We start from the raw sequence: 69,765 nt of genomic DNA, 5'->3' as shown, positions 1-69,765 counted from the left end.
TGTATTAGATTTTATCAAGTAGCACACGTCATTAGGAGCTCAAATATAGAAGCAAACATAAAAATGTAGTTGCTGATAAATGAAAACCTCTCATGTCTCCAGGAGCCCTCCCTGTCCTCTGGAAGAGGTGCTCTTCTCAGGGAGCTCCCACATTTATGGGCGAGGAGGAAGCCAGACTGGTTCTCATAGTGAAGCCGGGGATGCTACCCACTCCTCCAATCCAACCAGGAGTCCACCTCCACCCGCTCCTGCCCTGCGCCCTAAGGGGCCACCGCACCGGCTGCCCCCGAGCTCCTCCTCTGGTGCCCAGGTGGGCTGATCAATGCAGGTACCATCTAAAGTCAGAGAACAGCTGGAAAGCAAGGGGTCATGCCCGGGTCACCATGGGCACCGGGTCCCCCACCCACTGCCAAAGCCTTCTTTGGGGCTCCAAAAACGCCCCCTCCTTGCTCTCTCTTGAGGGCTCTCAGCTCTTGATAACCACATGTGGGGAACATCCTCGACCACAGCTGGCAGCCAGGACAGAAGAGTCCTGAAATGACCGGGTCTGTGTGTGCAGGGCCCAATCAGCGTGGGGATGGCACTGGGGGAGACAGAGGGGCAGCAGGAAGCAGCCTGTGCCCTTTGGGAGCAGCTGCCACCTGCCCAGCACTGACGCTCATTGCGGGGGAGCCCAAGTGCTTCTTGCCAAACCAAGATGGGGTGAGAGGGGAAGACTAGCAGAGGTCACTAAGGACAGAGGGCAGAGGGCACGAGTCCTCAGCTGGCAGGCCAGGCTGTCCACACCTAGAGTCTCCATGGGGCAGAGACAGTGAGGCCCCTCTTCCATTGTGGGCCTGGGGTCCCCCGAGTGTCAGCGGTGAGAGACCCACCTCAAGGGCCGATAGCAGCAAACTCCAGAGATACCAGCCGACCTGCAGACTGGCGTCTCAGGTCATCTCATGACCAGGAAACGCCAGGGGTGTTGCCAGGGCAACATGGACCCTCCAGCATCACTCTGATGCCCCAGAGTGGAGTTTCCCCATGTCTGGCCCAGTCCCACTTGCCTCTCAGTCACTGACCATTTGTCTCAAGTGCACGTTGTTGGTGCTGAGCCCCAGGAAACCCCTGCACTGCAACTTGGGTAAGACAGGCTATCTGTGAATTCTCAAGCCTCCCACAGGGCTCACAGAAGATGTTCTTTACACACAGACCCTCTAGTGTCCTGTTCTTTGTCTCGGGCACAGTGAGCAGACTTTCGTCCCTGTGAAACCAGATAGACACAAAGACAAGCATTTCCATCCAGTGAACCGAGCTCTCCCTCTCTGACCCTGTCTATCCAGCCCAGAACCACTCTGCTGGGATGCTCTGATCTCTGGGTGGGGAAGATACCCTGGAGGAGGGCATGGCAATTCACTCCACTATTCTTGCCTGGAGAATCCCGTGGACAGAGGAGCCTGGTAGCTACAGTCCATGGGGTCACAAAGAGTCAGACTTGACCAAGTGACTCACACTTTCACCTTTTGGATCACAGCCTCCCTTGACTGCAACAGCCTGAATAAAAACAGTCTCCTCTCTTGTTTGTCCTGTCCTCACAGCTCCCGTCCTAGGCCCAGAAATCAGGGTTCTCTCTGCCACCCTTGGGTGATTCCTATGAGGTCTAGTTTAAGCGGCTTGGCCTGGGAGGCAGGGGCCTGGGGACTTCTCCAGGGCTGCACACTCCGACCTCAGACAGATACCGCACCGAGCAGGTGGGGGCATGCGGGCGGCCTGCTGGGGGAATCCGCTTTCCCAGTGCAGTTCTGTCTCCTGGGGCTTGTGTTCACAGGCTGCTCTGATTTGCCCCGGGGAGGGGGGGGAAACAGACCTCATGAATAGAAACAGATTGAAGTAAATCAATGGTAGGAGTTTTGAGGTCGAAGCAGCCTTCTTACACACTCCTGGGACCCGGGTTTCTCTCCTTGCTAGTCCTCCCCACGCAGCCTTTTACTCTTTTGTCATCATCACCCCCGCTGACAATGAGTGATTCCCCTCCCTGGGAATATATCAAGGACTGCGGCGCTGCCAGGTTCCTTGGCACGGAATTCCTCTCTGAGTCACAGCCCGAGGCCATTAGCGAGGGGGGAACAGCTGCGAGGGCCACACAGCTGCGAGTCATTTGAAAATTTTATGATGAATAGAAACGTTCCATTACACAGACTTATGCATTATATATTAACCTAATACCTCTGCAATTGCACCATCAGCAGTCTTTTGTTGTCCACACATTTTCCTAAGGACCCTCCCACTCCCCAAACAAAACGTTGACCATCTAGCGACACTACAGAAAATTTCCTTCTCGCTGTGTTGTCAGATCCTTAAGAACAAATCTAACATTCCGTGAAAGGAGGAAAGAGAAGAGGAAGCCCCCGGAATGCTAACAGTGTGGAAAAGAGGAAGATGCGTTTTAGATTGAATAGCCAAAAGATTCAGCAAAAATACAGGGACCATCAAAAGATGCTGAAAAAGAAGCCCTAAATGTGGTTCAAACCCCCACGAGCTCTCTAAGCTGTCCCCTACATTCTGGTGAGCTTGGTTTGCAACGGGACACCTGGTGCTGCCCTCACAATGCTGTAACGGACCCGATGGCACAGTGAGAAGGGGAGAGGGGCCCTCACAATGCCGTAATGGACTCGATGGCACAGTGAGAAGGGGGAGAGGTGCCCTCACAATGCTGTAACGGACCCGATGGCACAGTGAGAAGGGGAGAGGGGCCCTCACAATGCCGTAACGGACCCGATGGCACAGTGAGAAGGGGAGAGGGGCCCTCACAATGCCGTAACGGACTCGATGGCACAGTGAGAAGGGGGAGAGGTGCCCTCACAATGCCGTAACGGACTCGATGGCACAGTGAGAAGGGGGAAAGGTGGGAACTGAAAGCCGTGAGCAAGAAAAGGACCTGCTAACTGTTATATAAAGGGACTTCCCTGGTGGTCCAGTGGTTAGGACTCTGCGTGTCCACTGCAGGGGGTGTGGGTTCCATCCCTGGCCAGGAACTAAGATCTCAAACACTGAGTGGGCAAAAAAAAAAAAAGAAAAAAATATATATATATATATACACACACACACACACACATATACTCTATAGAGAATGGATAAACCAGGTCATACTATATATCACAAATAAAGTGATATATATATATCAAATATATATGTATTTCAAATATATATTCAATATCCCAGGATAAACCGTTATGAAAAACAATGTATAAACATAACACAATCACTTTGCTGTACAGCAGAAATTAACACAACATCATAAATCAAATGTGTGTGTGTATTAAGTCACTTCAGTCATACCTGACTCTGTGTGACCCCATGGACTATAGCCCACTAGGCCCCTCTGTCCATGAGATTCTCCAGGCAAGAATACTGGAGTGGGTTACCATGCCCTCCTCCTCGGGATCTTCCTGACCCAGGGATCAAACCCGCATCCCTTATATCTCCTGCACTGGCAGGTCGGTTGTTTACCACTAGCCACCTGGGAAGCCCAAATCAACTATACTTCAATAAAATCAATTTTAAAAATAATAAAGAAAAAGAGCTGCCTAGAGGAACGCAAGGCCCAGGCTGGAGCTCATCCCACACACGAGCCTGGCTGCACTGCAGGTCCCGCCACCGCCGCCCTAAGTCTGTCTCCCTCCTTTCCTGGTCAGCATCTCGGGTCCCCAGCACCTCTGTCAGGCTTCAGCAAGCCTTTCCCCCTTTCCTTTGTTTTCATCAGCTCTGTCCTTTCACAATTCTGTGGCGTGAAGCTCTATTTCAGTGCCATAAACCCACATTTTTATTTGGCACCAGAGCATCGTTTCTTTTCTGATTTCTCCCGATTCCAGCAGCAGCGACTTGCCATATGCTCCTAGGGAGACGGTGTTCTCCTTGGGCTTCTCCCAGCTGGCTTGGAGCAGAGGATGATATATTTTAAGGCTCACTCTTTAAAAACCCTGGCAAAGCTTCTGATGAACTAAAAACATCAAGATCGACTTGTAACCTGGGCTCTGATTCGTTTGGATTTTGTGAGATTTTAACACCAGTGCTTGAAAGAAAGAACAAATGACTTGGGAAGCCAAGGTGGCAGGTGGGACTCCATCCACTGAGGGCTGGTCCTGCTCTGGAGCAGGGCTGGGTGTCCCAGGACAGAGGGAGTCGCTCTGTGGTCCTGGAGCCTGGAGGCGGCTCTTGCCAAGAGGGTGCAGGTGGTCGGTCAGGTCTCCACCACCTAAGAAAGCACAAAGAAGCTTCTTCCTGGCCTCCCCAAGCTTTCCCTTTAATGTGCTTGCCTGGTTGCCCGTTTTAGATGCGAGACTGTGCTGTCCCTGGGCATAGTCTGCCCTGACTTGTCCTACCTGCTACATCCCACATTCAGCAGATGGGATCAACAGAAGAGACATCTTCAACCTCATTTGCAAAAAAAGAGTCATTTGCTTTTTTCTTTCTTTAAAATTGTTTTCAAAGATTTAAAATTCTATTTTTGAGTAACGAATTCACACACTTCAAAGATCCAAATGGATAAAAGAAGACGCACAGGGAATTTGTGCTCACGTCCCCATCTGTCATGGCATAACTCTAACACATCTTTAATCATTCTTGCAGCCCTACTATCCACATCTTTGTGGAATCCCCTCCTTGAGTGTGGGCAGAAATTGCTTAACTGGATCCCGAGCAGCCCACTTTCTGGGGCACCCGTTTCTGTCTTCACTCTCTGCCTGGCAGAAGAGGCGACTCAGGTTTACTGTTCTATCACCAGCGTTACTTGGCTAATCCTTGGTTTTTAAGTGTCAAGCCCATCAGTGTAAGGGGGAGGTATTTTCATATGTGCAGTGCTGCAGGAGTGCTGGCAAGAGGCTCAGGTGGTTTGGAGGGAGGAAGTGGGCACCCCTTGCCTTCCCCTGGCTCTTGCTGCACCCCAGTGTCTAGAGAGGCTTGAGGTGGGTCCCTGCCCTGGTCCACTCCCCTTTCACCAGCATCCTGTCCCTCTGGTAGAAGAAAGCCTGGCTTCTCACCCTTCTGGAAGCCTCCTCCTATACACCATCCCAGGGATGTAAAAAAAAAAAAATCTCCCATAAGGAAACAACTCACAGTGTCAGAGGACACCCCCACCGGTCAAGGCCCTGGGACCCCACGGTTGGACTCCCATCTCCCCGGTGTTGTATGTGTGTTTCTGTGAGGAACATGGTGTAGCGTTAGACATAGGAGTTTTGGCTGCTGGGATGTTGAGCATTTGGGAGAGGGGATGTGAAAACAGTGGTCACAGGGAGCTCGACCCTTCCACGTCTGAGTGAGGAAGAAGCACTGGTGTCCTCTGTCAGCAGAGCAGACTCAGAGTCAGACCCCCTCCCCCGGCTGAGGGGAAGGCTCCCGGCTTCATCCAGGAAATAACCTTTGGCAGGTCTGAGACCCCCACTCAGCTGTCCGCCCATCACAGAGCTGCAGTAGTCGGTGCCTGCGGGACGCATGTGGGCCTCCGATCCCGGGCATCTTCCGTATTTTCCCTAGAGGAAGCGTGTGGTGAGCGCGTGGCTCAGCTGCAGTTTTCCTGACTTCAGGGAGACTTGAGAAGCCCTCTCTTACCTCTGACAGATCAAGGCAACAACCTCAAATAAGAGAAACAAATACTGGAGAAAACTGAACGTTTCATGTGTTCTCCAGACTTGTGGGGAAAACAGTCATTGATTTTTGCCAAAAGATAATTGGATACTATAAATGCATGCTTTTTTTTTTTTTTTTTAAGAGGGGAGAGGGGCAATCTTGCCTGATGTCACTCATTCCTGCCCACACGTACATGTTATACTTAGATGAGCTTAACGGGAAGTGCTAAGGCTTGTGTGGAGATGTACTTGGCCATCATCACAGCACAGGTGCAAGCTGGACATTGATCCCAGCCCCAGAGGTGGCCCCCACTCCCAGCCCACTTTTGTAACCAAGGAGGGGCCTCAGGCCCTTCCTGGGGGGATTGGGGGACCAGCCAAGGCTTCACACAGTCAAGTGGGTATATCAAGTCATTGATCAAAATATCATGTTATTTTTCTGGATTTTGTGAGGCTTATGGCATCTACCAACTTAAAAAATGTATAAGCTATGTTTTCTGATTTAAATAATTTTCACTTTCATACTTGATTTTGAATTCATAAATTCTTCATTGTCTTTGTTTAAAAGAGCTCTCCAGGGACTTTCCTGGTGGTCCAGTGGTTAAGACTCGACACTCCCAATATAGGAGGCCTGAGTTCGATCCCTGATCAGGAAACTAGACCCCACGTTCCCCTTGGCATTTGAATGCTGAAACTAAGACCTGCTGCAGTCGACATTAAAAGAAAAAAAAGAGAGAGAGTTCTCCAAATTCTGTAAGACTCAGGCCCCGGAAAACCTGAAATCATCCTTGGTAGGGTCTATATTTTCCTCTCTCTCTTTTTTTTTTTTGCTGTTAATTTTTACTGAACCTCTTCTAGGCTTAAGTACTAGTCATTCACAGATATAGGAACTAACTGGAAAAAGTAGTTGCAATACAAGTCACTAAGAAAGACATATCCAATAAAAATTTACTTTTTAAATTTAGATGTGTTTGTTAAAATTGGACTTCATAAGTAGGTTAGTAAGATTTGTAAAAAAATGCTTTAAGAAAAATTAGGTTTTTATTAAGATTGAATACTGTTTTTAAAAAGCTTTTTTTCAAAAACTAAAAAAATTAAATTTTAAAATTTTTAAATATTAATTTTTAAATGTCTCTTCTGTATAAGAATCCATCAGATGTAAAAGAACTCACCTGACACTTTAAAAAATAAAAAGCATTTAATTATTAACTGTTAACTGATGGAGAGAAATTGAAGTTAAAAAGAAGGAATTGCTAAACCTCAGAAACACGCTTTTTTCAAGAGACACGGGTTCCTAAAAACCCCACTAAATCGAGAAACAGCCCATGTGAGCCATGCAGAGCCTAGTGGCGTTCTTGGAGTTTCTATTTTAGGCCCCGACTAACTTGCTCTGATGGAGAAGGTAATGGCACCCTACTCCAGTGTTCTTGCCTGGAGAATCCCAGGGACGGGGGAGCCCGGTGGGCTGTCGTCTATGGGGTCGAGCAGAGTCGGACACGACTGAAGCGACTTAGCAGCAGCAGCAACTTGCTCTGAAAGTCGAGTCATTCAGCCTCCAGGCTGCCTCCCCCTGCCTGCTGCCTCCCCTGGGCTTGATGGACTCATCCTTAGTCAGGGTTTGTGACAGTTTCATTGTTCTGTGCTAGTTACAGGCAGAGGGACTGTGTGGTCAGCCCGGCCCCCACCACACTCCCCAGTCCTGGGTCATAGTGAGCTCACTGGGTCTCCGAGTGGCCGGATTTCACTGCCTCTGCCTCGTTCTTCTCCCACCAAGCAACATGGTGATGCACGCTTGGAAGAAAGGAGCTAGAAGATGGTGTAGGTGGGGGTCAGGCAGAAATGACACAGTATCACTGAAGGTTAGAGGTCCAAATGCATAGAAAAGAAATAGAAAAGGAAATGTGTTAGAGAGATGTGTGTGGTCACTCAGTCATGTCCGACTTTTTGTGACCTCATGGACTGCAGCCCTCAGGGTTCCTCTGTCCTTGGGATTCTCCAGGCAAGAATACTGGAGTGGGTTGCCATGACCTACTCCAGGGGATCTTCCCGACCCAGGGATTGAACCCATGTCTTCTGCATTTCACTGAGCCACCTGGGAAGCCCCATTTAGAGATATATTGCAGGAAAATTTCCTCAAAGTGAAGAATTGTGTCAAGTAATGGAAAACACAGATAAAACAAGAGAGATGTGTGATTACTATCACAGGAACTTACTTCTTTTTAAAAAAAAAATCATGAAGTTTATTAATTTGGGTTTTTTTTCTGGGGGAGGGGGCCACACCCTGTGGCATACGAGATCTCAGGTCACTGAGCACGGAAGGAACCCATGCCCTCTGCACTAGGAGTACAGAGTCCCAATCACTGGACCACCAGGGAAGTCCACAACATGCTTCTTAATGCTTCTGAGCCTGAAGAAAACATGTACTCACCCACGCTTAGGGGAGTGGGTTATTTATGAGTGTACACTGCGGACTACAGATAGCTATGTTCACAAACCACTGGACTGGGTCCTTCAGGGTGCCAGCTGGTTGTGGTCATCAAGGTCTCCCAGAGTCACCTGGCCATCCCACAGAGAGGCGCTGGGCTGGAGAGCAGGACACCTCCCCTCTGCCTGGAGGCACTGCCGTGACCTGTCTCTTCTCTGCCTCAAGTGTCTCCCTTTTCAATTTTACTATCCACGTAACTAGTAGGATTTGTAAAAGTGAAAGTTCCCAGGGACTTAACAAATTGTGGAGAACAGAATAGTGAACTTGCCGGTGCCCATCACCCAGCCTCAGCAATCATCAACATTTTCCTGTTCTTTCTCATCTCTGCAGCTCAGCTCTTCCCCTAATTTTTGTCAGAATATTTCAAACACATTACCAGTTTTTCTATTTTTTTTTAAAGAGTAAAACCAGGTATCTCATTTCTTCTCCTGCAGGACAGAGCCTGTTATATGGACTGGATGTCTGTATCCCCAAGTTCATATGTTGAAGCCCTGACCCCATGTGGAGGTATCTGGAGGTGGGGCCTTCTGGGAAGGAATTAGGGTTAGAGGGGCCATGAGGGTGGTGCTCCCAAGAGCGGATTAGTGTCCTTCTATAAAGAGACACCAGGAAGCTTGCTCTCCAACTCTCTGCCACGAGAGGACACAGGACAAGGGAGCTTGTGTGCAAGCCAGAAGGGTGGCTCTCCTCAGGCACTGGATCAGCCGGCACCTTGTTCTTGGACGTCAGACTCCCAGCGTGGAAGTTACTCCCAAAGGAGCGCCACTTTGGCTGTTAAATGTTTTACCTCTTGGTCTTTGTTTCAGATCCCTTCTAGAAGAAAGCCCACAGGAGGGCAGAGGGAAGGCGGCAAGGGGAGAAGGCAGTAGAACCGGGTGCCAAGCACCCAAAGCAAACTAGTTTAGCCCACCCTTCACTGAATTAAATGGCCTGTGGCTGCCCCATAACACTGGGGTATTAAAACTTAAAACTGTGGCTCTGACAAACCCGCTCTCTGCCTCTTTTTGTAAGGCCCACACCAAGAATGGTTTGTTTTTTTAACATCTTCAAAGAGTTGAAGAAAAATGACAGCCACACTGATGGTATGTGGCAAAGTCGAAAATATTTACTATCTGGCCCATTTATGGAAAAACTCTTCCCACGCTCCCCATAAGGTTTAGGAGTGATTTGGTTTGCGTGGTTTCTACCTCACACAGCCTTCCTGCAGGCTGTAGCGCACTGTCGTGTTAGCAGTCATTTTACAAGCCTTTGACTGCCTTCTACACCCAAGGTACAGGACCATGGTCAGACAGCGCTGGGGGCCAGCCACTCCCAACAACCTTGGGTTGGAGGAGAACAGAAACCATCGAAACACAGAGCCCAGGCTTGGAAGCAGGATCAGGAAAGCCACACGATCATCTGCTGGGTTTCTGTTATTAACCAGCTGCCAGTGAGCATCAGAGCCAGAACCCACAGTGAGCAGGTCTCTGTACAGCCTCCCGCAGTCCTGGGGTGTGTGTCCTAACAGGTTTAAGAGAACCAGCGTCCAGGAAGATGCCAGTGTTCAGGTGACATGGCACGAAAGCCACAAAAAAGAGGTAAACCTTGTTGAACTCAAACGTATTAAGCCAACTTAAAAATCTCACAGAAATGAAAGCAATACACGTTTGTGAATCACTTGTAATTCATTAGCTCAGTTTCTGGAAATTCCTCTTCAGAAAACAGAAAATAAATAGTGAGTTACATGCACACAGACGTTCTGGCAGCACTCTTTTTAAAAAGAGAACATGGGAAATTACACAAACTCAGCGAGCTGTGCTCGGTGGGTACCTGGGGCCGTAGCGCCCGGATGGAGGTTCTGGGGTCTGAATGCAGAGCTGGGCCTGGTGCTATTTATCGTGGCTCCAGAGACTTTCCAGAGGGTTAGAGCCAGGGGGAAACATTATGCAGATTGAAATATATCCAGACTTGTTTTGATGCAAACAGAACTACAACTGAGAGGGTAACAGGCGGGAAGGCTATGCATCCCCAAGTGCAGGAAACAGACTGCAAGTGTCAGACTTTTTTTTCCTTCTGTATACAAAATTAAAAGGTTTCTTTTAAAATTCTATTGCCATGATGACAACCGGTTCCATCAGAACTTTTCTCAAACCTTGAGCTAACCAGTGCATTTTTCTTACGGAAATGTTTTTCTTAAGCTATGTTAATGAACTCTGTATTTACCTTAGACTGTCTTTCTTCAGGTTGGTTCTGCCTCAGACTCAGAACCGATAATGGCTCAACAAACCAGTATGTTTTACTCATGGAAATGTTCTTAGGCTGTATTAATGAGACTATGTACTTGCTTAGAAATTTGCCTTTCTTCAAGATTCACGTCAATTGTTTTATGGCCTGGGATGACTCACCTTGTGCCAGTGTTATCTCGAAATGCAGGTTGTGGGTGAGGGGCCTGGTGCCACTCTGAGTTTTGAGTCATTTCCTTTCTCCAGTCAGCAGCCTGCTGATAGGTATATAGCTTCTTGCTGAAAACCAGCAGGAGGGCACTCTTTCTGCCCCTTCTGATGTCTATGTCAGAAGCTTTCTCTATATCTCTTTTATATCTTAATAAAACTTTATTACACAAAAACGCTGAGTGATCAAGCCTCGTCACTGGTCCCAGATTGAATTTCTCTCCTCTGGCGGCCAAGAATCCCAGCATCTTTCATGGCTCAGCAGCAACCTTTCACAACTCTCTGTGGTACTAACAGCCCAGGGAAGTGCACTCTGGCATCAGAGACCACGGCCCTTCACACGCTCCCACACATCACAGGGGCTCCATGGGCCACAGTGTAAGAAGCTGTTAAATGAAAAAAAAAAAAAACCACCCAGGATAGAAAGCTGTATGTACATCATGTGGTCAGAGTACTGGGAAACCTGTTCTGTGTTAACCATGGTCGGGTGAGCAGAGATTTCAGGTAATCTACGTTCCATTTGCTTTCTTTTGGTAATGGGTCTTAGTACTCTTATAATGAAAAATGTGATTAGAGAACTTTGTTGAGTCGCTAAGCCTCCGGGGCGGTAATGAAATCTGAGACAGATCATCACAATACTAGCTTTTCAACCCCATGTTTTCAGTCTTGGTATCCTTACTTGGACTCATTTTAAGAAAAGCAGGATTATAGAAATGTGAGTCAGAAGTTATAACACACTGTACTGTTTGTTGTAAACTGACTAGAGGCCAAGAACCAGAACTGAAATGAACTAAGGCCACAAGCTTGGGCACAGAAGCAAGCAAGGAAGGATGAGAACAGGCAAACCAGGAAACGTCCTGGTGTGGGGACAGGCGTTCTGCTGCAAGGGGACGCGTGGCCCAGGCAGGCGGACACAGCCTCTTCTCTCAGCAACGATCTCAGCTGGATCTGTTACTTCTCAGAGTCCCACGGGGCCTGGGGACGCACAGAGGGACAGACAGACACCGAGGGACACACAGAGCCTGCTCCCACTTGCACGCCCCCTGGCCTGGGTAACATTACCCTGAGGGATGGGAAATCACTGGGCCATCCCAGAAACCCTCCATGGATAAATAAGCTTATTTTGCCGGGCCACCCAGAACAAAGCTGCTGGACCTCGTGTACCACTTTCGCCTGTCTGTAATCCCACTGCTCTGCAACTCCCCAAGTCTACATCACATACCTAATCCAATGGAACAAAAGAATTCAGATCCATCTGATCATAAAATGCCATAATTTATTATAATTTCTCTGCAGTGCAGTAGTTAGTTAAAATGTAGACAACTCCTATATCTGATTCATCAAGAACTAGATCTTATCAGAAGGCCCGCTACACTCATCGACTCCACCCTGGTGAACCAGAGAACACCAAGCTGACCGGGGCTCAGCACAGTGGAACCACACAGACGGAAGGCACCTCCGACTCTCTAATTGCGTGGATCTGTCCACTGAGCCATACTCTATCGTTAGAGAGAAATCCCCGCACCAGATGTCTCTGAACACATGGAGACTGAACCATCAGAGGAGTGCTGCTAACTCACTATTCGCTAGGATTCTACATGCCGGGTCTTGTGACTGCCGAGAGGACTGCAGGCAAGAATGCAGACAGACACAGAAAGGGTAATCTTTAAACTGGGCTCTCAGTGGCGGGGGGACTCCCGTCCTGAAGAGGGCTGGGGCATCCTGAACTTGGAGAGGTCCAGGTTTAGGTCTAAGAAGGTGTATGTGCTGTAGTCATGATGCTGAAGGTTCTTGTAGGTGGTGTTGTCAAACGGCTCTGTGGGAGCGGCCGACGCAGACTCTGCGGGGAAAACACAACACCGTGTAAGTGGGGAGCTTCTGAATGGGTCAGCTCTCTCTCTCTCTCACACATCAAGCATTCTTCATAAATCCCACATGTAATAAATACACTGTCTACTTAGAAAAGCCCAGAAAGCAACAGTATCTTCAAAAGCAAAATAAAGAAACTCGATGAAAATTTACACTAAGCATGTAGGAGGTGGAATAGCTTTTATAATGCTTTTCCATCTTTGTGTAGACCCTGGACTTCTCAGAATTTTGAAAATGCCATGAAGTTATGGAGGGATGTGCAGGTCATTTAAAGATGCAGAAAAAAAGGAGATCCATTAAAATCTAACAGCAATAAAAACATTTACAGAAGGAAAATTTTAAAGTGGCAACTAAGTAAGACTTCTAAGTCTCCAAATACAAGAAAATCAGATAAAGTCCAATGTTTTTAATGATAACACAGTTAAGGGGAACTGGAAATGAGATGTGGAACTTTTGCTGTTTAACTTTTTCAAAAAGAAACTGTTGGTAAACTTTAGATTCAGACTAAAAAGTACTTAGCCTTCACTCTCTATGTGGAAGAAAGAAGAATTAGAACCCACACACCTACACAATTGCTGATCTTAATACCATGTGTGTGGATGAAGCAAAAGACACCCCACTTCCCTGTGATGTGCCCTGAGACATGAGGAAGGCACGAGGGAGTGGGTGTGGGTGATGGCTGATGCCGGACGGGGTCTCACGGCCTGAAATTACTGTTGTCCAGACGCCGTTCACGTCTACTCATGCTGCAAAAGAGTAACTGCAGTTTCCCACTATTTGAATTCACACCAAAATTCTCATTTTCATACCAAAATGTTTTTCATTTTCTTAGTTGTGTTAAAACAAACGATGTCTTATTTAGAGAACTGATCTCTTTCCCATCTCTTCTCGTGGGGACAGCTCAGGCAGGTGAGTCCTCACAGTCCGTGTGTGTGTGTGTGGGGGGGGTGCTGACAGAGGGAATCGAATCCCCCACCTCTCCCCGGCAGGACAGGAGCCCGGTGGCTGGGTTGGGCGAGCTACAGTCACCCCCTGCAGACATGCCCTGAAAGTCAGCTGCACTCCGGGCAGCGTCTTCAGCCTCCAGAGGGCAAAGAGAATGTTGGAAAAATAACACAATCATCAAAAATGAGTCAAATTGTTTTCAAAAAGATCTGCCATCTGAAAACTCCCAATTCTGTGTTACCCTGAAGGTTTGGCAAGTCTAGAGCAGAGTGACTACAGCAGCAGGAGGAAAGCGGTTTTGGGTCAGGAGGAGGCTGGCGGGCACTGGTTGCAGCTTCGGGTGTTCATGAAAGAGGGAGAAAGGGGAGGGAAGAAACACACAATGGTGTAACAGAGTGAGGCGACACAACAGTTACAGGTAACGTACACTAGCCTGGGAGAGGCTTTAAACAGAAATGAGCACAGACAGGAAGAAGCGGGCTCTGTTAGCGATGGGTGCATTTCAAGAGCCAGATCCTGAGACTGGAGACCTGCTTTCCCATTTTGCCGTGGTCCCCCTAAAGCACACAGAAGTTAGATGCACAAGAAAGTGGTAAAATAAGAGGAATAAACAGTTTTCCTTTAAAAATTTAGGGGAGCAAAAAAGCCATTCATAAAAACTCAGTACAGAAAAACAAAGCAGCCTGCTGTGCTCTCCAGGTGGATCAGAGGACAATCCAGGGTAAACTAGACTCCGGCAGTTCAGGGCTGCCTTAAGGTCCAGCTTCAATCCCTAAAGTGAGCTTTTTTTCCCCTTAGGCATAAAGATGCTAAACACAAAGGCCTGTTCAGCTCACCTGAAGGCCATTTCTCCAAGTGTAAGCACCGCACTTCACCTGGGGAGTTTAACAGAACCCTCCCACCACCCCTCACTCAATGAGGTGCCCTGCAGGTTCAACACCCTCCAAAATTAAGAATGAAGATGTTCAAATGCCTGTTCTACTGGTTAAGAAACACTCAGAAGCGCCAAGGGCAAACTTTTTCATTGTGAAATAAATCTGAAATGTTTCAGGAATTTCTACCCATAATTAACATACACCCTCCAGCTTATCTGAGACGGTGCTACAGGCCACAGGCCTACTAGGGAACCTGAGGGAGCGTGACACTTCTTTTCATCGCACCATTCTTCAGAGCCTGACCTCCCCACCCAAAGGACAGAAAGAGCGCTGAACCCCAAGGCAAGGTGTACCCTGTGTGTGGTCCTGGCCTTCCACTTGAGCGGCAGAGTCCTCCATGATCCCGCCCTTCTCCTCAAGCTTCAGGACTGTGGGCTTTTCGTCCAGAACATCTTTATTCTGAATAGGGGCTGGCTTCAAATTTTGCATGGGTAGCTGATCTTCCAAAATCTCTTCCTCAGCCTTTAAGATTCCTTCTGCTGCCTGCTTTTCCAATTTTTCTGTTTTGAACAGGGGAAGAGCCAGCTCCCCATCTGCTTCTGGTACTTGTTTCTCCAAAAGGCTCCCTCTGGCCTCAGGAGGAGGGGCTGGCGGCTGACCTCCAGCTCTGGTTCCCGTTGATGGGGTGGGCGCCGGGCCACCAGCAGGATGTGTGGACAATCCCCACGTTGTACGGTCAGACAAGACTTTTTTAACTTCAAGTGGCTTTTGGCTTTCTTTGTCTATTTTGTTTGATCTAGATATCTTCTGTGATTGTTTCTCCTTTACATTTTGCTTCATAGACTCCACCGCAGCATGTGACTTGGCCGCTGCAGTTTTGGGTTTGGGGCCCTTTCTGTCCTCCAGGTGCTGACTGGAGGCCCCTTTTTTCTCTGCCTGGCGGGGCCTCCCTGCAGGGGTAAGGTCCAGGTGTGGCTGCTGCAACACTGTCTTTTCTTTGGCTGATATCTCAGTTTTGGGGGTTCTATCTGCAGAGGAACGTGAGGCCTCTGCTACGGGAGACCCTCCCCTGCGTTTGCTCTTCACCTGAGGACCTGCTCCTGAGCGGTCGCCCTCCTCGTCAGACTCTGAATCGGAGGAGCTGGATGAAGATGAAGATGAAGAAGAATCATCCGTCCCTCTCCTGCCCCACTGGGCTGCTTCTGAATCTGAACCCTGTTTTCTGAATGGAGACACGACTTTCTGAGGAAACTCTACCAAAGTCTTTCTTGACAAAAGCTTCGGAAGCCCTTGGTCTGTGTGCAGCACACTGGCATCGGGGTTAGGGCTCGCTAGCGTCCTGCTTTGGCTTACAACTGATGGGGAGGAAGTGGGTGCAGATAAGGTTTTGGACACCGCATCTGCTGTTGGGGGGGTGAGCTGCTGGCCCCTCTCCTTTGGTTCCACTACATCTAGGAAATGGCATAAAGAGGAATATTATTTTTAATATTGAGTAAAACAGTATGAATTCATCAAGGTCACAGACATTTCATTACATATCACCTTGTTACTGACAGTATCTTCAACATCATCATCTTATGAACTGCTCCATGGAAACCTACTTTTAAGGGAAAGCCAAGCCACACAGGAGAACAATTAAAAAAAAAAAATCGCAGATGTCTTTCTTGATAGCTGAAGATTTTTTAAGATGGGATTTTTTTTAACAATAGAAGAAGTAACAATCTTATCTCCATTTTCCACAGTGAGAGCTTCCTGATGATAATTATTTTTTAAACTACTATTTCATCTCAATTTAAGATAAATTATAAAGATATTTTCAGATGATGAAGTTTTAGAAATGCCTCATTTCTCAAATCCCTAAAAACATTGATGCCTCTCAAATATTTAAAAAATGACCCATATTGCATGAACTTGACCTTTTAAACAAAAGAACAAAGCAAAAGTAGAGAAGAGAGTCTGGTTTGGGTCTGGGGAAGCACATGCATGAGTTTAAGAGTGGGGGATGGGAGGCAGGGGATCCCGGGAGGCAAACGAAGGTGCCCTGAGAGGAACAAGAGTCCTACAAAATCATGTCCTTCAAGGGTTTCTTCTGCCAAGCAAAACTGTTTCAAGACCAAAAAGGTCTAAAATAACTTAGTGTCAGATGTGTCATTAGAAACAGTGAGTCTTAAACTGTTACAGTAAGTGGTACTGTAAGTCCTAGATGTTGTAGAGTCAATTGGGAAAGAAAACGAAACCCCACAGAACTATCATTAGTTCTATTTTCACTCAATTGTCTCTGGTGATAAATCTTTTTTAACCATACAGATAAGAAGAAAAATACAGAACAAGTTTTTACAAATTAAAATTACTTTTCAAGTCTAAAGCAAAATTTTAAAAAAATATATCACAGATGAGCAAACTCTAAATGCATTTATTTTTCAAGTCTAGACTATTTTATACTAAAAAGTATACCACTTCTTTAAAGTGGAAAAAAATCTATTTCTAACTTTACCATTTTACTGGTATCCAAAAAAAATCTCTTAATTGTTTTCTGAGATCAGGGACTATATAAACACACACACACATACACAGACTATATATATACGTATATATACATACACACAGACACACATATATACATATACACACACATATGTATATGCATATATATACATCAGAATGACATAAAATGATCAAAGAAAACTGAGAAATAATCAGAAATGGGCCAGAGAGAGGTCAATGGGGAGTGTAAGAGGATACGACTGAACAGCCAGAGACGCAGGTGAGTTTAAACCCCTCCATGCCCTGTCTGAATCTGCAGCCATGCACCATCCCAGAACCTGCATTCTGACTGCAGGAACAGAACAAGCACAGAGCCCCAGGATCACATTAAACATAAAATCAAGGTAAATGCATGCACATGCACTCGAACCCTCTCATTCTGTCTTTCTAAACCATACCTGAAACAGCACAAAGGCTCTGACAAGGCATGTGTAACATACATTGGCTCCAAACCCTGCTAGCCTGCTCACCTCTATCACTGATCCACTTTTATGCTGAGCATGCATTTTCCAAGTGTGAAAAAATTAACTTCTAATAAGGCTTATTTTAGATAGGCTACTATCTAATTATAATACCTCACTCTTTCAAAATTTATTATGAAGATTTTTTTTAATGTAAGTAAGTTATTAAAACAGTAGACTTATCACCTATTGAAAGCAAAAAAGAAAATCTCAAATGAAATCGTTTATTTTGTTTGAAAAAGGAAACTTTGGTCTACCATATGAAATAAGAATGCTTTAAAATATCTTCTATTCAGGCTTAGTTACTGGCAGAATCCCATAGACAGGCTAATAGACTAAACCACAGTAACACAGCTGCCTTTCATCTGACCCTCTGCAGCGCAGGCCCAGCATCCTCTGTGACTAGGAGGGAAGCCTGCTGCGATGACTATAGCTGCCACCAGTGACCCCTGTCCAGTGCCGGCGGGGACACCACGTCTGCTCTCGGCAGTGTGGGATCCTGGCGCCTGGAGACAGAGCCATGTGTGCACAACAGTGGGCTCGCTCTAAACATAAGCATGACTTTACCTGCTCGTTTTCATGAACCTCTTGCGTTTCTAAAGGCGGACATCTGCATACTCTGCGTTCTAGTTTGAGTGTGACTTTCCTTGAAAGACAAATATGCGAGACACAAAGCACCTAAAATAAGACCAGTCCCAGAGCCACCCCTCCCAGCACGAGAGGTGGACTTTCGGGGACGGGTTCTAATCCTCAGAGACTGTCACAGCCCCAATAAATAAAGGTCTACAGACACAAGTCACAGCGCAGAGACAGCACTCTCCTATGGCTTCTGTCTCCTCTCCACTTGAATCTCCTCAGTATCTTTTCTCATTGAACAACAGGAGGGCTCGACTTTCAGCTTTTTAGTAGCACCCTAACTGAAAACGAAGGTGACTTAGGTGTTCAAAACAGATGAGATGAGCTGCTCCACATCTTGTCAGTGGGTCACAAAACTAATTTCAGAAACAAAGGGACATTTCAACAGGATGCGAAACAGTTTTTTGTTATACGGTAACGAAAACTTCTTTTCACATGATTTTTACTATTAAAGAAAATAGTAAAGGGCTTTTTTTTTGGCTTTAATGAATACACAAGAATTGATTTTTTTCCACAGGCAAGACAACACACTGCTTATAAATACAGACTGGGGATCTTACTGCCGGGGCTCAAATCAGGCTCCACTACTGACCCGGTGTGACCCTCGGTGGCTCAGGAGCCTCTCCCCTCCTCCACTTTCTCATCTATAACACGGGGATGTTGGTAGTACCTATTCACAGGGCTGCAGACCAGGAGGAACACATGGAGCACTTAAACAGCGCCAGCGATGCTGGCCAGAATTAAGCATACCAAATCCCCACTTCCAGATTCCTCCCTTTTCAGACTGAAATAGGGACTTGAAGCAGGGAATTAACTTTGGCTTCTCAACAGATTCTTTAAAAGGTGACACAGGAGTTATGCAGTTGATGGTCTATTACTGTTGTTGCCAAATTCAGCCTAGAGATGGAATTTACCAGAACACTGAAGCTGGCGAGCCTGGTGGTTATGCAGGGGAGCATCCACGGGCAGACCCCAGGTTCTGATGTCTGTGTTCACCATACTGGCTGCTCTCCCAGGAAGGAAGCCTGTGCTCCGAAGGGCTGGTGTCCCAGGTGAGAGAGAGCCGAGTGTGTTTACCCTGGACACAGACCCTGGACTAGACGTGACCCCAAGGCTGAGCGCTCAGGACCCCGTCAGCATTGCAGCAAGCCCCACACAAGTTTCCAAAGCTGGCCCCAGTGCACAGGCTTTGACCTAGCCATGTGCCACTGGCGGGCCAAGGCACTTCTGTATGTCAAGTCACCGATCCCTGACACCTCAGGAGAAATACTAAGGACTGCACATGCTGACTTAGAAGCAGCATTTCTTTTCCTTCATGCAGGGATTGGAATTACTTTTTAAGTTCTGAAATACAAGTGTAAAGAGCATTAAAGACAGCACAGCTCTAAAAGCTGTCTTCCCACCTGACCGCACACACACATCACACAGGTCATCAGTCTCACACTGACCTAGCAAGACTGGCCCGCTGACCCTGCTCAGCACGGAGGGACTCAGAGGCCTGCAGCGCTTGCCGTGGCCAGAGGCAGAAGCTACGTGAGCCCAAGGCCAACCCCCAGCTCGGTATGCCTTTCTCACAACTGCACCCAAAACCATCACAAGATGAAGCATTCCATTTCTATTCACATACAAAAGCACATTTCTAAAAAAGGGGATCTTTGGGGAAAAAAAGAGACTTCATGTTGAAGACTGTTGCTGTTTAGTCACTAAGTCATGTCCAACTCTTTTGTGGCCCCATGGATTGTGGCCTGCCATGCTCCTCTGTCCATGGGATTTCCCAGACAAGAATACTGGAGTGGGCTGCCATTTCTGTCTCCAGGGGGTCTTCCTGAGCCAGGGATTGACTCCACAGTCAAACCCGCATCTCCTGCATTGCAGGCGGATTCTTTACCACTGAGCCACCAGGGAAGCCCTACGTTTAAGACGGCTATTTTAAAATGTGTAGATGAAAATTGAAAAAGAACATGGGCTTTAAAAATGTGGCAGGTGTAGGACAGCAAACAACAATCTTCCTGTTTAATTTTGCGCCTCCAGTAGATGAGCGCGCAGACACACAGGGAGGGTATGTGTCCTTAGCCAAGCTGGATGGCATGTGAAAGGCAGCTGAAGGCTCTCTCAACAACACACCAATATTTTATAACCTACCTGTGTTTTTGTGTGCAGATGAAGAGGGGACAATAGCATCTACACACTTTCAAACACTCAAACTAAGGAAATAATATTTTGATGAAAATAAGACAAACTCAAACTATCATTCTAAACCCCACATAGTCAAAGATTTACAAAGAGACTGTACATTGTATATGTATACTAAGAGTTAACTGAGGTTTCATCAGTTAAGACTAAACGCAATGGGCCTCTTAAATAGTCCCCTGGACAGCAAGGATCAAACCAGTCAATCCTGAGGGAAATCAACCCTGACTATTCATTGGAAGGACTGATGCTGAAGTTGAAGCGCCAGTATTTTGGCCACCTGATGTGAAGAGCCGACTCACTGGAAAATACTCTGATGCTGGGAAAGACTGAGGGCAGGAGGAGAAGGGGGTGGCAGATGATGAGATGGTTGGATGGCATCACCGACTCAATGGAGGTGAGTTTGAGCAAACTCCAGGAGACAGAGGAGGACAGGGAAGCCTGGTATGCTGCAGTCCATGGGGTCAGAGAGAGTTGGACTCGACTGAGTAACTGAACAACAATGCTTCGTTTCCTATTTCCCCCCACGAGCACGTACTACACTGGATTCAGGGGAAACAGTCAAAACTGGCGGTAAAGTAAAAATGACTATGGAAAGGGCTACAAGCAGATAACCACACTTCGTTAAGGGAGTCTTGATGGAATTGGAGCCTACTCCTAACTCCCTTTCCATAGTCATAAAAAGATGCCTGCGGTCCCTGGCTATGACCAAGCAAAGCCTGGGAGACCACTGACGAGTTTCAGAGACACGGAAAAAAGTCAGTCAGGGAGGGAAAACAGGCTGGGGGGGTCACAGCCACCCCACAGGAGCACGTGAGCACAGCAATCAAATACCACAAAGCCTGCATACTCTGTATCCCACTGCTACCCGTGGAGTCTGACGTTTAGAAAATACAGAGAACCAGTTCAGGGCTACACACTGAGTCAAAGGCTATGATGTTACTGCCGTGTTTGGTCTAAAATTAGTCACACATCTTCTGTCTGATTGTAATCTGGACACTCTTTAAAAATGAAGCATCATTTTTAGGAAGCTGACTTATTCACTCTGCCTTCTCTCTCACTTATGACGACCATGAAAACCTTACTCTTTGGTGGGCTCTGCTTCTTGGGGTTCGGTGGTAATCCCTTTTCATTCTTTCCTGATTCTGCAGAGAGAGAAACTGCAGGAGCAACTCCTCGAAACACGCCTGCTTCCAGAAGCACAGTCTGACAAAAGAATGGCACAACAACAGAAATTTTAGAGTAACAGCATTTATAACCTCTATTACGGCATGAATACTATGTATTATTACAACATATAAATGCTGTGAATTCATATGGCATATTTCTAACGGTTATTATAATTTTCAGCATCTACATATATTATGGAAAGTTTGGAAAATACAAAAAACCTGTGAGCAAAAAACACCTGAATTCAAGGACAGTCACTACTAACATTCGAGTATTTCTTCCAAATTGACTTTCTCCTAAGCATACTTTTTTGTAGTCTCCAATTACCCATCAATATACAAAATACTTGATTCTTTTCATAAAATGTTTTCCTGTGTTTAGAATATAAAGCAGAAGCACAATGTAGCCATTAAAAATGCTACTGAAGATGAAAAATAGTTGCTTCAAAACTGTCTACCATATACTGTAAGTGAACACGTCACAGAGTGTTCATTCACTCAGTATATACTCACTAAGCCTACTATGTGCTGGACACAGAACACAGGCACCTACAGTACCCACATGAAGGTGAACCTTGGCTTTTTCTGGTTATGACATCAGTTCAGTTCACTTCAGTCGCTCAATCATGTCTGACTCTTTGAGACCCCATGAACCGCAGCACGCCAGGGCTCCCTGTCCATCACCAACTCCCGGAGTCTACCTAAACCCATGTCCATTGAGTCAGTGATGCCATCCAACCATCTCATCCTCTGTCGTCCCCTTCTCCTCCTGCCTTCAATCTTTCCCAGCATCAGGGTCTTTTTCAATGAGTCAGCTCTTCGCATCAGGTGGCCAAAGGATTGGAGCTTCAGCTTCAATATCAGTCCTTCCAATGAACACCCAGGACTGATGTCCTTTAGAATGGACTGGTTGGATCTCCTTGCAGTCCAAGGGACTCTCAAGAGTCTTCTCCAACACCACAGTTCAAAAGCATCAATTCTTCGGCGCTCAGCTTTCTTTATAGTCCAACTCTCACATCCATACATGACTACTGGAAAAACCATAGCCTTGACTAGACGGACCTTTGTTGACAAAGTAATGTCTCTGTTTTTTAATATGCTGTCTAGGTTGGTCATAACTTTCCTTCCAAGGAGTAAGCGTTTTAATTTCATGGCTGCAATCACCATCTGCAGTAATTTTGGAGTCCCGGAAAATAAAGTCTGACACTGTGTATATGTATACATGAAAGCTTGAAAAATGAACTGGGCCAAGATATGAAAAGGAAAATAGCGGCCTCTCTCACAACAGATGCCCCCTCCATTATCTGTATTTTGCGACGATTACAATAGTTATTGCTTTTGTCATGAGTCATTTTTAATTTTAAATAGTGAAGTGGACTTAGCTTTGTCCAGATGGAGAAAGTTCTTTCTCCTTTTCATTTCACAGATGAGGTAACCTAAGCTGGCTTCTTAGTGACTGCCTAGTTACCAGGTCAACCAGGTTCTTGAAAGTTCCCTCATTTCCTCTAGGGTTAAATAACAGTTAGTGACACTGTCCTCAAGGCTTCTGGAGGGGCTCCGCGCGGGACACCTGCGGCCTCTACACCTGTCCGTGGCCTGGCCGCACACCGGAGGCTCCTGGGGATCGGGGTCCAGAGGGGACGGTGGCCGGGGTCGCCGGGACCCTCGTCGCTCCTAGGCCTGACTCCTGATCCCCCCTGGCCAGGTTCCCGAACCCCCACCCCAGGCCCAACCCCCGACTCCGGAAGCGGAGTCAGCTGCATCCCCGGACGGCTGGAGGTGACCGTCAGGGCCGCAGCCCTTGCCCCGCCCTCCATGGTCTCCCGGCGCTCCGCGAGCTCCCGGCCGCCGGTCTGGCCCCTCTTTACCTTCAGCGCCCCGGCTCGTCCTTGCCGCAGCAGAAGCGAGGCCGCCATGGCTGTGACTCGGGCGCAGACAGGACGACCCTCCCGGCGGGCAGAGGTCGCACCAGACTGACGCGACGCGGTACCAGCACTGCCGCCTGAGGGCCCGCCCCTTCGTATGAAGGCGCCAATCACAGGCAGGGAAGGGGCGGGGGTGCGACAATGGCTGCTGCGCGCGCACCACCGCCGAGGACCTGCGCGCGCATCAGCGCAGCCTCCAGGTTCCCGGCGGAGCAGCTCGAGGGCGCGCTCCCCCGAGGAGCCGCCAATCACTGGCGGAGGGTTTCCGCTGACCGCGACCGCGCTTTGGGATGGGTGCTGGGACGCCTAAGTGGTCATTGTGGGTGTCATTTCCTGTCCTCAGACAGGTGTGGTCACCCTGCAGGGCAGCATCAGGTTGGATCGTGAACACTCTGACCTGTGAGCGCTGTAGTTCCAGAGCCAAGGGGACGAGAAATGCAAGCATTAGTTTACCTGTTTATAGCCTGCGGGGCGGAGCAGGCAATGGCACCCCACTCCAGTACTCTTGCCTGGAAAATCCCATGGACGGAGGAGCCTGGTAGGCTGCAGTCCATGGGGTCGCTAAGAGTCGGACACGACTGAGCGACTTCACTTTCAATTTTCACTTTCATGCATTGGAGAGGGAAATGGCAACCCACTCCAGTGTTCTTGCCTGGAGAATCCCAGCGGCAGCAGAGCCTGGTGGGCTGCCGTCTGTGGGGTCGCGCAGAGTTGGACACGACTGAAGCGACTTAGCAGCAGCAGCAGCCTGTGGGGCAAAGACTCTCCCCTTCCAACCCTCCCCTCTTAGGCATAAACTTGGGTGAAAGGTGAAAGTGAAGCCGCTCAGTCGTGTCCGACTCTTTGCGACCCCCGTGGACTGTAGCTCACCAGGCTCCTCCGTCCATGGGTTGCCATTTCCTTCTCCAGGGGATCTTCCCGACCCAGGGATCGAACACAGGTCTCCCCCATTGCAGGCAGACACTTTAACCTCTGAGCCACCAGGGAAGCTCTAAAGTTGGGTAGGGGTAGTTAGTTATTGACCTCCTTCTCACCCTGTCGATCGTGCCTTCACGCGTCTCTGCGGCATGCCTGGTCACTGGAAGTATCCCGTTCAAGAGGAGCGGACCCTTACCTCAGCTCCACCAGGAGAAGAGGCCCTCCACTTGGCTAAGGCTGGAGACTCATTCGGGTGGCAAGATAAATGGGTAAAACAGGTCCAACAGGAAACCCTGCCCCATTTGGTTTAAAAAAAAAAAAAAAGCAACCACATAGGATTAACAGAAACTGGTGACTAACAAGATTCTTGAGCTTGTCAGAGTAGTAGCTAAAGGAGGGACTTCCTTGGCTGTCCAGTGGTTAGGACTGTGCCCTTCCAATGCAGGGGGTGCAAGCAAGTTCCATCCTTGGTCAGAGAACTTAGATCCCACATGTTGTGGGCATGCCCCATCCCCACACCCCCCCCATTCCCTCCCCCACCCCCCGCAAAAAAAAAAACTAGCTCAAGGAACAGCTTGCTGAAAGTTCTGCTTTTAACCTGCCTTCATTGACCAAGCTCACCTTAATTACTTTTGACTCCTTTTTGTTGTTTTTCGGTCACTAAGTTGTGTCCGACTCTTTGTGACCCCATGGACTGCAGCACTCCAGGCTTCACTGTCCTTCACTATCTCTGAAAGTTTGCTCAAATGCATGTTCACTGTCAGTGATACTATCTAACCGTCTCATCCTCTGCCACCTGCTTCTCCTTTTGCCCTCAATCTAGTGGCTCAGATGGTAAAAAAAATCTGCCTGCAGTGCAGGAGACCTGGGTTCGATTCCTGGGTCCAGAAAATCCCCTGGAGAAGTGAATGGCCACCCAAATACTGAAGGTGATAAACCACAGGGTCTGAAATTGCAAAGTCCTCATCACCTTCATTCTTGGGATCCTGAGACCTCAGTTCTCTCTCACCAGCATTGGGGTAGACATCTGGCTTGGTTTCCAAGTGGCTTAGTGGTAAAGAATCCACCTGCCAATGCAGGAGACTCAGAAGACCTGGGTTCAGTCCCTGGGTTGGGAAGATCCCCTGGAGGAGGAAATGGCAACCTAGTCCAGTAATCTTGCCTGGAGAATCCCATGACAGAGGGCCTGGCTGGCTACAGTCTGTGGGGTCGCAAAAGAGTTGGACAGGACAACAGCAGGTGTCTCGCTAGAGTCCTAAGACTCAATAACAAAGAAAGCAAAAAGACCTCCTGCAGTTAACGAGGTGGGGTCATCAGCCAGAGTGGCTTGAGGAGGTGGTACTTTGAGGATAACCGTGGGAGGAAGTGACCCAGTGAGTCGGGGGGGTGCATGTTGATGGTTTTTCAAAGAAGCGATATGATTATGGGTGTGAAGGTGACTATAGCAACTGTGTATAAGATCAGTGCCGACTGGAAAGTGAAAATGTATGTGAGAGTTGGGAGTTAAACTTTATTTGGGGAAAATGAGTGTAGCCTGGGAGACAGCCTCTCAGATAACTGAGGAAGTGCTCCGAAAAGGTGGGGGAGGTCAGTGTTATATATGAATTTAGTGAAGGGAGTTCAAGCACAGATTTCAGCAGAGGCTCGCTGCTAGGGGCAGATGTCACTGTTAATGATTCTAGCACTTTTCTAGATACAAGGAGATGGAAGAATTGGGCTCATAAATTCTTCTCCTGAAAATATCTACCTACCCGAAGGCCTGTTCTGCCAGTTTTTCCTGGAGCACAGAGTGCCTTGTTCCTGATCTGCACCCTGAACTACTTTCAGGGGGTATTGTGGCCCGTGACTTCATCCGTGTAGAGGTCGACGTCAAGTGACGATCTGTAGTGGGCACCGGTGCCTAAGCCTGGGGGCAGCAGGGCCTCATTGGAAGCTGCTGCAGTCAGGTGAGGAGGCTACTACATTTGGCCAAAAGGAACAGAAACCGCAGGATCGAGTGCAAGAGGCAAATAGAAAAATCAAGCGGAAGCCAGAGAAAGCACCAGTGGTTTCACAGGGATTTGTGAAGACGGGATTATATCCTATTTAAAGGCCAGCTGGAAAACTGTAGACTAGATTTTGCTGACAGTGGGGGCTCTTGCTCAATTGTTAATTCTCTACCCAGAGTCTTTCTGCAGGCACCAGTCACCTCTGCCTGAAGCTCTAGCAAGTGCTGACCCAGCATTTTTAGGCAAAACCTCAAAAATTGTGTTTGTCAATATTCCTTAATTAATCACATACATTTATTTCTAAACTACTAGAAATCCCACCCACCCATCTTAAAAACCATCAACATGCCCACCCGACCCCCTAATCACTGGGTCACTTCCTCCCATGGTTACCCTCAACATACCTCCACTTCGGCTGATGACCCCAACTCATCAACTGCAGTTTTGTTTTGTTTTAAAACTTAAGATAAACTAAATAACTGGAACATCAGTTGGACCAGTGATGGGTCCTGAACTCAAAAAGGTGTTTGGGCCAAAGAGGAAAATAAAAACACTCAGCTATCACACCTTCCGCATGCATGACCTCACTCTGCATTCTGAGTTTAGATATAGATGCTTGGTAAGCCCCAAAGGAAATGTAATTTTTTAAGTTTAAGTGTAGTTGATTTACAATGGTGTTAATTCCCATTATACAGCAAAGTGATTCATATATATATGTATATATATATTCTTTTAAAAACATTCTTTTCCATTATGGCAAAGGAAATATATTATGAATTATCCTATGTAAATAAATACAATTTAATTATGTGTCTTAGATGAAGATTATTTTGAAAAAGCTTTCAGTAGCTGTGTAGTTTTTCTTATTTATTTATTTTGATTGGAGTAGAGCTGATTTGGCACCCCACTCCTGTACTCTTGCCTGGAAAATCCTATGGATGGAGGAGCCTGGTAGGCTGCAGTCCATGGGGTCGCTAAGAGTCAGACACAACTGAGCGATTTCACTTTGACTTTTCACTTTCATGCATTGGAGAAGGAAATGGCAACCCACTCCAGTGTTCTTGCGTGGAGAATCCCAGGGATGGGGGAGCCTGGTGGGCTGCCGTCTATGGGGTCACACAGAGTCGAACACGACTGAAGCGACTTAGCAGCAGCAGCAGCAGAGTTGATTTACAGTGTTGTGTTAGTTTCAGGTACGCAGCAAAGTGATTCAGCTTTATATGTGTGTACATTATAATAATATAGGTATATTCTTTTTCAGATGCTTTTCCCATATAGGTTAATACAAAATATTGAGTATAGTTCCCTGTGTTACACAGTAGGTCCTTGTTGCTTATCTGTTTTATATTAGTAGTGTGTTTATAATAACTGTCATTTGAAACTATTGTTTACAATGATCACACATAATATGCCTTACTAAGTAAGGTAATTTTCTTATTTTATTTATTTTTTGGTTCTGCTGGGTCTTCGTTGCTGCGCGTGGGCTTTCTCTTGTAGAAAGTGGGGGTTACTCTCTGGTTGTGTGGGGGGGCCTCTCTTTGCAGTGGTTTCTCTTGTTGCAGAGCACAGGCTCGAGGCACACAGGCTTCAGGAGCTGCGGCTTATGGGCTCAGTAGTTGTGGCTTGTGGGCTCTAGAGTGCAGGCTCAGTAGTAATGGCACGTGGGCTTGGTTGCTCTGCAGCATGTGGAATCCTCCTGTACCAGGGATCAATCCTGTGTCCTCTGCATTGGCAGGCATATTCTTATCCACTGTTAACACCAGGGAAGTCTGATAATTTTCTTTTTAATAAAAGAATTTTTAAAAAACAGGCTGCTCAGCAAACAGGAAAAGTAAATTGAAAAGCTTTTATATAAAGAGAAAAGAAAATAAGAAAAGCTCCTGTACCAGGAATTGATCCTGTGTCCTCTGCATTGGCAGGCATATTCTTATCCACTGTTAACACCAGGGAAGTCTGATAATTTTCTTTTTAATAAAAGAATTTTAAAAAAGTAGGCTGCTCAGCAAACAGGAAAAGTAAATTGAAAAGCTTTTATATAAAGAGAAAAGAAAATAAGAAAAGTTGAAGTTAAAGTGCGTGCGAGCTCAGAGTCTGACTCTTTGAAACCCTAGGCCTTGCAACACCAGGCTCCTCTGCCCATGGAATTCTCAGGCAAGAATACTGGAGTGAGTTGCCATTTCCTCTTCCAGGGGATCTTCCCGATCCAGGGATCGAACCCGGGTCTGCCACACTGCGTGCAGACTCATTTCCATCTGAGTTACAGGGGAAGATTATTGTAAATAATGCTGCATTGAGTAGGAGGATGCAGTCATTTCTTCAACACAGTGATTTCTTTTCCTTTGGGTTTATATGCATAAGTGGGATGGCTGGGTCCTGTGACAGTCCTGCTTTTTATTCTTTGAGGAACTGTGCCAGTTTATTATGTTCCCACCAACAGTGTACAGGGGTTCCCTTTTGTCCACATCGTCAACAGCATTTGTTATTTCTTTTCTTCTTGATATTAGCCATTTTAACAGGTGTGAGGTGCTGTCTCACTGTGGTTTTGATTTGCATTTTCCTGGTGATTAGTAACGCTGAGCACCTTTTGGTGTACCTGTTGGCCTTTTGAATATCTTCCTTGGAAAAATGTCTTTTCAGGTCTTTTAAATATCTTTTAACTGGATTTTTTCTCTGCTATTGAGTTGTATGAGTTCTTTATATATTTTGGATATTAACCCCTTATCAAATGTATGATTTGCAAATATTTTGTCCCATTCAGTCAGTTACCTTTTCCTTTTGTTGATTGTTTCTTTGCTGTGCAGATGAGTTTTAGTTTGATGTGGTTTGACTTGCCTTTTTTTTGTTTTTCTTCAAATTGCCTGTGCTTTTGGTGTGAGCCAATTAATCCCTTCCCAGACCAATGTCAAGGAGCTTCTTCCTTGGATGGATATGTATTAGATTCATCTGGTCTAAAATATATTTCAAGACCTATGTTTGTTTATTCGTTTTCTGTCTGGATCACCTATCCATTGTTGAAACGGGGTATTGAAGTTCTCTATTGTTATTGTATTGCTGCCCACTTCTCCCTTCAGATCTGTTAATACTTGCTTAATATACTTAGATGCTCCAATACTGGATGGATCCAAATTATATCTTTATTTCTACCTATATCTATAACATGTGTTTGTGTTGTATCTTCTTGATGAACTGACCCCTTTATAATCATGTAATGATCTTCTTTGTATCTTGTCACTTTCCTTTGTGACCTTGTGGGCTGAGATGTTCTCTCAGCTGTGCTGCCTTAGGGCAGGAGTGATGCAGGTCATGTCAAACTGCTTCTGTTACCTTGTCCATGTCTTTGAAACATACATTTATTCACTCTAATTATGTGCTAGAACTCATCCACTGGAAACCTGGAGTCCTACAAAAGCTGTTTTTCATGGGTGATTATTTAAGACTGTTTTCCATGGCTCCCAGACCATGGTCAAGAGGCCACAGGCTACTGCAGATACCATAGCTGAGACTGAGGTCTGAATGTCTATTACCTGAGACCTGGGTGGACAAGACTTGCCTGGTTCCATGGCATATAGTACTGGATCCCAGTTTTTACGACAGCACTTCTGTCTCTGAAAGTGAAGTCGCTCAGTCATGCCCGACTCTTTGTGACCCCATGGACAGTAGCCTGCACCAAGCTCCTCCGTCCATGGGATTTTCCAGGCAAGAGTACTGGAGTGGGTTGCCATTTCCTTCTCCAGGGAATCTTCCTGACCCAGGGAACCCAGGTCTCCCGCATTATAGACAGATGCTTTACCGTCTGAGCCACCAGGGAAGTCCTGAATGGATTTGTCTCTGAATGGATACTAAATTTTTGTTGTTGGGGGACATGGTGAAAGATACTTTATTCAGCCCCATTGCTGACATCCCCAGCAATGGGGAGTGGAAATGGCAACCCACTTTTTAGGGAGTGGAAATGGCAACTCACTCCAGTATTCTTGCCTGGAGAATCCCATGGACAGAGCCTGGTGGGCTACAGTCCATGAGGTCGCAAAGAGTTGCACATGACTGAGCAACTGAAGAAGATGGAATAGCTCAGTTGGTAAAGAATCTGCCTGCAATGCAGGAGACCCTGGTTCAATTCCTGGGGTAGGAAGATCCACTGGAGAAGGGATAGGCTGCCCACTCCAGTATTCTTGGGCTTCCCTTGTGGCTCAGCTGGTAAAGAATCTGCCTGTGATGTGGGAGACCTGGATTCGATCCCTGGGTTGGGAAGATTCTCTGGAGAAGGGAAAGGCTACCCACTCCAGTATTTAGGCCTGGAGAATTCCATGGACTGTACAGTACATGGGATCGAAAGAGTGGAACACGACTAAGCAACTTTCACTTTCATTGGAACAAAGCACCACCTGCTGGCCTAAGGGAAGTGGACAGTTTAAAGGGGAAAAAGGCCTCTGGACTCCCAACTTGCTAAAGGCAGGCATAGTTTAAGACAGCTGCTCAAAGGGCACATTTTCCAAAGTGACCAAAAATATGCTGGAAAAGGAGGGATATCCAGGAGGGCAGATATGAAAGTCTTGTTGGGTTACAGCTTGGGGAACCCTCCCAGTAAGTGGAACTTGCTGACTCAGGGAACACTTCCTGTCTCTGTGTGCCCTGTGGTCATTTTCCTGGTGATTTCAGAATTGCTGCAGACCAGCGATTGCTCTGTGCATCCCTTTCCTCCCCTTGTCAAATGGAAGCATTTATCCTGGTTAGCCTTCCTCCTTTTGCTGCTATATGTTGGGCGTGGGGGACAGACCACTCCTGTTTGTAGTCTGCAGGTCTCTGGACCAAGAGGAGCCACACCTAAGGACCAGCATCCAACCTAGTATAGATCACGATACCCTGGATTTTAAACCTAGTGCTGGGACCCAGATGAGACCTTGGGGGATCTTGGGAGGAGATGAGATTTCTTCAGTTGCAGGGATGTGAACAATTGAGGCCATAGAGTGGACTGTGGCAGATTTGACTGAAAACCGGCCTTGGTTCTCCACTCTTCCCTCTGTCCAGGCTCTTGTGATGTGACTTTGCAGCCCCTCTCATCAGGAGGGGGATTCATCCCTCCCACCCCTTGGATCTTGCTGCCCTTGTGACTCGCTTTGTCCAACAGAGTATCAGAAGTAACAGTGTCGCAGCTTCAGCTCTGGGCCTTGGGAGGCTCTATGGCCTTTTCTCCATTGTACCTGCCACATAGAAAGCCCCAGTGTTCTTCTGGTGGATAAGAGGCCAGGTAGAGTAGAGATGAGCCACCCAGGCCATCCTAGACCACCCAGTTCTGTCTTCCGACCAGGAGGCAGGCCACAGACACATGAACCAAGGTGTAAACACCAGAAGAATCTCCCAACAAAGGGCAGCCCAAATGGCAAACCTACAGAATCATGACCTAAATAAATGCTTATTGTTGTAGGCTGTCCAATTTTGTGTTTGTTATGTATTATGGTAATGGATAATGGATTTGTTGTTGTTCAGTTGCTAAGTTGTGTCTGACTCTTTGCAACCCCATGAACTACAGCATGCCAGGCTCTCCTGTCCATCACTGTCTCCCAGAGTTTGCTGAAATGCTTGTCTATTCAGTCAGTGATGCTATCTAGCCATCTCATCCTCTGCTGCCCTCTTCTCCTGCCCTCAGTCTTTCTCAGCATCAGGGTCTTTTTCAGTGAGTCAGCTCTTTGCGTCAGGTGGCCAAAGGATTGGTGCTTCAGCTTCAGCATCAGTCCTTGCAATGAATATTCAGGACTGATTTCCTTTAGGATCTCCTTGAATCAAGGGACACTCAAGAGTCATCTCCAGCATCACAGTTTGAATACAGTTGCTAATAACACTGCTAACTGCTTTGAGAGAATTACCACACGAGATGGTAGAAAATGAAATGACACTCCATTTTTATCCATATGGTAAATGATCAATATGCTCTCATTGTTTTATAAATTTCAGAGAAGTAAAACTTGGTTATAATGTAGCCACATTAAGAAATTAATTAAAAAAAAAGCCAAATTGTCCAGAAGTGAAATTTGAGTAGTGAGTTTTGGGTAATATGCTAGAAAAATTAGATAGTAAAATATCCAGGCATCATATTAATGCTGAAAATTATAGTTTACTTAAATATAACAGCAATAATGACAAAAGCCACTTAAAACAGTACCCTTATAGACACACATTAACATCAGATGGCATACAACAAAATAAATACAAGAAGCACCATCAGTTCAGTTCTGTTCAGTCTCTCAGTCGTGTCCCACTCTTTGCAACCCCGTGGACTGTAACCCGCCAGGCTCCTCTGTCCATGGGATTCTCCAGGCAAGAATACTGGAGTGGGTTGCCATTTCCTTCTCCAGGGGATCTTCCCGACCCAGGGATCAAACCCAGGTCTCCTGCATTGCAGGCAGATGCTTTAACCTCTGAGCCACCAGGGAAGCCCAAGTAGCACCATAAGAGATGAAAAAGAAAAGAGTGTGAAAATAAAAATAAGCTGAAAAACATCTCAATTTAGACTTGATTAAAATTAAAAAGTATGGACCTAATAGAAGCAGAAGATATTAAGAAGAGGTGGCAAGAATGCACAGAAGAACTATACAAAAAAGATCTTAATAACCCACATAACCAAGATGATGTGATCTGTCACCTAGAGCCAGACATCCTGGAGTGTGAAGTCAAGTGAGCCTTAGGAAGCATCATTATGAACAAAGCTATTGGAGGTGATGGAATTCCAGTGGAGCTATTTCAAATCCTAAAAGATGATGCTGTGAAAGTGCTGCACTCAATATGCCAGCAAATTTGGAAAACTCAGCAGTGGCCACGGGACTGGGGAAGGTAAGTTTTCATTCCAATCCCAAAGAAAGGCAGTGCTGAAGAATATTCAAACTACTGCACAATTGCATTCATCTCACACACTAGTAAAGTCATGCTCAAAATTCTCCAAGTGAGGCTTCAACTTTCAGATGTCCTGGATTTAGAAAAGGCAGAGGAACCAGAGATCAAATTGCCAACATCCGCTGGATCATAGAAAAAGCCAGAGAATTCCAGAAAAATATCTACCTCTGCTTCATTGACTATGCCAAAGTTTTTGACTGTGTGAATCATAACAAACTGTGGAAAATGCTTCAAGAGATGGGAATACCTGACCACCTTACCTGCCTCCTGAGAAACCTGTATGTAGGTCAAGAAACAACAGTTAGAAGTGGACATGGAACAACAGACTGTTTCCAAATTGGGAAAGGAGTACATCAAGGCTGTATATTGTCACCTTGCTTATTTAACTTATATATAGAGTACATCATGCAAAATGCCAGAGTGGATGAAGCACAAGCTGGAATCAAGATTGCCAGGAGAAATATCAATAACCTCAGATATGCAGATGACACAACCCTTATGGCAGAAAGTGAAGAGGAACGAGGAACTGAAGAGCCTCTTGATGAAAGTGAAAGAGGAGAGTGAAAAAACTGGCTTAAAACTACATTCAAGAAACTAAGATCATGTCATCGGGTCCCATCACTTCATGACAAATAGATGGGGAAACAGTGAGACTTTATTTTCTTGGGCTCCAAAATCACTGCAGCCATGAAATTAATAGACACTTGCTCCTTGGAAGAAAAGCTATGACAAACCTAGACAGCATATTAAAAAGCAGACATTACTTTGCTGACAAAGGTCCATAGAGTCAAAGCTATGGTTTTTCCAGTAGTCATGTGTGGATGTGGGAATTGGACCATAAAGAAAGCTGAGGGCTGAAGAATTGATGCTTTTGAACTGGTGTTGAAGAAGACTCTTGCTTGTCCCTTGAACATCAAGGAGACCAAACTAATCAATCCTAAGGGAAATCAGTCCTTTATATTCATTGGAAGGACTGATGCTGAAGCTGAAGCTTCAATCCTTTGGCCAGCTGATGCAAATAACTGACTCATTAGAAAAGACCCTGATGCTGGGAAAGACTGAAGGCAGGAGGAGAAGGGGACGACAGAGGATGATGAAAGGTAGTTGTTGAATCACGCGAATACACCGGGATTCTTGGCCCCCGGAGGAGAAGAATTCAATCCGGGGCCAGAGACGAGGCTTGATCGCTCAGAGCTTTTGTGTAATAAAGTTTTATTAAAGTATAAAGGAGATAGAGAAAGCTTCTGACATAGGCATCAGAAGGGGGCAGAAAAGAGTACCCCCTTGCTAGTGTTAACAATGAGGTTATATAATCCAAAGACTGTCTGGAGGTTGCAAAGACCTCATCAGACCCACTCCCATAATTTACATCTTAAGGTAACACTGTCCTCAGGCAAGATGCATCCTTGTAAAGACCGGGTCTACTCCCATAATTAACATTTTAAGATAACAAAAGGTTGAATCCAAAGACTGTCCTTAGGCAGGATACATTATTGTTATATAATCCTAAGGAATGTAGAGAAAGACAAAAAAGTTTGTCCTTTCTTCCTCCTTGAGAATTCCAGACCCCTCTCTCCTTGGGGACCCCTAGACTCCCTATCAACCTGCCTAGGAAATGACTCTCTCATTCCCCCCTTTTCTTTTAGGAGAATTATGTTGCCTAGGGAAAAGGGGCGTCATTCTCATTCCATAACTACTTCTGAGCTGACAAGGGGCGTTGTCCCTAAATTGGTGAGGCAACATATTCTCCTAATCCTCATATTGAGGATATCTGATCCAGGGGCCCCAAATAGTAGTTGGAGGAAGCTACAGCAGTAGCAGGAGTTTGAGCAACCATTTGTAACTGAAAAGCTTTCATGCAGCTAGAAACAAATCCAGTTATACAATTACAGGTGCAGGGAGCAAACAGCAAGAACAAAACAACCAGAATTATTGTAATTAAGATAGTTGTCCACCATGGGGAACTAGTTAACGTCTCCCAAAGTGAGGCAATTGAGGCTTCAGGAGTATCCATGGCCCTAATCATCTTGTTCATGTGGTTAGTAAAATGAGTAACATTCGTGCTCATATCAGGTATATATGTACAGCATTGGGAATGAATAATGGCACAAGTTCCTCCTTGTGCAGCTGTCAGAATATCTAGAGCCAATCTGTTTTGTAAAACCACCTTTCTAATTTGTGCTTGTTCAGCATTAAGAGCTGAAATAGCCTTTTGAGAATCTTGTTTACCTTATATGTAGCAAAATAGTCATTGAACCGAGACAATGTATAATCAAAATTAAAAGTCACATTATGTCCATGGTTAGAGTACAAAGTATTGCACCAGTCCATGTTAGGGTTGGTAGATGTCATCAGATGAAGAAGAGGCATTGCATGTGATTGTTGTCGAAGGTATTCACAGACTTGGAGAAAGTCTTTTCCTTGAAGTGGGGATGTCCACCACAGGAAGCCTTCCACTGACGAAGAGGGGAGCACTCCACAGACCCAGCAGTTAGACCGATTGTGGAATGCAGCATAGGAGTGAGCCCAGGACAGGAAGACATTGTCTTGAGGATCCAATGGCAGACTCAGGATATTTGGAGTCAGCAGAAGTAAGCTCACATAGGCTATCAGGTACATCTAAAAGGTACAAAGTCAGAGCATAGAAAGTAAAGACATAAAATGAAGTCACTTAATTCTGGTCAGGGTGCCACCTCTTAACTCAAGTATGATGTACCCACGAATCAATTCCTGGCACTTTGACAGCTGTGGGAGAAGAAAGAATAACCTGGTAAGGACCTTCCCAGAGAGGCTCGAGGGATGGGCCCCCAGATCCCAATGTTTTTATGAGGACCTCGGTTCCTGGCTCAAATAGAGGCTTGCTTGTCTCGGAGGCTGGGTCAGGAGTCGTCTCCCAGAGTTCTGTTAATGCCTGTTGAAAAGCTGAGAGCTGAGTTACATATTTAGTTAATTCCAAGGCTTCAGGGTCTATAACAATGTCTGTGCGTAAGAAAGGCCTTCCATAAATACATTCAAAGGGCGACAGTCCCTTCTTTTTGGGGGTAGTTCGAGCCCTCATTAAAGCTATGGGTAGGACTTTAATCCATTTGTCCTGCGTCTCTTGAGTTAATTTGCACAGATGTCTTTTGATAATGTCATTAGCTTTTTCAACCTTCCCTGAGGATTGGGGTCTCCAGGAACAGTGTAAGTGATATTCTATTCCTAGAGCTTTAGACACCCCCGAGTTACAGCAGCTTTAAAGGCGGAGCCATTGTCACTCTGAAGGCTCCGTGGCAGCCCAAACCTGCGGATAATTTCATGGATTAAAATCTTTATAACCTCCTTAGCCTGTTCACTACGACTGGGAAAAGCCTCAATCCATCCAGTAAAGGTATCTACCCAAACTTGTAAGCAAGAATATCTATTAGCTTTTGGCATGTGAGTAAAATCAATTTCCCTCTCCTTCCCACTTCGTTGTAATCCAGATTTTGCTAGCTTTTCAGTCTTTGGGTTATTTTTTTTTTACAAATCTCACACCTTTTGATAATATTCTTTAAAGTTTTCATTACATTTTTACCTTCAAACAAACGAGAAACCATTTGGTAAGTACTCTCGGCACCCAAATGAAAACTCTGAGGTAAACCCTTAAGAATTTTCCACTGAGCATTTTCAGGAATTATTAATCGTCCATCCTTAGACTGTAACCATCCTTTATCAGTAATCTTTGCTCCTCGTTTCTCATATCTTTCTAATTCTTCCTCAGTATATTGTGGTCTTTCCTGTTCCATAGGACCTGTCCAGATCAAAGGCGTCTGCAGTGAAGGGGTTTCGTAAAGTGCCGCTTTTCTGGCTTGACAGTCAGCCAGATGATTACCTTCGGCTATTTTACTCCCATCCCTGCTGTGCCCTTTGCAGTGCATAACAGCTACTTCTTTAGGACAATATATAGCAGTTAAAAGTCTCTCAGTCTCTCTGAAATGCTTAATAGGTTCTCCTGTTGCTGTTTTAAAGTGTCTCTCTTTCCATATTGCAGCATGAGTGTGTAAAGTCAAATAAGCATACCTAGAATCTGTGTAGATATTTACCCGCTGCCTTTTGCTGAACTCTAGAGCTCGGGTCAGGGCCACAAGCTCCGCTAACTGAGCACTGGTTCCCTGGGTGAGAGATTTTGCTTCCAAAACCTGTTCAGCAGTCACCACGGCGTAACCTGCTTTACACTTTCCATCCTGAACAAAAGAACTGCCATCTGTAAATATTTCCATGTCAGGATTGTCTAATGGGGTATCCTTTTAGATCCTCCCGAGCTGCATAGTTTAAAGTTAGGAATTGAGAACAATCGTGACCAGGTGTTTCATTTTCCTTCTCAGGAAGGAAAGTGGCAGGATTTAAATTTCCACAAACTTTAAGCTTAGTTACTGGTCTTTCTAACAACAATGACTGATACTTAAGAAGCCTACTGTCTGTCCTCCAAATATTAACCTTAGAATTTAAGATTCCACTCACATCATGAGAAGTCAGTACAGTAAGATTTCGTCCATTAATTATTTTTAAAGCTTCAGTTGCTAATAAAGCCGCTGCCCCAATTACTCTTAGGCAGTGGGGCCACCCACGTGAAACAACATCTAATTCTCTGCTTAGATAAGCAATAGGTTGCTGGTGAGGCCCTCGGGGTTGTGTCAAAACTCCCAATGCCACACCTTTTCTTTCAGTGACAAACAAATTAAATTCTGACCCTGTGGGCAAGCTCAGAGCTGGAGCTTGCAGGAGAGCAGTCTGAAGAACCTTAAAAGCCTTTTGAGTTTCTGGAGACCAAACCAGTTTGTTGGTTTGGGCCTGCTGAGTTTCAGCTATAAGTTTATATAAAGGCCGGGCAAGTTCCCCGTAACCCGGAATCCAAATGCGACAGTAACCTGTGATTCCCAAAAATCCTCTCAATTGTCTTAAAGTCATAGGTAGGGGGTGATTTAGTATAGGTTTAATTCTCTCAGGGCCTATGGCCCTAGTCCCTTCTGATATGATTAGGCCCAGATATCTAACTGATTGTTGACAAAGCTGAGCCTTTTCTCTTGATGCCTTGTAACCACAGTCTGCCAGAAAGTTTAAGAAATCTTCTGAGGCTCGCGAACAAGCTTCCTCTGTCTCAGCACAGAGCAAAATATCATCTACATATTGTAACACCACTGCTTCAGAGCTATTAAAGTTTTGTAGATCCCGTGACAAACTTTGTCCGAATAAGTGAGGACTGTCACGAAATCCCTGAGGCAAAACTGTCCAGGTTAACTGAGAAGCTGGCTGTGTAGGGTCTTCAAAGGCAAATAGAAATTGACTTTCTTCTGCCAAAGGCACTGAATAGAAGGCATCCTTTAAATCAATTACTGAGAAATATTTGGCCCGTTCAGGAATTTCAGACAATAGAGTAAATCTATCCTTTAAGATCACTTTTCCCTCTTCACTTTCGGGATCAATCTCAGTGAATCTGCGAAGGCCTTCTCTCAGTCTATCTAGGAATTTACCAGGAGCTTCTTTTCCCTCCTGTTCTATATCTGCCAATTTGCCATAGTTTAAAGGCTTAGAACGTGCCTGCCTAAGTCCTTCAAGAATACATCTAACAAAATGACTCTGATCCCATCTTCCTTTAGCTGTGTTGTAGTCCCAGTCTGGTTCTATAGTTGGGACCGCCTGATTCCCAGTGGGGAGGGCCACTATCTCATTCTCCCTCTTCCCTACTGATTCATTACCAAGCCATTCATCTCCATAAGCAACTGCTTTTCCCAAAACTCGAGTCTTTGACTCGGGAGTCAGCGTTTATCCCAAGATATACACCACATCCTTCCAAGTGAGGTCATAAAGCAGAGTAACACCTTTAAAAGCTCTAATATATTTTTCTGGGTCATCTAAATAGTCTCCCAGATCCTCCTTGATTCTTTGTATTTCTTGATAAGAAAAAGGCTTATTAACTCTCACAGACTGATTATTTCTCCCGGTGGGTGTTTCATAAAGAGGCAACAGCTTGTGTGGCTGTTCCTCGGTCTCTTTGGCTGCTCTGAGCATATGATTCCAGGGATAGATTGGAGAAACCTGTTTTTCCTCTTCTCTTTGTCTCCTGTCCTCCATCTCATCTCTTACTTCAATGGTCTGAGTTTCTACTGAAACCAGAGTAGTCTGAGGTCGTACTGAGACAGGAGTTGTTTGGACCTCCATGTGGGCAGTTTGAATCCCAGTTTGGAGTCCCCAGCACGGAGGCAGAGTAAGAGGACAGGAGGGAGCTGAAGGTTTCACGCCCAAATCTATACCCTTAGGACATAAGTCTGGCATATTTCGCAGAGAGAAAAAGGGCAACACATATGCTACTTCTACCCATTTCCCTTGTTCCTTACAGAACCTGTCTAATTGTAGAACAGTATTATACTTAAGAGACCCTCCAATTGGCCACTGTTTGCCGTCCTCCAATGGATACCCTGGCCATGCAGTATCACATAGGAAGACCAGGTGTGTCTTCTTTAAGCCCTGGGGATCAAATCTATCCCAGTTTTTCAGGATACAGTTCAAAGGAGTGAGGCTGGAATTGTTAGCTCCCATCTGTAAGAGAGAAAAAAAGCGACCAGCGCCATTTTTCTACCGGAGGCATCACTCCCTGCTCCAGATGGGGGTGTAGACAGACGTTACACCAAAAGCTTTTCCTTCCTGGTTGGACTTAGTCTGTCCCTTACCCACGCAGGCGCCGTACTCGTCCCTCCCGGTTCTACCACTGAGATGGGGGTGGGGATGTACCAGGGGTAGACTTGATAGCATCCCTACTTGACGTCCAGCTCTTCACACTTAACCTTGCTTGCCTCTGATGTCACCCGGGGTGAATCAGAGTAACCTTCCGGAATGCCTCCCAAGCTAAAACCGCTGTGGGAAACATTCGTCACCTGAGTGCCTGTGCACGACCCTGAATATTTCCTAACCACAATAAGACTGACGCGAACATAAAACTGAGATGTTCTTTCCAAGCATCACCACACCAGTATAACAGCCTCCTCTGATCCACTAAGAGCCGGCATTACCAAAGGAAAAAACCCATCACGGTCCCAATCTGAGTAACCTTTAACCTCAGAGATGTTCTGGGAGCTAGAGCTCCATCTAGCTTCTGAACTTTTGATTCCTAGTGAGGCTAGACACTTTCTTGACTACCTATCCAAGTTTGGGACCTAAGCCACAGTATACAGTAACAGTATAGATCACAAGTCCCTTGAAAGTCTATGATCCGATAGATTAGGTTAGTACTTCTAATTCCCAAGGAGTTATGAAATGGTCAAAGAGACTGAAAAGTTTGACCGAGAAAGGTGAGTTCGGTCCACACACTTTGCCCATTTCTGGTCGGTTCCCAAAGGAGACACTGGATGCCTCTTGGCATTGGCAGGTCAGTATAACGCCCCGACAGGTTTCTGCCATAAGCCGTATGAGATCACTGTGGAACCGCAGAGCAGGGCCCCTTACTTGCTTCACTCAGGGCCTGCCATTCATTCACACAAGCACACGGTACAGTTAGTAAAGCACAGCAGAAAACGTGTTCGCTAAGAGAACAAAGAACTAAAGCTCCAAGCATCCTTACCTTGTCCTGAAGGATCCCGGACGAGCCCCCAAGATGAAAGGTTGTTGTTGAATCACGCGAATACACCGGGATTCTTGGCCCCCGGAGGAGAAGAATTCAATCCGGGGCCAGAGACGAGGCTTGATCACTCAGAGCTTTTGTGTAATAAAGTTTTATTAAAGTATAAAGGAGATAGAGAAAGCTTCTGACATAGGCATCAGAAGGGGGCAGAAAAGAGTACCCCCTTGCTAGTGTTAACAATGAGGTTATATAATCCAAAGACTGTCTGGAGGTTGCAAAGACCTCATCAGACCCACTCCCATAATTTACATCTTAAGGTAACACTGTCCTCAGGCAAGATGCATCCTTGTAAAGACCGGTCTACTCCCATAATTAACATTTTAAGATAACAAAAGGTTGAATCCAAAGACTGTCCTTAGGCAGGATACATTATTGTTATATAATCCTAAGGAATGTAGAGAAAGACAAAAAAGTTTGTCCTTTCTTCCTCCTTGAGAATTCCAGACCCCTCTCTCCTTGGGGACCCCTAGACTCCCTATCAACCTGCCTAGGAAATGACTCTCTCAATGAGATGGTTGGATGGCATCACCAACTCAATGGACATGAGTTTAAGCAAGCCCTGGGGGTGGTGATGTACAGGGAAGCCTGGCATGCTGCAGTCCATGGGGTCGCAAAGTGTTGTACATGACTGAGCAACTGAACTGAACTGAAAATGAAAAAGTAGGGTATAGTTTATGAAATTTGACTTAGAAAATCTTGAGAAAAATAAGTCTTATTGGCACAAGTATTGATACTATTCAAATTCAAAGTGTGATGCAAGTGATTTATCATCTCAAAAAGATCATAATGATTAAGTTTTGTTCACATCTGATGGTCAAGCACAGATCCTTAAGTTTTCATTTATACATGCTCTGAATCTTCTGATATAATGCAGAATTCCTCTTAAACTTTGGTCTCCAGTTATACTGTAGCTCCATAAAACTGTAATAATTTCTAATTTCTATAGATTGTAGCCTATATCATGAAGATAATGAAGCTTCACTATCAGTTTAAGTATGCAAATGACATTTAATTGTATTTTTAAGAATATGTGTTATAGAACATTTAGGAAGATGTAAGCCATAGTTGTAAGAAAAGTTTAATTTGCTTGTGAGCCTGGTGATGACTGGCTGGCCGTCTCTGGTCTTGGTATTGTTATCCCACCCAGAAGAGAAACTGTAAATTCACTTGCATGCCTGAAAAATACCCCAGGCCATGGACTTTCACTGTGAAGCCTAGGTTAACTGAATAGAAAGGATGTTTATAGCAGATTCATTTTCAGAAACACTGTGAAGTCTCTTGCTTCCTGTGGTTACTGCCTAGTGTCAACCCCTCACTGAAACTCCCTTGCAATGGTCCCTTTATTGCTCTCTGGTTTGTTCCTGCCTCTCCTTCTCTTCCCTTCCTCCAGCCTTTGTGTTCTCTGTTCTGTGATACACAGACTCTCTTCCATCTTCTGCCTCCATGAAAGCCCCCTCCCCTTTTATAAAATATTTTATTTTGTAAAACTTTTAATTTTATATTGAAGTATAGTTGCTTAACAGTGTTGTTTTACTTTCAGGTGTACAGCAAAGTGATTCTGTGATAACCTGTATGTATTCTTTTTCAAATTCCTTTCCCATTTAGGTTGTTGTATAATATTGAGCAGAGTTCCCAGTGCTATACAGTAGATTATTGTTGGTTATCCATTTTAAATGTAGCAGTGTGTACACATCAACCCCAAACTCCCTAACTTTCCCTCTCCCCACCCTCCCCGCCTGGTAACCATAAGTTCATTCTCTAAGTCTAGAAGTTTTGTTTTGTTTTGTATAAGTTCATTTGTATTATTTTTTAAGGATTCCACATATAAGTGATATCATAATATATTATCTTTCTCTGACTTACTTCACTCATCTCTAGATCCATCCATGTTGCTTCAAATGGCATTATTTTGTTCTTTTTAATGGCTTAATAATATTCCATTGTGTATAGGTACCACATCTTGTCTATCCATTCTTCTGTTGATGGACATTTAAGGTGCTTCCATGTCTAGGCTATTGTAAACATTGCTGCAGTGAACACTGGGGTGTGAGAACAGTACAGAGGTTCCTTAAAAAACTAAAAACAGAGCTACCATAGCATCCTGCAATTCTACTCTTGTACATATAACCAGAGAAAAACATGGTCTGAAAGGGTACAAGCTCCTTTTACCATACTGCCTTTCAGGAAGACTGGCTTTCCTCAAGCGTTTTGCTTTGTCAACAACAGCCACCTTTAAGTCTGGGTGTAAATTCAAACTTGAATCAATCCAGAGGTGGGATTTGAATCAGTCATAGTTTTCTATGCCTCATGCCTATCATGATTCCTTCACTTAATGCAGAAATAGCTGATCCTTTAAGACAACTGGGCTTCCCTGGTGGCTCAGTGGTAAAGAATCTGCCTGCAACGAAGGAGATGTGGGTTCAATCCCTGGGTCCGGAAGATCTCTGGAGAAGGAAATGTCAACCCACTCCAGTATTCTTGCCTGGGAAATCCCATGGACAGAGGAACCTCTCTGGCTACAGTCCATGGCATCAGAAAGAGTCAGACACAACTTAGCACACATAAGACAATTAGTTGTTCCATTTATTTACTTAGCAAATATTGATCGAGCACTGACTTCATGCCAGATTTTGTGGTGCAAGCTGGTGCACTGGCAACCTGCCAATTGAGTCAGCATCAGTCCCTGCCTTCATGGCATTTGTAGTCTAGAGACAAGATATTTAAGCAGATTATCATGGGTGTAGTGCATATAAACAATGAAAGGCTTCCTTGATTAAGTGTTAACTCCACTGGAGTGAAACTGGGTGTCTGGAATTAACTAGGAGCATAGAGATGGGGTGTGGAGAGAATGTTTCAGGTGAAAAGACTAGCGTGTGCTAAGGTCCTGTGGTTGCTATTATCACTGTGCCAACGAACCTGAACGACAGTCATGTTTAGAGCACTGAGAATGAAGCAGACCTGGTAGGGAATGAGCCTGCAGGGTAGGTTGGAGCCAGACAACATGCAGTCTCATAGTGCAAGATCAGGATTTGTTTTCGGTACCGAGAACAATGAGAAGCCACTTGTTGATTTTAAGCAGGAGGATGAGGTGATTGAAACTGTGCTCTGAAATGTCTCTCTGTCTTTAGTATGCAGTGTGGATCTGCGGGGATGGGGGTGGGGGCAAGCGCGGACGTGAGAACAGAGAGCAGAAGGGTTGCTCTGGTCTGTGTCGCGGCGGAGGCCATGGACACGGGGAGGAGGAGCGTCTAGGGGAATTTCCGCGATCAGATGACCAATGTGGATGATGGGGGTGGAGAGTCCCAAGAAAGCATCCAGCAAACTGGTGCTGGTGGTGCCACTCGTGAGCATTAAGAACATTGGAAAAGAGCCCTATCTTGTGTTGAAAAATAGCAGTTTTGCTCTTCGGGTGTGTCTGGCTCAGCTTGCATCCGGCGGCTTCAGCTCTGCGCCCTCCTCAGACACCACGTTCGGGACCTAGATGCGAACTCAAACCCTCTCAGTTCTTGAAGGACCAAGTAGGTACCAGACCGGCCAAGTCGCCTAGCCACAGCGCGAGAAAGATCCAGAACTGGCTCTCTGCACTCTGGAGGAAGAAACGAACACTAAACAAGCAAGCGGATTCCCTTCGGACAAAACTGATCACCAACCAACCCCAAAAGGCGCGAACGCCGAATTGCCGAATGCAGGGAGAGAACACTTTCTGCGCATGCCCGCCGCCGGCTCGCGCGCGGGGGCGATTTCCAGATGACGTCACCTCGCGGCGTCTACGCCTGACGTCACTCTCTAGCGCGGGCCGGAAGAGGCGCTGGACGGCGCACGTGGGTGGAGGCGCGTTGGGCGGGCACATGGCGAGTTCTGCGGGGTTGGCTCTGTGCGGGCATGCGCTGGTGGTTCGGGGCGGCAGCCGGTTGCTGGCTACCTCCACTTCGAGCAGGTGAGGGGTCGTTCTGGAGCAGAAGGCCAGGTTGCGGTCGTGCGCCAGGGCCTTGAAATTCCTGTTCTCCCGTCCCGCCAGGGCTGCACCTGCCGTGGGGTGACCCTAGGGAGCCCCGCTGCTGCCCGTGAGCTCTCCGGTGCCACCTGAGCCCGGCTGCGTGCCTGCGCCGCGGAATGTCCGCTCTCCCTGCCCTTCTCCCAACACCTGCCCAGGGCCCCGCGCCCTCAGCGGCGGGCCTGAGGCATTCTTTGCCGGTTCCGCTCCAGACACTTCCGGGCTCTGCGGGGTCCGAGGGACACACTTCTCTGGGGCGTGGGAGGAAGACAGCTCTTGGCCTGTCTTGGGGAGAAGGGTTTACTCCCGGGGACCACGTTTATCGTGCTCCTGCCCTCGCTTCCCTCTCTGCGTCGCTGCCTGCTTCCTCATCCCCGCCCACATCCCCTGACGCCGCTTTGCTTGCCTTTCGGGGCAAGGGTCTTACCTGACACCTCCTTGCTGGAGGGTATCCCCAGAATCACAGCCGTTTTCTCTCTAGTGGCCCTTTATAAGGTCGTCCTTTTGCTTTCTGTAATTTCACGCCCCTTATCGTCCCGGAATTTTTATGTTTGTTGGTCGACTAGTCTTGATCCAGAAACCTCTTTAATATTAGCAGTGGCCGGTTTCGGCCCCGTATTTCCTTTCCCGGGGTAGTTTTGATTCTCCCAAACTTGAGACAGACAGTGTGTCTGTTAAATGTAAATGTGCGCTGTGTTCTTTGTTCAGAGTTTGGTTTCAGAGATTCAAAAAGATGTTAAGTCTAGATTTCACAAATTCACAAACCTGTTGTCCCAGGTCATTTTATTTTAGAGCCTTATGAAATCTAGCACTTGACACAGTGAGAGATGAGAAAATTAGACTCCATCTGGTTGATTCAGTTCACACCTTCTGAGGAAGCCTAGTGGCTGGCTGGCAAGGTTTCTGACTTGGACGACTGCTGCTCATCCTACACTGCAGTGCTCCATATGAGAAAGAGTCTGGCTGCAGTCACTTTAAAGGCTGTAAATTTGTTTGGGATGTCTTTGTGCCAGGCATTGGAGCAGGGGGGCTTAGGGCCTGGTAGGGAAAGTGGGTGGCTTCTATACTGGTAAGCGCTTGGCAGGCACTGGAGCTTTTCTGGGGGCAGATAAGACATTTTTCTAAACAAGTACCCCAAGTTTTAAACTTGGGTACATAAGGCTCACTGAAAACTGAGTAACATAGCCATCATGCGCTGATTTTCTAGTTGTTAAAGAATGGTATGTTCCTGTTGAGTTTTTGTCCTCATTTATTTCACTTAACTGATTTTTATGGACAGACCATGACAGTTATGTGTAGTAGATACAAGTAAGTTCAGCAAATTAAAGCTCCTTAGCTGTTCCCTGAAATACGTTATGGAGACAAGTTCTTGTGGAGAAAATCCTTACTGAGGATGCAAATATTTTTTTGATTCAGGTTTTTTTTTTTAAAAGTGAGCATTGTAATGAACAAAGTACTTCATTTAAAATATTGCTGTTATTTTTCTTTAGTGATGACGACAGCCTCTTCATATATGATTGCAGCGCTGCAGAAAAGAAGTCACAAGAAAATAAAGGGTGAGATGGTGGGGAAGCCTCATCAGGGCTGACCGACAGTTTGAATAATGGGACTGTTTAGTCTAAGAAGTAAATTGTTGTTTTGTTTGCTGAATTCTTCATTTCTGTTACCCAGCTGTGTGGATAAACCAGAGACCACCTCCAGAGAGAAATGTGCTATTGACTTTCAGACTAGGCATTAAGAATATGAGAACTTTAAAAAATACTTTAGTTTCTGTCAGTAATTAACTGTTTTATCGGTACTTTGAAATAACAGGGAATTTTAAATGCATTGAAAGCAGGTGTATCAAATAGCTAATTGAAAAAAGAAAAGTATAGTCTTTAAAAAATTTTTTTAATTGGAGTATAGTTGATTTATAACGCTGTGTTTTGGGTGTACAACAAAGTGAATCAGTTATATGTGTGTGTGTATATATATATAAAATCTCCACTCGTTTTTAGATTCTTTTCCCATACAGGTCATCACAGAGTATTGAGTAGAGTTCCCTACACTATATAATAGGTCCTTATTAGTTATGTTTTATATATCAGTTCAGTTCAGTCTCTCAGTCGTGTCCAACTCTTTGCGACCCCATGAATTGCAGCACACCAGGCCTCCCTGTCCATCACCAACTCCTGGAGTTCACCCAAACTCATGTCCATAGAGTCAGTGATGCCATCCAGCCATCTCATCCTCTGTCGTCCCCTTCTCCTCCTGCCCCCAATCCCTTCCAGCATCAGGGTCTTTTCCAATGAGTCAGCTCTTCGAATGAGGTGGCCAAAGTATTGGAGTTTCAGCTTCAGCATCAGTCCTTCCAATGAACACCCAGGACTGATCTCCTATAGTAGTGTATATATGTCAGTCCCAATCTCCCAGTATATCCCTTTCTCACCCCTTTTCCCCTCTGGTAACCATAGGTTTGTTTGGTCATTCTGTATGGTGATTTTCTTTAGAAGAATTGGACTTGGGATCCACTTTTTTTATGATTTGACCCCTGCCTCTAGTTGTGGATTAGTGCATGTCCTTGAGGGACTGGTCCATAGGATCTCTGAGGATCTTTCCAGCTTAGCCCATGGAATCCTGTTGTGTATGCTGAGAGACTTTTCTGTATTAGCTCTACTCCTTAAAATTAGTGTGGTCTTGATGTTCTCCATGTCCCTCCATATGTCTTGTATCCAGACTACACGAACCTCTTTGCACTTCTTACATCTGATCGTATTATAATCACACAGGACCAGCCTGAATGGCACAGCTTCAGTAGCTCAGTAAGGCCTGACCTGTCTCCTCTCTTCCTCAGGGAGGACGGACAGCCCGTGGATCAGGGGAGTGACACCGTTCTGGCGTCCACCTTCTCCAAGTCTGGCAGCTATTTTGTTTTAACTGATGACAGTAAGCGTCTGATTCTTTTCCGTACAAACCCATGGCAATGTCTGAGTGTCAGGTATGAAATGCTAACGTTGAACTGTTAACGATGTTGAACGCACAGCTTACACTTGCATGCCAGTAACAGTCGTGATAGCAGCCGTAGTGCCAGTAGTTAACACGCTGTACCAGCCCTGTGGCAGGCGCTGTTCTGAGTGCTGGGCTGGTATTAGCTGATTTAAGTCTCATAGCAGGCCGGTGAGTGGGGCGGGGGCATTGTTCTCACCCACCCTCCCTGGCCAGCAGTCACTCAGCTCAGCTGGGCCCTGTCCTCGTCTAACTACAGAGTTTGTGCTCCTGGCCACAGAGCCATTCTGCTTCCAAACAGTGTTGTTTCTCCAGCCCTGGAGAGTGTTGGGGGCTTTGTGTAAGGTAAGGCCCCTGGGCCACAGTTTTAACTTGGTGAGTTTTTTAAGACGGTGCACTTGCTTGAGTCTCTGAAAGGCTGGGGCTCAGTGTAAATGGGAGAGGATGTCACCTGCCTTTCCCTGGCAACAGTTTCCTCACCGTCTGTTTCTGCCCATGGAACTTGGAGTCCCCCTAAGATCACCTCCTGAGGCCGTGAGGCTACAGGCCCTGCCTCTCTATGGACAAGGGTGAGTCTTCAGCACAGGGGCTGTGCCCACTCTTTGGGCTCTTGACCCTTGGGTCCCTCGTTGGAACACTGACCACTTGGGGAGGTGTGGGGCCACATACAGGGCCTGCTTCTCGAGAAGAGAGCGAGTTGGAGGCGAGCTTGCGCTCGCTCTGTAGGCAGCAGTTCTGGACTTGCTAGAAGGTGAGCGCATGAGGAACTGTCCCTTCTGTGTGCTGTCCGCGGGTAGCGACTCACTCTGGACGTGGGCACAGGAGTGTCCACGCAACCTGCCACAGTCCTGGGTCCTGTGGAGCTCCTACCCCTCGAGAGGGTGAGTGTCCTGGCTCATGGGTGCCCTGGCTGTTCTGCAAGAGTCTGAGGAGGGAGGGAGGAGGGGTACGTGTGGCACTGGGCTTGTTACTGAGGGATTTTAGGTGAGACCCCTTGAGTGCAGGGCAGGGTGGGGGTTCTTGGTCGCTGTGAGCACGCCCGGGTCTCTCCCCGAGGGTGTGGGCTGAGGGGAAGGTCCCATGTCGCGGTTCTCTCCATAGGAGACCTGAATAACATGGGCTGTAGACCTTAGTGGTCTCGGTACCTGGTGCTTTTCTTGTATGTTTGCTTCTGGCTTTGAAGTTGATATCAGCAGAGAAACTTTGTGTAGGAGGTGCTTGCAGTAGGTGGTTGAGAAGACAGGTGATGTAACTTTATGATGTTAAGGAACCAGATTACAAACTCCAGGGCCTCTGTCCTATTGATTGCTGGGTAAGGGGTGGGGTCAGGGGCGGGGCCAGGGTGAACTTCAGCTCTTTCCATGCATTTCCCTGGAGCTCGGAGCCTTCCCTTTGTTACTGGTGAAGAAGCATTTGGAGAAAGGGAGCAGGGTTAGCGAGGACAGTCCCCCACCCCGCCATGTCCAGCAGACATCATCCTGGAGGGGGCGCTTTACCTTTGGGGCACAAGCCCCTTTGGGATCTGATGGACCCCTCAGAACAACACCCACCCTTGGTACATCTGACATCCAGTTCATCCACATTTGACCAGCCAGGGCCTTTGAAGCTCAGAGCTGGCTCCAGTGGGCCCTTCTCTGGCCCTGGCAAGGAAGAGGGGCCCAGGTTGCCTGGGGGGGACCTGAGAAGATGGTCCTGGGCTATGAACCCAGTGACTTTGTGGAGGCAGGAAAAGTGCTGAGACTGCAGTCCCCACAGAGACTGAAAATGGTGCCCCCAAGATTCCTCCTGTTGGGGTGGCATGGCCAGCCCGCCGGACAGTCCTATCTGATGACCTGTCCCCCGCCTGCGAGCTGACGCCCTTGAACCTTAACTTCCAAACCCCTTCTGTGCAGCTCAGCTGCATCCTGGAATTAGTGTCAGGATGCGTTTAGCCTGAAAAGCTGGAAGCCCCTGGCTGGCAAAGGACCCGGAGGAGGTATGGTGTCCCACAGCTGTGCGGATGGGGGGCTGCCATGGGGAGTGGACCAGCTTTGGAAGGGTCACTTCCTCCCTGGGCGGATGAGCTTCTTGGGACTCAAGCCCGTTACTGCTGGAGGCTGTCCCGGCCGGTGCCCCCTAGGGTGCTGTGCCATGTGTCTCCCCCCAACCCCCTCTGGGGCTGTGCCTGGGCTCCTTGAAGCTGCTTATCAGCTCTTCGGATTCTGATTAATCCTGCCTGGAGTCTAATTACCTTCTTCTGTCCTTGTTTTCCCCAAGTTGATTCCATTATGTCTCCTGCACTGGCACCGAGGAGCGGAGATGGTCCAGCGGCTGCCAAGCCCCTGGCAGCACCCCTGGGCCAGGTGGGGCCTCCTGCTCAATTCTCGGCCCCCTCATCCTTCTCCCAAGAGGCAGGCAGGGGTCTGATGGTTCCTTTTGGGGGATTGTAGTTCCTTTAAGCTTCAGTTTATGTCTCAAGCTGACACTTGGTGTCCTAGCTGCTGTGAGCCAGGATAGATGCCAGCTGTTTTTCTTTTGCTTAAAAAAATTTTTTTATTTGGCTGAGCTGGGTCTTCATTGCTGCACGCGGGCTTTCTCTAGTTTTGGTGGGCAGGGGCTACTCTACTCGCAGTGCGTGAGCTTCTCACTGCAGGGGCTTTTCTTGTTGCAGAACATGAGCTCCAGAGGCATTTGGGTTTCAGCAATTTGTGGTGCTCAGGCTCAGTTGCTCTGAGACATTTGGGATCTTCCTGGACCAGGGATGGAACCCATGTCCCGTTGCAAGGCAGATTCTTAACCAGCAGACCACCAGGGAAGCCCAGATATCAGCTCTTTATGGGGACAGCGGGTCCCTGGCAGCCCTCGGTGATGACAGAGCCGGGGCCGGCTCTTCTGTGATGAAGCCTCATGTATAGGTAGATGGCAAGTGTTTGTGTGTGAAGCGGTGGCATGGCTCCTGTCTCATGTAAGATACCTCTCAATAGAAACAGTGGAAAATGACAGCAGGAAGGAATACCATGACCCCCAGCCCAGGACAGGCAGTGGGCGGTCGGCCTGTGTTGGCACAGCTCTTGTTTTCTTCCTGAACCAGCTTGTGGGCGTGACACACCTCATGGCTCTAGAGGATCAGGGGTTTGGATCTGGGATGCGCCCCCAGGGGAGGGTCGCTCTTGTGTTGGACCCTCCTGTCCTCGGGTGCTGTGCACAAGCAGCGCTTGTAGGATCCTGGTCCAGGCGACAACGCCAGCAGAGGGTGGGTGGGAAGCCAGAGGGCAGGGGCGTCCTCCGTGGTTTGGATTGCTGCCCGGAGCATGTTCAGTGTTTAGGAAACTGGCCTTGTCACCTCCACATGTACAAAGAGGCCAGGGAGCATTCTACCAGGACAGTCTTTAAACACAAGGCCAATTGAGAGGGTTGGACACTTAGATACTCACCACCCAGATCTTACGATTAGTACATTTTGAGAAGAAACAGCATCATAAAAGTAGATTTGTCTGAGGCACTGGCTCTGTTTCCATCCTCACAGTTGCTGTATGTTTTTGGCACTGTTTTTGGTAACTGCCACGTGGCAGGAGCCGCTGGTCAGGTGGCTTGCAGGTCAGCAGTGGCCCTGGTGCCGACCCCTGTAGGCCGACCGCGGGCGTCTCTGGCCTTGTAGGACCGTGGTGAGGAGGTGCACGGCCCTGACCTTCACGGCCTCTGAGGAGAAGATCCTGGTGGCGGACAAGTCTGGCGATGTGTATTCCTTCTCGGTGCTGGAGCCGCACGGGGGCGGCAGGCTTGAACTCGGACACCTGTCGATGCTGCTGGATGTGGTGCGTGCACAGTGGGTTCACTGGCTATGGTTGGGATCAGGGTGAGGAGCGGGCAGATGTGGGCTCTGCCGTGGCAGGGGCAGCCCTGCAGACCTGGGCATAGGGGCTGCAGGGGCGAGGTTTCGGAAGGTGAAGCAGGGTGAAGGAGGGCAATCAAGTTAGGGGGCGTCTGGGTGGTCTAGTCGAGGAGGAGGGGTGTGGGGAGAGCAGATGTCCTCCAGTCCCCCAGCCAGGAGCTGCCCCCCACCCCACAGGCAGTGAGAGGCCCGTGAGGGCTGGGCTGCAGTGGGGTGGCGACTGGGCTGGCGTGGGGCCCTGTAGGGGAGGGGGGGCGGACCTGGTGACTGGCTGGACATGCGGACACACGAAGGAGAGAAAAGTGACCGGGTGGGAAGACGGGAGTGGACGAGGCCGGGCATCCAGATACAGCCGAGGCCCTTGGACACCTGAGCTCAGACCTGGGGACGTAGGGTGGGAGCCGGCGTGCTGACCACTGGGTCTGCCCCTCCTTACCTCGTGCACAGGCTGTGAGTCCCGACGACCGCTTTGTCCTCACCGCTGACCGGGATGAGAAGATCCGGGTGAGCTGGGCCGCAGCTCCGCACAGCATCGAGTCCTTCTGCCTTGGGCACACCGAGTGAGTCCCCCGCGCCCCGCAGAGGGAGGCGCTGGCTCTCGGCTGGGGAGTGAGTGAGTCCCCCGCGCCCCGCAGAGGGAGGCTCTGGCTCTCGGCTGGGGAGAGAGTGAGTCCCCCGTGCCTTGCTGAGGGAGGCTCTGGCTCTCGGCTGGGGAGAGAGTGAGTCCCCCGTGCCTTGCTGAGGGAGGCTCTGGCTCTCGGCTGGGGAGAGAGTGAGTCCCCCGTGCCTTGCTGAGGGAGGCTCTGGCTCTCGGCTGGGGAGAGAGTGAGTCCCCCGCGCCCCGCAGAGGGAGGCTCTGGCTCTCAGCTGGGGAGAGAGTGAGTCCCCCGCGCCCCGCAGAGGGAGGCTCTGGCTCTCGGCTGGGGAGAGAGTGAGTCCCCCGTGCCTTGCTGAGGGAGGCTCTGGCTCTCAGCTGGGGAGAGAGTGAGTCCCCCGCGCCCCGCAGAGGGAGGCGCTGGCTCTCAGCTGGCGAGGCTGGTGGTGAAGCAGGAGGCACCCACCCCGGGAGAAGGCGACTGGCCTTAGCGCCTGGCCTGCCGCCTGACAGACCCTAGTCCAGCTCACCCTCTGGTACCAGGGCCTTCGGAACTTTCAGAACCTCCTTGCCCATTCAGAACCTGTTTGCTGGAGGTTTTCTGGGTAGCATCCAGCTCTCTGTCCCCAGCTCGCCGTCACTGCAGGCTGTCTGACCTTGCTGCCTGCAGGAGGCCCTTCCCCTGACAGCCACTCTGGTCAGTTAGGGTCACCCGTGGTTTCCACATGGCTCAGGGCTTGTTTCTGGAAGGCACGTCCTTCCTCAGGGTCGACGGTCCGACAGCCCCAGGCAGTGGCCCACGGTCAGTGGGGGTGGGTGTCAGGGGCGAGGAACACGCGTCAGTCGTTTCCCTCGTCCGGGCAGGTGTCTTCCAGCCTCCGCGCGCCCGTTCAGGGAGTGGGCTTTGATGCTGACCTGTGGGAGGCGTTTCTGCAGACTGTTGACCTTCTCAGGCACGTGGCTGATGGCAGTCTGCGGGCAGGAACAGCAGTAGAGTTGGCCCAAGCATTGTAACGAGGCGGAGGAGGGACTGGTGGGTGCTTCGGTTCTCAGCTTGCTCCTGTCTCCTTGGTTTTGAATGGCCTTGAAGAAGGTCGCTGCTTGCTGGGTTTGTGAGTGTATTCTGTCGTGTAGTCATCCTCAGAGCAGAGTCACTCCTATGACCCGCCACCCCCACCCCCCTCCCTTGCCCCCACTCTCTGCTGTGCCCCGCCTGCCCCAGCGGGCACACTCTGCCTCAGGGCCTTTATCCTTGGTCTTCTCGCCTCTGGGCATGTTCTTCCTGTGGCTCAGCCCCTCTTCATTCCTCTGCTCTCTCAGGACCCCCCTCGAGAATGCCCGCCCCCCCACCCGCTGCTGTTCCTTTTTCTCAGCCTTTGCTGTCAAGTTCAGAGCCAGGAGCCACCCAAGTGTGAAGTGAGGTGTGCCATTAGTGTGAACAGGGGATTCCAAATGAAAGAGCAGTGTAAAAACAGCTTGTCATTAATTTGTTACATTAATGTGGTGGACATGTAACACTTTGGGAATGCTGAGTTAAGGCAAAAACCTAGTGTTAGAATTAATCTCACCTGAGTCTGTTTATTAAAAGTGGGGTTACCGGCAAAGGTAGGGTGCCCTTGGTGGCTCGCATTGGGGCTGGATGGGCCGTTCCGAGCTGGTGCTGACCCCCAGGGGCTCCTTATGGCCTGGGCCTGTCTCTCCCCACCCCACCCAGCCCCCTGCCTCCTGGGGGCGGGGTCTTCGTCAGGTCTTCGCCTTGCTGTCTGCAGCCCTTGGCACGGTGCCTGGCACACAGTACGTGCTCAGTGGGTGTTTCAGTGAGTAAATGACCAGTTGTCGCTCTTGGTTAAGGCCCTGGAAACTGCAGTTTTCGCCTGTTTCCTATTGAGATGTTGAGGCAGCCCATACCCGATGTCATGGTCACGCTGTTGCAATAAACACAGGCCAAGTTCAGCATGTACTTTTGTTCCTTTTGGAGGGCCTTTGGGGAAGGCGGTCCTGGGGAGGAGGACTGGCCCAGGCCAGGGTGAGGCTCCAGGTGGCTGGGAGGGAGACTGGTGGATGTAGGGAGCCATGGGGGTCCCTCCTTGTCCAGGGGTCCCCGGGTGCCCGAGTGCTAGATCATGTTAGAGATGGGAACACAGCAGGCAGCTTCGCCCCTCCCGGGCTGGGGGCTGGTCTCTGGGGGAGTGGGCTGCTCGGGTGCGGCGCAGTGGGTGCGACTGGCTGGTGGTCAGTGGTGCCGCTCCCCCTTAGCCCTGCTGGCATGTCACCCTGGTGTCTCGGACCCCACTGGAGTGTGTGCCCTGGGGCAGCTTCCGAGCAGGCGGGCCCTCTGGGGCCTTCCTAGCAAGCCTACCTGAGTGATACGCATGCTCCGCACACAGTCATGTTGCTCCTCGTGGTTTCTCTTGGGGTCCAGGTCCAAGGATACGGGCTGGACGGAGTCACAGCAGCCCAGCTCACCCTCTGCTTCTCCCCTATAGGTTCGTGAGCCGCATCTTCGTGGTGCCCAACCACCCCGAGCTGCTCTTGTCGTCCTCCGGGGTAAGTGCTCCGCTCCCCCCGTGCACCCCTGGTGTCTGGGGGCGAGGTGTGGGTACCCCGGGTGGGGTGGGCCCGCTGTGAGCAGCCTGTCTTTGGCTCCCAGCTGTGGTGTGAGGTCGGCGTGTGCTTTTCTTGAGTGGCCGTCCACTAGGTGGTGCTTGTGGCTCCCTGTAGAGCTGACTGGCTTGCTCCCTGCTTTAGGCTGTGTGTGCGTGTGCATGTGTGTGTGCGCTGTGCTGGAACAGCAGTGCGTGGATTCTGGTCCGAGGGGTCCTTCTAGCATTGTGATCTCAGTTAACGAGTTTGGTGGACGGTCCTTTCTGAATCCTAGAAGGACCTGGTTCTGTCCCGCTGCGGATGCACTTGGCCCTTCTCCCTGACCCTTCTGTGGCGTGTGAGCGCGTGGAGAGGCTGTGCACTTGGCCGGCTGCCTGGTCCCGTCAGCTGGGGCCTGAAGGCTTAACAGCTGGGTGACGGGGCACCTTCCTCTCGGGATCGCTAAGCAGCACTTGGCTGAGGTGCAGGTCTGAGTCTTGCTTTCTCTTCAGAAGCTCTGCCCACAGCCTTTCATCTTTGCCTCTCCACCCTTTAGCGTTTTCTGCACCTTGGGGGCCTGGGGAGGACTCGGGGCGCCTCGTGGACCCCCGACGGGCAGGCCTTCTGGGTGGCGACCAAGTCCTGTTTCCTTCTCCACACGTGGTTTCTCTCAGGTTTTTACTTTTCTGTTCTCTTGTCCTGTTCTTAAAAGCTATGCATGGTCCTGTGAGAGTAAAGAGGAAAATAAATGTGCCAGAGTTCCCACTGGTAGCCAGCTTCTGGGGGTTTTGTTGTGAGCCTCTTATAATAAAGGAAAGTACTCACATGCACGGAGACGTGTACTGATCGCCTTTGGTCTGGTTGCTCAGCTTTACCACGTCCAGCATCGTGCTTCTTCTCCTTTTCAAAGAGACACAGGCGTTCTGGCACTGGCCATCCTGGGGCCTGCCCGCCCCCAGCTCTCAGTGGTCGGGCGGGTGGATGGGTCTCCGTGCAGTGTTTCCCTGCAGGTCAGGTGGTCGAGCTCCAGGGTTTTCTCCCTCTGGTGTTCAGCTTGCTTGGTTTTTGCCCAGCTGCTTGTTTTCTGAAGTCCCAGGCCGTTGAGTCTGGGTCCCCTGTGTGGGGTCTGATCGCCCTTCTCTCTGGATGCGTTTGGGGGCCTTCTCACCCCATAGTGTGAAGAATGAAGGAGCGGGGTGAGGGGGGCTTGCAGGGCCCCTGAAAATGGCTGCACAGTCCGTGGCCCTTTTCCTTCTGAATCTCAGGTCTGCACACCTGGGGGTTTTGGGTTCCTGCCTCTGGAGCCACCCTCACCCCGCTTTTCCTGGAAGCTGTATCAGGCGGGCACTGGCCCGTTGTCTCGTCCTCCCTTTCCTTTTGCGTTTCTTTTCATGTGTTCCTGCTCCCCGTTCTACTGTCTCCCTGCGGGGGTGTTAGTTTCTGCTCTCGTCCTCGGATCATTCTTTCTTCACAGCCCTGTTCTTGCATCCTGCATGCAGACCTTTGCACTCCCTGAGGTGGTGTGATGTGTGGGGTTTTTAAGGGATTTTCCGGTGTGTGTCCTTCAACCCCCACCGGTGTGTTGCTCATCTTTCAAGTTTTCCTCGATGTCTGGTGCCCGGGTGTCAGAGTTGGGCACCAGGCCTCGTCGGATGCCAGCGTGCACCCAGCTCCATCTCACTCACCGTCTGGCCCTTCTCCATAGATGTTTGAATCTGTGTCCTGCCGTCTTATGATGGGTGTTGTAGCAGATGTTTATTAACATTACCCTTTCTTTTTTACTTTATTGAGGTAATAGTTTATAACACCTACGTTTCACGTGCACAGCGTTGTATTTTGGCTTCTGCACACTCTACAGTGTGCTCACACCAGCAGTTTAGTTTCCATGCATTGCAGTACAAGCCAGTTGACCCCCTTCACTCATCGTGCCTTCCCCTCTGGTCACCACTACTCTGTTTGTTGTATATCTGTGTGTGTGTTTTTGTTTGGTTTATTTTTTATATGCTACTTAATGAGTGAAATCATATGGCATTTGTCTTTCTCTACCAGACTTATTTTACTTGACATGATACCCTCTAGGTCTATCCATGGTTTCGTTGCAAATGGCAAGACTTCATTCCTTTTTTATGGTTGGGTGATGTTCGTGTGTGCGCGCGTGCGTGCCACTTTCGTCTGTTGATGGGCTTTTAGCTTCTATGCCTTGGCTATTGTAAATAATGCAGCAGTGAACATAAGGGTGCGTACGTCTTTTCAAAGTAGTGTTTTTGTTTTCTCCTCAGGAGTGAAATCGCTGGATCATTTGGTAGCTCTGATTTCTTGAGAGACCTCCATAGGGTTTTCCACAGCGGCTGCACCAATTTACATTCCCGCCATCGGTGTACGGGGCCCCTTCTCTCTACATCTTCACCAACATTTGACATTTGTTGTCTTTTCGACTGCAGCCCTTCTGGCAGATGTGGGTGCTGTCTCACTGTGGTTTTGATCTGCATTTCCCTTACAATTGAGGATGCTGAGTGTCTTTTCCTGTGCATGTTGGCCGTTCATATGTCCTTATTTAGCAGGATGTCTGTTCGTATCCTCTTCCTGTCTGTAAAGGTTGTAAAGGTTGAAAGGTGGTGGTTGTTGAGTTGTATGAGTTCCTTGTTGACTTTGGACATTAACCACTTATCAGATGTATGAATTGCAAATATCTTCTCCCGTTTGTTTGGTGGTGGTTCTGTTGGTCGTTTCTTTTGCTGTGCAGAAGCTTTTTTGACGTCATTTCATTTATTTTTGCTTCTGTTTCCTTTACCTGAGGAATTTTATCTGGAAAGATCTTGCCGAGACCAGTGTCAGAGAGCGTACTGCCTGTGTTTTCTTATGGCTTCGGGTCTTACATTTGTCTGTAATCCATTTTAAGTTCGTTTTTCTGCATGGTGTGAGATTGTGGTGCGGTTTTTTCCTTTTGCGCATGCCTGTTTTCTCCACACTGTTTATCGAAGAGACTGTCCTTTCTCTGTTGTCTGTTCTTTGCTTCTTTGTTGTAGATTGTTCACATGTGCCTGGGTTTGTTTCTGGGCTTTCAGTTCTGTTCCATTGATATGTGTGCCTGCCTTTCTGCCATTACCATACTGTTTTGATCATTGTAGTTTTACAGTGTAGCTCAAAATCAGGGAGTGTGACACCCTTCCCCTTTATTATTCTTCCTCAAGATTACTTTGGCTCTTCAGGTTTTTTGTGATTTTCATATACATTTTAGGATTTGTTGTTGTTGTTGTTTAATGTCTGTGGAAAATGTCATTGGGATTTTGATAGGGGTTGGATTAAATCTTCAGCTGTTTTAGTTAATGATGGACATTTTCACAATGTTAACTCTTCCAGTCTATGAGCACAAATATCTTTCCATTGGTTCATGTCTTTGGTTTCTTTGTCTTATACTTTTCTGAGTACAGGCCTTATACCTCCCTGGTTAAATTTATTCCTGGGTATTTTATTCTTGATACAATTGTGTGTGGGGTTGTTTTCTTAATTTTTCTCTTTTACTTTGTTGTTTCAAAACTCAGCAGAGTTTTGAGCATTGATTTTGTACCCTGAAACTTTATTCATTTATTATTTCTGGTAGTTTTCTGCTGGAGTCTTTAGGGTTTTCTGTAAATAAAACCACGTCATCTGCAAGCAGGAGCAGTTTTACTTCTTTCCAGTTGGAGTCCTTGTTTTTTCTTGTCTGATTGCTCTGGCTAGGGCTTCCAGTACTGTGGTGACTAGAAATGGACACGCTTGTCTTGTTCCTGGTAAACGCTTTTTTTGCATTTATATTATTTTTGGAGCTCACATCAGGCTGTACCAGTTGACACTCTCATGGGTAACAAGTGGACGCCCTCTTTGCACCCATTCCTGAGCAGTAACATGGACAGTTCTCAGTGCTCATGAGCCTCACATGTTTCTCCCTGTGTGGATGCATGCTCATTGATGGAACCATGTGTGTGCACATGTGTGTGCATGCGTGTGTGCACCGCAGTCCCAGCCTGAGCGCAGAAGGCCTCGTCTGTGACCCCCAGCACGACAGGGTGCCTCGTGTCCTTGCCCATTTAGCTGTGTGAGGTCCCCCGTGTGTTCTTACTGGTCTGTGTGGTGCTTTGCTCAGTTGTCACTAAGCAAAAAGCCTTTAAGGGGGAGAGGTGCGCTGGCCACTGCCTCCGTGTTATCGTCCCCATGACCTGGTGAAGCCTGGGTGCCCCATGGGGCGCTAACGTCCCTGGTGTCTGCAGGACTGCACTCTGAGGCTCTGGGAGTACCGAAGTGGCCGCGAGTTACACTGTTGTCCCCTGACCAGCCTGCAGGAGCCCACGGAGCCCTGGAGTGACAAGGTAACCCCACACGTTTGTCTCAGGGCCTCTCTAGCTGCTGGGATCCTGTGGAAAGAATTCCTTTTACGTTGAAGAAGTTTCTTGCTGTCAGTGCAGACTCCCCCTTGGGTTTCTGCTGCCATGGTGCCCCCACTGGAGCCGTGGCAAACAGAGGCTTGTGTGTTCTGCTGCCTCATTCACATCCATGCCCTCTTCAACCTCCTGACACCCCCGGATGGTGAGGAGAGGCCGGGCACAGAGGTGACTGGAGTGAGCGGTTCCCGATGCCAGGCCTGGCTGCACCTGCATGAGCCCAGGGCCGCCCCCCAGCCTGCCCTGAGAGCTGTGTGTGGCCTGCCACATCCCTTCTGCTCCTCCTGGCTCTGACCCTGGGTGCTTCCTCTGCCAGGACCTGTGGATGCTCACGTACATACTGTCTGTGGTTATAGTCCCCTCTTTTCTTCCCTGTGTGCTCTCTGCCCTCCTTTTTGACCAATTCCGTTGGCCTTAGAGATGCTGCACAGGCTCCGTGAGGCCCATGTGTCAGAGCTGCCTGTGCACTGTGCCCTCCCTGGGGTCTGGAGAGTCCTGCAGGGTCTTCTCTTGCTGTGGTGGACCACACATGGGGACTGTCCGTCCTGCAGTGATGCCCGAAGTTAGAGCAGGGCAGCTGGAGTCCAGTCCTGGCCAGCTGATGTCACTGAGGCTGCTGCTTTTCCTTCCAGAGGTTTGCCGTGTCCAGGATCACTTACTGGAGCCAGGAGGACTGCGTGGCGCTCTCATGTGACGGGTGAGCCCACGTGGACAGGGCGTCGCTCTTGGTTCCTGCAGGCCCGTGAGGGTGGGAGGAGGCTGGGGGATGACAAAGGGGTCTCTGGCTTGGCCTTGCCCTGCAGTGACCTCGACTCTCCGAGCCCCTCTGCTGCAGCAGGGGCGGGTTCCTTCCTGTATGCCAGCATCTCACTCGCTGCTGGTACCTGCCAACGTGAAGGCAGCCCTGGCCTCTGGCTGGCCTGTTGTGCAGGTGGAACCCCGGCTAATGGTCAGCTGTGGTAGGGCCCAGCTCAGCACAGGAGACCCCGGGGGCTGCTGTGCAGACGAGGCAGGCGTGGGGAGCACGATCGCCCAGCTGTGCCCTCCTGAGCATTGTCCACGTGCTGGGAAGGGGGTTGGGGGGCCTCCCACATTCTCACCTGTCCTGACGAGCACCCTGGGGTCAGCATCTGAGCTCATGTTAGAAAGGAAGACGCAGGATTAGAGGGTAAAATGCTGCCTGGGCTGGGGGTGGGAGGCTAAGCTCACCACTCAGGGTCCATGCATTGTTCAGTGGGTGGAGCGGCTGTCTCCTCTCTGTGGTTTCGTCTTGGCTGTGTAATTAGCTGTTCCAGGACTTAAGGACGGGAACTTTGGTGAGGTCACAGCTCCTGGGGGCAGGGATGCAGGAGTGGCTGGGTGCTCGGGGAGTCATGAGGTGGCAGCTGAAACATTGGTGGGCCGAGCACCCCTTGGGCCACGGGCACTGTCCTCACCATCCCATCTCTCCTGGCAGGCTGCCTGTGGTCTACATCTTCCAGCTGGATGCTGCCCAGCAACAGCTGGTTCCAAGGCAGCTGCTGACTTTCCAGCACCGGGTGTGGGACGCCGCCTTTGAGGAGGGCCGCGGGCTGTGGGTCCTGCAAGACTGCCGGGAGGACCCTCTTGTGTTCTACAGGCCTGTGAGCGGCCAGTGGCAGGTAAGGGGGCTGGACCCTGCTACGCCCCAAGCCGGGAAGAGGGGAGACAGCTGCAACCCCTTTCAGCCTGATTACATCCATGCTAGAGGCTGTGTCCCGGGGTTCGGGGGGAACAGGAAGCTGGGGTGCCTGCCAGGTTCTCCAGTGTCCTGTCTACACTGGCGTTTTGGGGGCTGTTGCTATCGTTGGTACCCTTTCCCTGTGACTGTCCTGGTCACACGTCTCTTTAGGAGAAGAGCCCACAGCTGGGGGGTCCTGGGTGGGTACCTTTCACACTTGCGGCCTTAGCACAGTCTTGCACCTTGGGTCCACTGGACGCCGAGGGGCCCCGTCCTCGCAGGTGGCTGGGGTGGGCCTGTGGGTCACCCCCGGCTGGCCTGTGGCTCACTGGGCACCATGGTGAGGGGCAGGGGATGCTCACAGAGCTCTCTGCACACTTGCATGTCCTTGTCGAGCGCTCAGGGCCGCCCAGCGGCTCGTTCAGGTGTTTTTATCTGAACGGTAGGGGTGAGCCAGTGCCCCTGGCCTGTGCCTGCCAGGCTCCAGGCGCCTTTAGAGTCCCCCTTGATGAGGCGGCAGTGTGTGTCCCCGGCTCTGTGTGATGAGCTGCGGTCACTGCTGTGCTGAACGGGCTGGGTGGACGGCCTCGCTGCCTCCTGGGGGTGTGGAGGGCAGGGCTTTCCCGTGCCTGTGCAGCAGCCTGGAGGTTTCTGTCCTCTCTCTGATGAAAGTTTTCTGTTCATCTCCTCAGTCTGTTCCTGAAAGTGCCGAGTTAAAGAGGGTCTGTGCTCACGTTCGCATGAACTGGGCCATGTTGGAAGGTGAGCACTTGTCCTTGGTCTGCTTTTCCAGGGTCACATTCCGCTGTGGCCACAGCAGGTCCTAGAGCGCAGTACCCAGCAGGGGTCCGCTGCTTGGGGTGAGGACGTGGGGCCTGTGGGGTGTGTGTCCCTTGCAGGGCAGGCGAGTGCTGTGAGGCAGGGCTGGTCAGTCCCTTTAGAGAAGTGCTGCCTTGGTCTCAAGTTAACCTCAGTGGGGCCTACATCCGGGCCACTTGGTTGGCAGGGTTCAGGTCCCTGCAGGTTGCTGAACTGGGACCGCATGTCTCCCCTTTCCTTTGGCCAGAGGACACCCCGGGTTGGGTGCCAACAAGATGCAGCCACAGCCCCTGCACCTGGTCTCCCAGGGACCCCGTGTCCTGTGAGAAGCGAGTCCTTGGTGCAGCCAGGCGTGGCCGTCAGGAGGTGGGCGTTCTGGGGGCAGTGCTCGAGGAGGCTCCAAGGTCCACAAGACCTGGGTGGTCGCTGAGTTCATTCCCTGCTACAGGAGGGTCCACCAGATCCCCCTTAGAGGCAGAGCCCTGAGTCCCCATCCGCACTCACGCTTGGCGTCACCCCTGGCACCTGGTTTCATCCCTCCTGCACAGGCTGTGCCGGTGTGGACAGTGGCTTCAGCAGCCTCTACAAGGCCACCTGTGACAACATGACCCCTTACCTGAAGAAGAAGGAGGAGCGGCTGCAGCAGCAGCTGGAGAAGAAGCGGCGCCAGGCCCCGCCGCCCGGGCCCAACGGGCCGACCAAGAAGATGAGGGCAGGGGAGTCGGCGCAGGGCTGCTCGTCCTAGCACTCGGGGTGCCCCTCGGGGAGGCACAGTGCTGCCCTCTCCCCTCCCACTCGCAGCTCCCTGACTTGGGCTGGGCGGCGGCGAGGTCCATCCCGGCTCAGCGGACCCCTGGGGCCGTGCCAGACAGCTGGACGGGACCACGGACCCTAGAACTTTCTGTCCCCAAAGCTGTGCCGCGGGGTCAGCGTCACTGGAGATGCTGTGTGAGAGTAGTAAGTACACCCAGCACCTCCCTTCCCCTTGGAGGGTGACCGCTGTGGGCCTGGCGCTCGTCCTTCCTGCTCGTCCCGCAGCGCAGCAGGCTTCCTGTCCAGATCCTGGAGGCCGACGTCTTTCCAGCAGTGCAGTGGATACCCACGCTGTTCTCCGCTTGCCTTCTGGACGGTCTGCCGTGCTCCCCGGCAGGCAGACGTGTGCCCCATGGGCTGTTAGCCCAAGAGGAGTAAATACTGGCTGCCGGTGCTCAGGCCCCGTGGAGCGAGGAGAGCTCGTTGCCAATGTTGGTGGAGACAGACCCGTTCACGGACGTGTGAGAACTGGGGTGCCCCGGCTGGACACTCACTCACTCCGCAGGGAGGTGACTAGTGACGTGTATGTTTGATTTTGATCTGGACTTTGTGCACGTGCAGCAGAGCAGGAAAGCCAGCTGTGTGCTAATTCCTGATCAATAAAGATGAGTTTTTCTGCAGCTTCTGGAAAATTGAGCAGCAACACATGGAACTGATTTCAAAATATATTGAGCAGAACCGCGTACGATGAGTGTGCTTTTTGTGATTGAAACGTTTACCTTTTGGTTTGAAGAAAGACATTTTTGTGGTGTGGGGTGTTTCATGGGCGTTGGACACAGGTCGTTTCGTGTATCAAAACCTGAAAGGCGTCAGATTGTTCCTTAGTGCCTTGTTTTAATTTAAACGCTGATCTGGAAACAATACTGTTTGTAAACCTCTCAGGGTTGCTTCCCACAGGGGACATCACGCATGCGCACACACTCACTCACCCTGTACCCCCTGGTCCCCCATCCGACTCGGGCAGGGTAGTGGGTTGGCGGAGAGAGGGTGTACCTGCAGGGGTGGTGGGGTGCCATGGCTGTGGTCCTGATATGGAGTGTTCATTCCTAATATGTTCTGAATTCTTGGTTTTAGGAGAAATTTGTTTGTTCTTGTTGGTGTCTTTATTTTTGACTATGCTGCTTTTGGGATCTTCATTCCCTGACCAGGGATTGAACTTGAGACCTCAGCAGTGAAACTCAGGGTCCTAACCGCTGGGCTGCTGGCAAGTCCCTCTTCTTGGTGTCTTGGGCTAACTAAGATGGGGCCAGCAGACTGGCCTGCAGGCCACAACCTGCCCGTTGCCCAGTTTTCTGTGGTCTGGGAGGTAAGCACAGTTGTTAGGTTTTTAAGTGGTTGAAAAAAGTCAAAAGAAAAATGTTTCAATCTATGGGTGTCCATCAGTAAAATCTCACAGGCCACAACCACACCTGCTCGATTAGGGGTGCTCAGCGCCAGCTCCAGGGCTGCAGCAGCTGAGTTGTGGGGTTGCCTGCACAGTCTGAAATACTTAGGCTCTGGCCCTTCACAGAGAGGTGGTCTGTCTCCCCTTAAGGTCCCTGTTAAACTTGTGCTGTGTTATCAGTGAGCTGGTTGAGTTCACCATGTTCCTTGTGGTCCCTGAGGACTGATAGTTGGTGGTGTGGGCCTCTCTGAAACCCCGGTGCCCCAGCTCGGATGTACGCCAGCAGGTGCGCCAGGGGCTGCGGAAACCTGAGTTTCCCAGGACTGCTGTGAAGTTACTTACGTTCTTATCAGAGCCATACACACATACGTTTGTATTTAAAGTGGTTTTTTTTTTTTGTTGGTAGACAATGCTTTTTTATCCTCCAAATACTGAATTTCAGTGCAAGTCCAACTGAGCCACATTTGTGATTTAGAAGTTTATCTGTTTAAACACAGATAAAATTAATTTTGAGAATCAGATCAGATCAGTTGCTCAGTCGTGTCTGACTCTTTGCGACCCCATGAATTGCAGCACACCAGGCCTCCCTGTCCATCACCAACTCCCGGAGTTCACTCAGACTCACGTCCATCGAGTCAGTGATGCCATCCAGCCATCTCGTCCTCTGTCGTCCCCTTCTCCTCCTGCCCCCAATCCCTCCCAGCATCAGAGTCTTGTCTAATGAGTCAACTCTTCGCATGAAGTGGCCAAAGTACTGGAGTTTCAGCTTTAGCATCATTCCTTCCAAAGAAATCCCAGGGCTGATCTCCTTCAGAATGGACTGGTTGGATCTTCTTGCAGTCCAAGGGACTCTCAAGTGTCTTCTCCAACACCACTGTTGAAAAGCATCAATTCTTTGGCGCTCAGCCTTGTTCACAGTCCAACTCTCACATCCATACATGACCACAGGAAAAACCATAGCCTTGACTAGACGAACCTTTGTTGGCAAAGTAATGTCTCTGCTTTTGAATATGCTATCTAGGTTGGTCATAACTTTCCTTCCAAGGAGTAAGCATCTTTTAATTTCATGGCTGCAGTCACCATCTGTAGTGATTTTGGAGCCCAGAAAAATAAAGTCTGACACTGTTTCCACTGTTTCCCTATCTATTTCCCATGAAGTGGTGGGACCGGATGCCATGATCTTCGTTTTCTGAATGTTGAGCTTTAAGCCAACTTTTTCACTCTCCACTTTCACTTTCATCAAGAGGCTTTTGAGTTCCTCTTCACTTTCTGCCATAAGGGTGGTGTCATCTGCATATCTGAGGTTATTGATATTTCTCCCGGCAATCTTGATTCCAGCTTGTGCTTCTTCCAGCCCAGCGTTTCTCATGATGTACTCTGCATATAAGTTAAATAAACAGGGTGACAATATACAGCTTTGACGAACTCCTTTTCCTATTTGGAACCAGTCTGTTGTTCCATGTCCAGTTCTAACTGTTGCTGCCTGACCTGCATACAGATTTCTCAAGAGGCAGATCAGGTGATCTGGTATTCCCATCTCTTTCAGAATTTTCCACAGTTTATTGTGATCCACACAGTCAAAGGCTTTGGCATAGTCAATAAAGCAGAAATAGATGTTTTTCTGGAACTCTCTTGCTTTTTCTATGATCCAGCGGATGTTGGTAATTGATCTGTGGTTCCTTTGCCTTTTCTAAAACCAGCTTGAACATCAGGAAGTTCATGGTTCACATATTGCTGAAGCCTGGCCTGGAGAATTTTGAGCATTACTTTACTAGCGTGTGAGATGAGTGCAATTGTGCGGTAGTTTGAGCATTCTTTGGCATTGCCTTTCTTTGGGATTGGAATGAAAACTGACCTTTTCCAGTCCTGTGCCCACTGCTGAGTTTTCCAAATTTGCTGGCATATTGAGTGTAGCACTTTCACAGCATCATCTTTCAGGATTTGGAATAGCTCAACTGGAATTCCATCACCTCCCCTAGCTTTGTTCGTAGTGATGCTTTCCAAGGCCCACTTAACTTCACATTCCAGGATGTCTGGCTCTAGGTCAGTGATCACACCATCGTGATTATCTGGGTCGTGAAGATCTTTTTTGTACATAGAGTCCATTTAATCAAATTCAGCAGAAATAGTGTTTCCACGTATACTCTTTATAAAACCTATTTATGAGCAATTATACATTCTACTTTTAATCCTAATTGTTAAAAATCTAATGTGTACATTACATAGGGCTTCTGTTTCAGAAAGAAAGCCTTAGGTAGCCCAGGTAAACTGCGTGAATGACTTGCTCTGCCCTTCCCACACCCCAGTTCCCTCTCTTAAGCCTCAGGTCAGAGAGTCAAGAGTGAACCCTTGAAACCCTAGGCAGCTTCAACCCCAATAAAGGCAGCACCCCAGGCCCATGTGTTTGCATGCTGCTCTCCTTTTGGCCTCGTTGGGTGGCCCACGTGTACTCCAGGACTGCAAATAATAAACCTCCTTCCTCAGAATTCCCCGTTGTTTTTTATTTTCTTTGGCCATGCTGTGTGGCTTGTGGGATCTTAGTTCATAGACCAGGTATTGAACCTGGGCCCTTGGCAGTGAAAACTTGGACTCCTAACCACTGGCCCACAGGGGAATTCCCTCTCTGATGGCTTTTTTGCTGAAGTGCGTCCAGGGACCACAGAAACCAGAAGGGCTGGTCCAGCCACAGCATTGGCCCTGGTGGGGGTCTGGGAGTTGATCTGAGTAATTCGGGTTATATGACGCCTGCGTGCAGTGATGTAAGAAAGCTCCGTACCATGTTCCGGAATGGCTGTGTCACTTTACATCCTGTGAGTGCACGGTTGACCTGGTTTCTGCATCCTCGTCAGCATTTGGTGGTGTCACAGTTTTATCTTGAGTGAGTCTTGAGAGTTCTTTATTGAGTTCTTTAAAGAGTTCTTTATTCCTTGCAGATACGGTCTGCAGACATATTCTCCCAGCGTGCGATTCCTCTTTTCATCCTTCAAACATGGGGCGTGTCGCACAGCGAACACAGTTACTATTGATGGGATCCAGTTTATCAGGTTTTTCCTTTGATGGACTTTTGGTGGCCAGAACCCTTTTCCCTGGCCCTAGCCCCTAAGGATTTTCTCCTATTGTGTTATAGACGTTTCATAGTTTGATGTTTTACACTTCAGCCCCTGGTCCATTGTGAGTGAGTTTGTATGTAAGGTGTGAGGTCGTGGTCTCTTGACTGTGAACACGTGCCTGCCCCAGCACCCCTTGTTGGAAAAGCCGTGAACTCCGGTGAACTGCTGTGTGACCTTTATTGTGGAAGGGTGTTTTCATGGGACGTAGTTCTGGGTGCACATCTTAGTCCTTTCATTTTTGTTTCTTTGGAGATGGCCCTGCCTCATCTCCGTGGTACCTGTTTTCCTCTGTGCTGGTGGCCTCGGTGTCCATGTACAAAGTCTGTGCTTGGCTTCATGCCCTGGCAGCAGGTGTGGTCACTGGAGGGTGCTGCAGGAGGATGGGGCTGCTGGAGCCCAGAGTCCTGCCTTCCTGGGCTCTGATGTGCCTGCCAGAAGCACAGGCTGCTCTGGCACCCCACTGTGGCTGCCAGTGAGCGTCCACAGCACCCTACCCGGAAGTGTCCTGGCATGTGCCCGGTACCATGCCCAGCTCCCAGGGAACCTTTGTTCCCCTGCCCAAGTGACGTGCTGAAACCCTGGCAGGGGCTCTCTGCTCACCAGCCCTGGCCTGCAGAACCCTGGCAGCTCCATCAGCAGGTGCATCACAGCTGAGCCCCTGCAAACGAGGTCTGAATTCCTCCGCCCCACCGCTTCCCTGCAGGATGCTGCCATCCCCCAAGGTCCATGATGAGCTTCTCCCAGCTCGTTCCTTTTCGGACCCTCTGCCTCAAGCCTCCCATTCCCCTGTTTTTTAAAGTTCATTACACTTCAGTGCTTGCTTAGGCAGCACATATACTAAAGTCCTTTACACTTTAGTGGGCAGTCTTCTGTAACTGTAATTTCTTATATTGGAATTTTCCTCCTGTTATTGTGTGGTTTCTATTTCTTGACTGATACACCTTCTTTCCCCCACTGGACGCAATGTGCCTTCCTTTCCTAGCTTCTGAAGTTCTCTTCATCACTGGTTTTCTGTAACTTGAACATGATGTGCTTGGCAGGGGAGGTGTATGTTTACCCTGTTGAGGGTTTGTTGAGTTTCTCTGATCTGTGGATTTATCATTTTTAAAAATCAAATTAGGAAGTTTCCAAGTATTGTTTCTTCAAATATCTTTTTTCCCTTCCTCTGCTCTCCTTGTCTCCTGCAACTCCAGTAATGGTATTTCAGACCTTTTGATGTGGGCGCCAGGTCAGCGAGGCCGTGTGATCTCCCTTCAGCCTTTTTCCGTGTGTGCTTCATTGTGGACAGTTTCTATTTCTCATCTTCAGTTCCCTGATCTCTTCTGTGGCGTCTAAGCTGCTGTCCACTGAGGCTGAGTGTTTTCTGTATCAGATTTTGTATTCTTCATCTCTGTAATCTTGACTGAATTTTTAAAATCTTCCATTTCTCTTGTCATACTCTAAAAAAATACCCTCACACATGCGGTGCACAGATAGAACCACTGTCTTTTGATTCCATCTTGTCTGTCGTTTCCGGTCTTCCTGCTGACTTACTTCCTGTTCACTGCGTCTGTTTCCCTGGTACTGCGCATGTGCAGGAAGTTTTTCATTGGGCGCCTGATACTGTCGTGTTTTCATGGTTGGATGCTGAGCTTTATCGTCTTCCTTTAAAGGATGTTTCTCTCCTGGCCATCAATTAAGCTCCTGTGGATGAAGCTGACCCTTTTGGGGTCTGTTTCTGAGCCCATTGGGGCGGGTCTGGAGCAGCCTTTAGAGGGAGAGTGTCCCCCCTCTCTCCTGAGGTCTACCCTCCTGGACATCCCTGTTTAACGCTGTGTTCATGAAGTTTCTCCACGCCGGGCTGGCTGGAGGGGCCTCAAGTGACTCTGGGTCTGCAAATTGTTCTGTCCTCAGAAGTGCTTACGTGAGCCTCGAGGACATCACCCACGTTTGAGCAGGTTGGTGTTGGAGCACAGACACCAGAGGGACACCCCTCCTGCCCCCCGGCAACTTTCCCTCCCCTGGATATCTCTTCTTCTGTAGCACCCTGCCCTCAACTCAGCTGCCCCACCTCTGAATTCCCCTCCATCTGAATCTCCCTCCCTTTGCTGCTGTGGCTGGAGAATTACTTTGGGTGCAAAGTCTTCAGGCCCCCAGAGCCTTCAGGCCCCCAGGACCAGGCTCCCAGTCAGTCCTGGGGGAGGGTATCTGGACCCTCGTGCTCCTTGGGGTCTGCAGTCGGGTCACATTTGTCTTGTGATGAGCGAGGTCTCTCATCTCTGACCTGCCCATGAAAGTCCTGTGCCCTGTTGAGAGGCAGTGTTTCCTGGGGGAGGGAGATAACTTGAAAGACATCTTTCTAGCCTATTCTCTGTTATGTGAATTGCGCGTGTTTTCCAGTTTGACTTCCAGCTTTCTAGATGCTTTCTTTTTAATATGGCCTTTTTTTGGTAGTCAGATTTATCAATCTTTTTATGATTTTTGGGTATCATACTGTATTTGGTTTGTTGTTTAGTTGCTGAGTCCTGTCCGACTCTTTGGCGACCCCATGGACTGTAGCCCACCAGGCTCCTCTCTCCGAGGGATTCTCCAGGCAAGAATACTGGAGTGGGTTGCCATTTCTGTCTCCTGGGGTTCTTTCTGACCCAGGGACTGAACCTGTGTCTCCTGCGTTGTGGGCAAATTCTTTACCACTGAGCCACCAGGGAAGCCCTTCTCCACCCTATGTACCTTTGACATGGCTGGTTTAGAAAGAAGAGGCAGAAGCGTGGGACCAGGGACATGCCCAGTTCACCTGATGTGGGGAGGGAGGAGTGGGAAGACTGTGACTCCCCATGAAAAGCCTTTTAGTTTTTTTCCCCCCAAGCCTGACTTTTTCAGTTGTGAAATGGAAGCAAAGTGGTGCTAAGACTCACAGTGGGATTTGCCAGTTTTTGAAGCAGAAAATCAACAGCCTG

The 69,765-nt window shown here is 48.6% G+C and overlaps 2 protein-coding genes and 1 long non-coding RNA gene across 8 annotated transcripts; 1 reads left to right on the top strand and 2 right to left on the bottom strand.

The window, feature by feature from the left end:
• Positions 1-11,773: 11,773 nt before the first annotated feature.
• NDUFV3 (NADH:ubiquinone oxidoreductase subunit V3) lies at positions 11,774-23,279 on the bottom strand. Of its 2 annotated transcripts, XM_055569752.1 has the most exons (4): positions 23,075-23,279; positions 21,123-21,243; positions 14,560-15,657; positions 11,774-12,357 (listed from the first exon to the last, which is right to left on the bottom strand). In XM_055569752.1, the coding sequence occupies exons 1-4, from the start codon at positions 23,120-23,122 to the stop codon at positions 12,197-12,199; spliced, it is 1,428 nt and encodes a 475-aa protein (XP_055425727.1). In that variant the 5' UTR covers positions 23,123-23,279; the 3' UTR covers positions 11,774-12,196. The 2 variants fall into 2 exon arrangements, with proteins under 2 accessions (XP_055425727.1, XP_055425728.1); XM_055569753.1 differs by lacking the exon at positions 14,560-15,657 and having other exon boundaries at positions 23,075-23,246.
• An 8,847-nt stretch (positions 23,280-32,126) lies between these two features.
• Positions 32,127-41,051, bottom strand: LOC129644232 (uncharacterized). Its single transcript, XR_008710779.1, has 3 exons — positions 40,499-41,051; positions 35,643-35,833; positions 32,127-35,541 (listed from the first exon to the last, which is right to left on the bottom strand). It is a non-coding gene; the product is annotated as an uncharacterized LOC129644232 (long non-coding RNA).
• A 2,134-nt stretch (positions 41,052-43,185) lies between these two features.
• Positions 43,186-63,198, top strand: WDR4 (WD repeat domain 4). 5 transcript variants are annotated; one of them, XM_055569746.1, is made up of 11 exons: positions 43,186-44,495; positions 46,043-46,108; positions 47,386-47,529; positions 51,175-51,331; positions 51,856-51,968; positions 54,490-54,550; positions 58,834-58,932; positions 59,637-59,701; positions 60,461-60,644; positions 61,396-61,465; positions 62,071-63,198. In XM_055569746.1, exons 1-11 carry the CDS (start codon positions 44,242-44,244, stop codon positions 62,265-62,267), a joined length of 1,410 nt encoding a protein of 469 aa, XP_055425721.1. In that variant the 5' UTR covers positions 43,186-44,241; the 3' UTR covers positions 62,268-63,198. The 5 variants fall into 5 exon arrangements, with proteins under 5 accessions (XP_055425721.1, XP_055425726.1, XP_055425722.1 ...); XM_055569751.1 differs by having other exon boundaries at positions 43,235-43,646; positions 47,386-47,477; XM_055569747.1 differs by having other exon boundaries at positions 43,235-43,646.
• The last annotated feature ends 6,567 nt before the right edge of the window (positions 63,199-69,765 follow it).

This window comes from Bubalus kerabau, chromosome 2, assembly GCF_029407905.1.
Source record: "Bubalus kerabau isolate K-KA32 ecotype Philippines breed swamp buffalo chromosome 2, PCC_UOA_SB_1v2, whole genome shotgun sequence".
NCBI lineage: Eukaryota > Metazoa > Chordata > Mammalia > Artiodactyla > Bovidae > Bubalus > Bubalus kerabau.
Note: the sequence above shows the minus strand (reverse complement) of the source record. Positions and strands in the feature narration are given on the sequence as shown.

Bases quoted from the DNA above. Each gene is read 5' to 3' on its own strand.
- NDUFV3 (XM_055569752.1), bottom strand. From the start codon at position 23,122: ATGGCGGCCTCGCTTCTGCTGCGGCAAGGACGAGCCGGGGCGCTGAAG. The intron at 21,244-23,074 runs GTAAAGAGGGGC...TTCTTTTGTCAG, and splicing joins GACGAGCCGGGGCGCTGAAG to ACTGTGCTTCTGGAAGCAGG. The intron at 12,358-14,559 runs GTACACCTTGCC...TTTTCCCCGCAG, and splicing joins AGGCCAGGACCACACACAGG to AGTCTGCGTCGGCCGCTCCC.
- WDR4 (XM_055569746.1), top strand. From the start codon at position 44,242: ATGCAGGGAGAGAACACTTTCTGCGCATGCCCGCCGCCGGCTCGCGCG. The intron at 51,332-51,855 runs GTGCGTGCACAG...CCTCGTGCACAG, and splicing joins TGTCGATGCTGCTGGATGTG to GCTGTGAGTCCCGACGACCG. The intron at 51,969-54,489 runs GTGAGTCCCCCG...TCTCCCCTATAG, and splicing joins TTCTGCCTTGGGCACACCGA to GTTCGTGAGCCGCATCTTCG.